Below are 72,089 nucleotides of genomic sequence, written 5' to 3' on the forward strand. Positions count from 1 at the left end.
ACACCAAAGGAGACCAAAGGAGGGCGGATTGGATAGATCGATCAGTGTTAAGGTATCCCCCATATCGACGAGAGGAACAGGTGTGGAGGAGACGGTCTTGTAAAAGAAGCCCTATAGGAGCTACAGGAAAAGGAGAGTGAAAAGCCCATGGTGAAGAGAAGTCGAGCGAGGACCCCCATGTGATCCCCCAATAGCCGCACCAGAAATACCACTTTTTTATTTATTGTGTAACATCTAGACTGAGGCAAATATTTTGAAGGGATGACTCATATTGGTTGGAAAGGTTAAGGACTAAGTTTGAAGTCACTATGGATTAGGTCCAATGACTCCAATTACTAATGGGTGTTGATTGCCTAACTATTACACGAGGAATGGAGCGCCATAAAGATAAATAGTTTCAGCTTGAGGAGGAGAGAGAGTGGGGGCGAGAATCAGATCTTCGAAAAGGGGAGGGAGAGAGAGATCGACCAGGGGAGAGGATTTGGTTACCTAGAAGCACTTCTATGTTTCATTTGCTTAAAACTAGATATGTGACACGTTTATTGGAGGACAAATCAACATTTAGAACAGGCCCGAGCCTTTCTCAACTTATATTTTGTAGAAAAAAAAAAAAAAAAATTTCTTGAACCGTATGTCTCCTACGCTTGGTAGATTTTTTCGTCACGCAAAGACAAAAGCGGTTGCTTGGAGCGTGAGGGAACGATAATCCACGAGGTGACACGTGCAACTAATCTGCAAGGCTTGCGTCGGCCTCCGTACCATGCTACCTAGGAGAAGCTTGCTAGGTTTGTCCAGTTTTTTAGGACAACCTTTGGCTCTCAAACTGCCATGTCAGCACTGACACCCTCTCAAACATAAATTTCTTCTCTTAATATTTTTACACCTATTTCAAATATTTAGCAACCACCCACGAATATTAACTTAAAAAAAATATCGTTCATTTCTCACTCTTCTTCCTTCCCCTGTTTCACTCAATCGCATGCTTATTATGGCTCAACTGCTTTCTCCTGTATGTGCAGAATCTCTGAAATTCCAAAACCCATTGTTGAATATTTGCTCATTAAGTTCATGGCGCATGTTAGAAAGGATCAGAACTCCTTGGAATGTGGTGGGTCGTGGTGCCAAGAGAAGAGGCACTGGCAGACTCAGGGTTGCAACTGACGGCTCGGCTTCCACCGGGGCCGTCGCCGATGATTATTATGCGGTTTTGGGTCTGGTAATCTTCTAATTTCTGAATTCGGTTTTGTTTGTTTGATGAAAAATGTGGGAAGGAAAAAGTAAAGCGTTTTGCTAAGTAAAATCAAAGTCGCATATTAATCTACGTATTAAGATTGATTAATTCATATTAAAGATTTAAATTGTTACTGTTTTTAATAAAATTTATTTTTTAATCAATCACGTTTGATTGATGCATATATTAGTATTCAGTTGTACTTGTAACTAGATTTTTCTAAAAGTAAATCAGTACTGATTTAAGATTTTCATCCTCGGTCAAAAAATATGCTCCAATTAAGTAACAGCATTAGAAAATCTTTTGGGTTGTTACTCTTTCAATTTTCTTTTTATTTGAAACCAAAAACAACGGCTACGTGGTGCACGCAATTTTGTTCTGTTCGGTTTCAATTTCTTGTCTTTTATCAGCAACTAAACAAAGTTTATTGTTGATACTTTGTTTTGTATTGATTGTTTTTGAGCCAAAATATGTGTAAGTTTTTTGGCAAATCAAAATGTGTCAATTACTAGGACATGGGAGTTACTAGGTGCGTATATTATGGATCCCGAACGTGTGCTTCAATCAGTATGTGTCCGTTATATGGACTTTCCGGTTGTAACAGTCGAAAAAAATGGTTAATTGCTTGTGATTGTATCATTTGAATGGATATTACTTAAGTTAGAGAGCAAGTCTTCAATTCTTGAATGTATAAAAAAGGTATAAATATATTCTTACTTGCGTTGAACAAAAATGATAATGTTTGGCTTCTTATTCTTGAAATTTCTGGAACACAGAAAACAGAAGGATACCAGTGATACCCTTATGTCCATGTTTATCTTAATGAGGTTATTTATGAGCAATATCATTTCTTGATTGACACCTAGCTAGTTTAAGGAAAATATTTTCTAAATTTTAAATATGAGTAATACTAGAATTAGTCTAGGGATGTACAAGCCCCGCATGCTCTCTTTGAAAAAAGTGGGTTTTACCATTAAAAATATATATAGTTTTTTAAATTTTGTAGTCTTAGGATGTGCAAGTCCCCGCATGTCCTTTGAAAAATGTGGGTAAATTTGGAATCCACATGAACAAATCATATTTTTAATGATAGAACCCACTTTTTTCAAAGTGAATGCACGAGACTTGCACATCCTAGGATTGTATTTAGCATTACTCTTGAGGTAAATCTCAGTTAGAGTTTAGATAAGTATCTTTGAGGGGGAAATCTGAACTTTTGAAGCATTAGGTACTTTAGACACGAAATAATATAAAAAACTCTGAAAATGATTTGGAAATTATTTATTAGGATTCTGACATATGTGGATATTTTTTGTATCACTGAACAGACATGAGGAGCAGATTATGTAAATTCAATAATAAAGCAGCAAAAAAAAAAAGGAAAAAAAATAGAAAAACAAAAAGAAAATTTTGAACTTGTTCAATCAGAGGGAAGTGATTGTGCATGGGGAATAAGTTAATGGAAATAGTTATGGTTGTGTTCTGTAAGAGTGTATGTTTATCGCAAATCAATTTGTTAATCCTAAGGTTAACTTTGCTTGTTTGTGAGTACTACTTTTTCCTGTAATAATTATATTGCAGTTCTATTCATTTCTTTCATTTGTTGTGTCTAACCGTTTGGCCTGATTTTACTAGCTTCCAGATGCCACACCTGGCCAGATCAAGAAAGCTTACTACAATTGCATGAAAGCTTGTCATCCAGACTTGAGTGGCAACGATCCAGAGACCACAAATTTCTGCATGTTCATAAACGAGGTCTATGCGGTGGGTTCTCATTTCATGTGAAATGCTTTAAGCTTGTAGGAGAATGTGAGTTAAACCAATTGTTGTGCTTCTACTATAAATGGACTATTGTAGTGCAGGTGCTTAGCGATCCTGTGCAGCGCATGGTTTATGATGAAATTCATGGTTATGCATTGACTGCAATCAACCCTTTCCTAGATGATTCCTACCCAAAGGATCATGCATTTGTTGATGAATTTAGCTGTATAGGTATGTCAAGACAATGGACTTCTAGCTGTAAAACAACAAAGTTTTTATGTTCTCTGGAACGCCCAGTTGAACTGAGATTTTATAGCCAAGTATCCCCATGTCTCCGGAGTATCCAAAATTCCCCTTCTTTGATGTCAGCATCATCTATTTGTATTCCTTTTGATATTTGAGAAGTAAAGAATTTCCATAACTCGCAAAGAATGGTTTTTGTATTGATTATAAGTGGAAAAAACTTAAGTAGGTTTTGATGCTGGCATCTGAGGGGAGTAATAGGGCTATGCTTTGTAGATATAGGGGATTCAAAGCTTCATAAATGGGAAACTTTGTAGGTTTCTACCATCCATCTTTATGGTAAGATTCCAAAATGTTATTTCTAATTGCACTGTTTAAATTCAATTGCAGCAAAATGTTATTCTGCTTTTTAGCTCTACATGGAGAAGTAACATATAATTGTAATTTCTTAGCAAAAAAACTATAAAAATGTTAGTTCTGCATTAGTACAAAGTTGTATTAGACGACCATTAATATTTAAATTTCAGTATTGCTGGAGAACTAAAAATATGAGGTGAGGATATACTGCCTTTTCCATTGTCAACGTTAAAAGTCTCCACCTCTTTTTCTCACAGGGTGCAAAAATTGTGCCAATGTGGCCCCAGATGTCTTTGCAATTGAGGAAGACTTTGGGAGAGCCAGAGCCTACAGCCAGTGCGGAAACCCTGAATTGGTTCAACAAGCCATTGATAGTTGGTAGGTCTTGTGTTTCATTGACATTTCTGTCCAAATGACTTTGATGCCCTTTTCCAGTGATCTAGTTAATGTAATCAGTGTATTGATGATTTAAACTCGATTAATTTTCTTTTTCTTCTCATCTGTTGTCTCTCTAGGTGAAACTGAAATTTATCCTTTCTATCATCAACTAGCATAACAGCCTGTGTTAAAGGCTCTAAAGTATTTTCTACTTTCTGCTGTATCCAGCTTCTCGTTACTGTTGGAAATGTGATGGGTAATTCCTTTAATTATATGCAAAGGTTGAAGCCATAAATGATGCATTTCATTGACATTTTAAATCAGTGTGATTAAAAGATTTCAGTTGCTATGATTGAAAGAAAAGAAAGTATGGAGATTCTATTAAAAGCTAGGAGAGATATAAGGGTGCTTGCGATTTTGGTGATGCTAAACCGGTGTCCTTGAAAGTTGAAACCATCTGCATAATCAATGTGTTTTGGCAATTTGCTGAAAGATACTTCAGAAATATAGGCTTACTAGAAAGTGACTAGACAATATACCACAGTTGAACCAAGCATATGAGTTAAGTTACATCAGTACTTGGAAAAATTTCCACACTAATGTTCAATTTATCACGATTGTTGATCCTGCTGCTACAAAGTTCCAATCTAACATCTTGAATTTATGAAATTAATCATGATCATGGTATTTGTTTCACGTTGGGAAATCGCTATGTTGAAAGAGTTCCAACAATTAAAAAGATCTTCTGTATTTCAGCCCAGTTGATTGCATCCATTGGACATCTGCTGCACAACTATCCTTGCTAGAAGATGAAATGCGCAGGGTAGAAAGAGTAAATGTAAGCCTGCAATAACACTGCTTTCTGTTTCATGCTTATATAACTATATCTCTATGTTATATTTTATTGTGACTGTTGAATTGATTCACTTGCTATAAGCTCTTTTACTTGTTTTAATTTAATACTAACTGATCTTTGAATTTAATAAATAGTTAATCTTTGAATTTCATGTTTTTTGATTCACTTATTTGGTGTTTCTCATGTACACATCATGTGTATTTGGACAATACTTCTTTTCCTCATTACTAGATGGGATACTCCACATGATAAGGGTAGGTGGCTATGCCTATTTCATTTGTATGAATAAAATTTACTTCTTACTTATATAAAAAAAAGGATAAGGGTAGGTGGTGTATGGGATCCCACATTGTTTGGGAAGGAGAAGTTCTCGCTCTTTATAAGGTTCCAATGGGGCTGCAATTGTATCATTGACTAGTCCTTTTAGAGTACAAGCCATGTGGTTTGAGCCTTCCATTGGAGCGTTACAAATGGTATAGCCTATCACAACCAGAAATGTGAGACTTGAATCGTGCCACATACGACCGACTGGCCCGAAGAGGACGTCAAAAATTTAAGAGGGGTAGATTGTGATACCCCACATGATAAGGATAAGGGTAGGTAGTGTATGAGATCTCATTATTACTTGGGAATGATAAGTTCTTGCTCTTTATAAGATTCCAATGGGTTTCCAATTGTATCATTGACTAGTCCTTTTGGAGTATAGGCCATGTGGTTTGGGCTTCCATTGGAGTGTTACACTAGAATTAACTTTCGTATAAAAAAATGATTTATAATGGCTAATCATTGTGAGGTACAATTACTTGATGCTTAGTTTTGCTTGAATGATTGTGTTAACCGTGATCTTGAATGTGGTCCCTTGAAATTTTTGGGCTTCTTCTATCAATAATTTAAACTTCGAAGCTGTGTGGAAGATGGTACCTATCTGCATTATGTGGTGCATTTGGCAAGAGCGAAATGAACGAACATTTGAAGATAAGGAGAGGACATCTGAGGAGCTTTGTATTTTATTTTTCAGCACTTTATTTCTGTGGTCTCTAGCTATAGACTTTAATGGCCTAAATGTACACGAGTTTCTAGTGACTACTATAGCCACCTAGATAGGTTTTACCTCTTGTATACCTTCTTGTGTACTTGGGCTATGCCTTTTTATTAATACTACCATTTACTTATAAAAAAAATAATAATTTAAACTTCGAAATATCACATTTTTCTCATTTTTTGGTTACTTTTTGGTAAATACTCAATATACCAGTTAACATTGTGTGAAGAGATCTGATTTTTGGGCATTACATGTAATCTTTCATGGCATTGAAGGTTATAGGAGTTCAGTGGAGGACCCAAGAGAGAGAATGCATGGTCTCCCTCAGTCTAGTATATAATTAAGTTAGAAATAAGTTAGAAACTAATATAATAACATGTAATTAAACACTATAGTACAAGTTGATAATAGGAATAAGTTAGACATTAGTATAAAATATTATAATGAGTTAATAATATGTAATACTACAGTATAATAATTAACATGTAATTAGACACTAGAAATAATTTATAATACTATTGCATAATAACATATAATTAGACACTACAGTATAAGTCTAGTATAAAAATAAGTTAGATATTAGTATAGAAATAAGTTTAGAATAATAAGTTAATATGTAAATTGTAATACTATAGAATAATAACATTTAATTAAATACTAGTGAATTAGTATTTATTAATAATCAATACTAACAATTAAATTTAGTGTACATTCTATGATATATAAAACAAAAAAAATTAGTGTACATTCTAGAGTAATAGGTAAGAGTTATATCATGATATTCTTATAATTATAATTAAAATATTTACAAAAAAGATTTGTTCGTAATATGCTTTCAGTGCATATGGTTATTAATTTGATAATCTAAAATTCTAATTAATTAATAATCTACGAGTATATCCTATAAATATGCTTACTAATCTTAACATATTAGCTACCGACCATACAGGTCTGTATGATGTAATTTAAATTTTGAGTTATAGCTCATGAGCATATGGCCCTAAAAGTCCATGACATGTTATATACATATTAATTATAATATACTTACAACTTATTTCATGTATTGTTTATACTTTAAACCCTTATTTAGTTTGTTTTACAAGCCCAGCCCCTATGTAGTTTATTCTATAAGCCCAGCCCTTATATTTTTATAGACTATATGGTGCCTACTTTCCTTATATATAAGGTGCCATTTTGCATCTTTGTTCTAAATAAACCCTAAAAAATCGCACTCTCACTTTCTCAATCTCAAGCTGCTGTTCCTTTCTCTTTGATCTCTTGCTGCTGCCCTGATCGCCACTCAAAGCCCCTAAAATTATCTAAAGCATTCCCTTGTCATTGTTTCCTCATTTGTTGAAGACTATAGTCTCTAGATTCCTCAAGCCCGCTGTATGTCAGTTTCTTTATGTTATTCTCTTCACTTCCTTCGGTTTTTCTTGGCGCTTCATTCTCAGATGTACCTGAAGAGCAAGGATCAATTTTGAAGGAGCTTCAAGCTCAAGTATAATGTTTAGTGTAAACATTATATCTTCTATTTTGTTGATATTGTAGATCTGTTCACTATTTGCGACGAAATTCAAGTTTTTCCCGATCTATTGCTACTTGTAATTTTTCTTAGTTTTGTTTGGATCCTGATCTCTCTCTCTCTCTCTCTCTCTCTCTCTCTCTCTCTCCATCATCAAAACTGAGTTACGATGTGTAAATCTGACTCCGCTCTGATAAATTGGAGTCAGAGTTGGATTGGAACCTATGGAAGTCGGAGTTGGAGTTCGGAGTCAAATTCTGACAAAGTCGGAGTCGGATTTAGGGGATACCAACTTCAATTCAGTCGGTGCTCACCCCTAGGAAATATTAAGTTTTTTGGCTGAAGATGGAAACTATGATCAATAATTCATGATCATGCACTACTGTAAATGTGCGCTACTTATCCACTTAGCTGATGAAATTTTGTTAAAATCATTTGTATAATGTGTTTACAATTATGATTTTTTGGTCATTATAAATAGAATGTTGTACATAAGAAAAATTCTATTTATAAGCCGGTGTGGATAACATACCTAGTAAAGTGCTTACATGGCACAATTTGATTTGGAAGAGAAATTTAAAAATTTGAATCTTACCAATTAAGTGATGTGTATCGTGTGCTTTACACACTAGCTTGAGAATAAAATTATTTTTTACATAATATATAAAAGTTTGGCACCCATTGACAATTTTGGCTTGGCCACTGGAGGAGCTTTGTGCTGACGGTTATAGTGGCAAACTGTTGGACTTCATTGTTACTAATTATAGCATATGTTGAATTCCACTTGACTAAATTTTACTTGCTAAAATGTTCTATGTACATAGTAATTCTCCAGTCACTTGGTGTGCCTACAAGAAATTCTCTTGGACTCTTCCCTTCTATGGAAACAGTCTATGTATTTAAATTTGATAGCTTCACCAGGATACTGAATCGAAGGACTTGTCAATGAAAAACTTTTGCCATTTATTTATGATGGGAATGTAATTAATGTTCTTTTTCACCAAAAATTTATTAATGCTATATCATTTTTTCTTGTCATTTGAGTAATTGAAGAATTTTGGGTTTCCTAATTGATCATCAGGTTGCATTGATGCTTTCAGGAATGGGATCAGCCTCTGCGGATGTTTTCAGAATGGTGAGAATTTTATTTTTGGGACAATGTTACTGATAAAAAAATTATCGGGACAATGTTATCAGTTTCTAGAATAAGATTTTTTTCTTATTCTTTTCTAATTTAGTTGGATTTAGGACTTAATTGAGTTGGTTGTAGTTATTTATAAGTCATTCTTGTAAAGGTTTACTACGTTCTTCTTGTTAAATTGGCATACATGTCACAAAGACTGTTGTTAACAGAAATGTGATTTATTTCATTCCTGTGGTTTGAAAACACTTGATTTAGAGTTAATTGGAAGAGGTAAAATATCTAAATCTGGAATAAGACTTGAAACGCCCAATGGTTTATGTGGTTTCACAGTTACAGCCACAGTCTATCTCCATTGGATAAGACAACACTTAAATTTTGTCCAGAGATGCAAGAAGGTACAAGAACAGCCTTTCACACTTAAAAACCTAACCCTGATTACACCCAGAACTCTGTCTTTCTTACCTTACCTTAGGGATTCTCTTACTCTATTATGGGCCGAGATGGGAGTTGAAGTGGATGTGAATGGCAGATGAGTGGGAAGCTGATATGCGAAGGAATGAAAGGGAGAAGATGGCAGTTTAGTTAGTTGGGAATTTAATGATACTTTGCCATTTTCATTAATAAAGTTTTGTCGTTCTGTGTCTTTTTGTATGTAAGTCAGAGGTAATAAGTGGAATGGTGTCATTTGACAGGAAATTAATACATAATTGTAATTAGGAAGTGACGTCGTTTTTGGTGTGATGTGTTGAATTGTTGTAATTGTATGCGGAAAGTTGTCGTTTTAACACATATAAATACACCCCGAGCTGGGAAAGAGGCCAACTCTGGAATTCATACAACTCATTTCCCTCTCTTCTCTCTCTCTCTCTCTCTCTATATCTCCCTCTCTCTAGTTCTTGCTCTTTTTGGAGGGTGACTACCTCGAAACAGTCATTAGCAAAAGGGGCCATTACAATTGGTATCAGTTGTCAAGAGCCATGGCAGAGGGTACTAGATCCTTTGCTTAAATTGTGGATTCGGTAAACCATATTCAGCAGCAGTAAGAAAGGCAATAGAAGCAGATTGAAGACACAATTGTAGTCTTGGTTAAGCAGCAGGAGGCTGCCAGGGTGGATAGAAAGAATCAAGATAAAGGATTTTTGAATTGTTTTTGTAGATTTCCAGAATTTCGTGTAATGCTTATGAGGGGAATGGGCAAACAGCAAGAAACTTTCAAGAAACTCAAACATTTGTTCTTAATGGGGATGTTAATGAAGGTGTGGGTGAAGTCCACTATCGAGACATGGGTGATAAAGGATTTCCTATGGGTATCAAGATGGATTTTCCAAGATTTGTGGGCGAGAATCCATCGGCTTAGATTTACAGGGCTAATCAGTATTTTCGTATCACCAGTGCCACATGGGCAGAGAATATTTTTTTCCTCGTTTCACATGGTTGAGGAAGCTTTGATATGGTTTCAGGATGCAAGTGAAGCTGGAGCTTTTCATTCTTGGGAAGAGTTTACTCAAGTTGTGCAAGTTAGATTTGGGTTTTCGGCATATGATGATCCAATGGAAGCTCTTACAAGACTCAAGCAGATTAGTTCTGTAACTGCTTATAAGGCTGACTTTGAACTATTGTCTAATAGAATTAAGGGCATTTCTGAGAAAAACAAACTGAGTTGTTTTTTGAGTGGCGTAAGAGATGAAGTGAGATTACTAGTGAGGATGCTGAATCTGATTTCCTTAAATGATGCTTTTGGATTTTCCAAAATTCAAGAGCAATATATTTAGAGTACAAGGAGGTCGTGGAGAAATAATTTTGCAGATTCTCATCATCAGAATTCTGAGTGGGGAATGTCTAAAAGTGTACCTACTGGATCAATTTTGGTACACCTAAAACTTTGCCTACTATGAAGTTACCTTATCAAAAGGTATCTTAGGCTCAAATGCAAGAAAGAAGGAAGAAAGGATAATGTTATTTTTGTGATGATAAGTGGCATCAAGGCCATAGATGTGTGAAACCAAAACTGTATTTGTTGGAGGGCGTGGATGTTTTTGGAAGTTGCAGTGGTGAATATGGAATAGACTAGGAACCAGTGATTGATAATGTACATGATGAAGTTGAGAAATAAGAGACATTGCCTCAATTTCCTTGCAGGCCATTGTTGGGACTCCAAACCCTAAGACAATGAGGGTACTAGGTTAGATTAATAAGATGAAAGTTGTTATTTTGATCAAAATTGGCAGTACTCACAATTTTGTGGATACTGCAGTGGTGGCTAGATGTAATTTGTCTGTTTAGGTGGACCACCCTATTCAAGTGAGGGCAAGTCGACATTAGGTGGAGTACATATGCAGGGTACTGTATTCACTGTTGATTTTTTCACACTGACTTTGGAGGGTTGTGATGCAGTTCTTGGGGTACAGTGGCTTTTGTAATTAGGGCCTCTACTTTGGAACTTTGTGGAGATAAAAAGGACTTTTCTTAGAGTGGAAAGACAGTTTGTCTCAAGGACCTTACATCTCCTACCACTGACTTGATTGATGTAAGGAGATCTCCAGTATCTCTAAAGTGGGGTATAAAGGGTTGTGGTTGCAGCTATTGTCTATTGAAAATAGTATGTCTGAGCCTAATACTTGTATTAAAGTTTCTGAGTTATTACCGAACTACAGTAAGGTTTTTGATGAACCTAGTGGCTCACCTCCCCAAAGGTCTCGAGATCATCAGATACTTCTGAAGGAGTCTCTACTAGTCAGTGTAAGGCCATATCGATATTCTTATTATCAAAAAATAGAAATTGAGAAGACTGTTAGTGAATTACTGAAATCTGATGTGATTAGACCAAGTTAGTCCCCATTTTCTTCTCCTGTTTTGTTAGTATGGAAGTCAGATTGGTCATGGAGGATGTGTATTGATTATAAAGTGTTGAATGAGGCTACCATTAAAGACAAGTACCTCATACCTGTAGTGGATCAACTGTTGGATGAGTTATTTGGCTCCACTGTTTTCTCCAAGTTGGATTTGAGGTTAGATTATAATCAAATCAGCATGAGAACTGATGAGATTCATAAAACAACCTTTATAACACAAGGGGCATTATGAGTTCCTTGTCATGCCATTTGGACTAACTAATGCTCCCTCAACATTTCAAGCCTTCATAAATGATGTGTTGAAGCCATTTGTAATATTGTTTTTTTATGATATCCTTATTTATAGCAAGGACCTGCAGTCTCATTTATTGCATCTAGCCATTGTCTTGGAAACATTGGAGAAGAATCAGTTGTTTGCAAAGAAATCAAAGTGTCATTTTGCATGTGCTGAGATCAAGTACTTGGGACACTTAATTTGTAAGGATGGGGTGAGAGCTGATCCAAAGAAATCAGACTCTATGGTAAGCTGACAGTTCCTAAAAATGTTAAGTCTTTAAGAGGCTTTTTAGGACTGACAGGTTATTATAGGAAGTTTATTAGAGGCTATGGTTAGATAGCTGCCCTTTGATAGCTTTGTTAAAAAAGGATGCATTTCAGTGGTCTCAGCAGCAGCAAATTCCTTTGAACAGCTGAAACAAGCTGTGACTAATCCTCCAGTATTGTCTTTGCCAAAATTTACAAAGAACTTTGTTATAGAATGTGATGCTTGTGGGAGTGGGAGCTGTCTTGATGCAGAGTCAGAAACCACGGGCCTTTCTCAGTCAAGCTCTTAAGGGTAAAAACTTATTGCCCTCCACTTATGAAAAAAAAATTATTAGCATTGGTTATAGGTGTTAAAAAGTGGAGACCTTACCTGCTTGGGAGTGCCTTTGTCATTAGAACTGATCATCGCGGTTTAAAGTATCTGTTGGAGCAGAAGTTGGTACAGCAGCTCAACAGAAGTGGATCTCAAAGCTTTTGGGTTATGAATTTTCTATTGAGTACAAAAAAGAAGCTAAAAACAAAGTGGCAGATGCTTTGCCACAGAGGAAGATTTCAGATGATTTTATGTTGCTTACTACTATATCATTTCCTACTCCAACCTGGTTGGAAGAGTTGAAGAAGGCTTATCTTAAAGATCAAATGGCACATCAACAGTTTAGCTTGTTGCAAAATGGCTCACCCTCTACTTCTTCCTTTACCCTTAAACATGGTCTTTTGTTTAAGAAGGGAAGAGAATCTATATTCCTTCCTGCCCTGAATTAAAAGTGAAGATTTTGCGTTTTATCCATGCTAATCCATTTGCAGGCCACTCCGGGTTTCATAAATGCTTGCAATGTGCTAGAAGTGACTTTTACTAGCCAGGGTTGAAAAGTGAAGTAAAAAATTACATTAGAAAATGTGAGGTTTGTCAAAGGAATAAAGTGGAGAACGTATATCCTGCTGACTTGTTACAACCCTTACCTGTGCCACAACAAATTTGGACAGATTTGTCTATGGGTTTTGTAGAAGGATTACCTAATTGAAAGGGCTATTCTGTTATCAAGGTGGTTGTTGATAGATTGTCTAAATACTCTCACTTTATAGCATTAAAACATCCCTTTACAGCTGCAAAGGTGAGCTCTTTATTTTTTGATAATGTGTTCAAGTTGCATGGTATGCCCCAAAACATAGTTTCTGATAAAGGTTCTACTCTTACAAGTTCATTTTGGAAAGAGCTATTCAAGTTACAAGGGGTAACTCTTTCTCACTCTTCTACTTATCACCCCCAAAGTGATGGGCGGACTGAAGCTGTTAATAAATGCCTTGAGCATTTTTTGAGAAGCTTCACAGGAGATAAGCCAAGACTCTGGTTTGAATGGTTGATGTTGCTGAGTGGTGGTATAATACCACTTTTCACACTTCTACCAAGTTAACACCCTATGAGGCAGTGTATGGCAGACCCCCTACAAGGCTACTGAATTTTATATTTGGTCTGACATCTAATTAGGCAGTGGAGGAATTATTGAAGACCAGGGATCAGATTTGGCCACCTTAAAACATTACCTGTTAGCAGCTTAGGAAAGAATGAAGTTTCAATCTGATAAGAAGAGGACTGAGGGAATTTTCAGTTGGAGATTGGGTGTATCTTAGGCTTCAGCCTTACAGACAGCTTTCATTGGTTGCTAGGCGTAATCTCAAGCTTTCTCCAAGGTTCTTTGGACCATTTCAGATCACACATAGGATTGTTCAGGTTGCTTATAGACTTGATCTTCCTCTGCATGGTTCACTTCATCCTGTATTTCATGTTCCTTGCTTAAAAAAGAAAGTGGGGCAGCATGTTTCACCTCTCTCCACACTAACACCAGTTGATCTGCAGGGTGTGTTGACACCAGAGCCTGAATGTATTTTACAGCATAGATGCAGGAAGGTGCACAATAGAGTTGGTGTGGAAATTTTAGTGCAGTGGAGTGGATGATGCCACTTGAGAATCCTACTGGCAGCTTCGTTATAAATTTCCTCACCTTGTGGGCAAGGTGCCTTGAAGGGGAGGGGTTTGTTAAGGGCTGAGATGGGAGCTGGAGTGGATGCGAATGGCAGATGAGTGGAAGCTGATATTTGAAGGAATGAAAGGGGGAAGATGGCAGTTTGGGTTGTTGGGGATTTAATGATACGTTGCCATTTTCATTAAATAGTGTTGTCATTTTGTGTTGTTTTGTAAGTAAGTCAGAGGTAATAAGTGGAAGGGTGCCGTTTGACCGGAAATAAACACAGAATTGTCACTAGGAAGTGACGTTGTTTTTGGTGTGATGTATTGGATTGTTGTAATTGTATACGGAAAGTTGTCATTTTAATGCATATAAATACACCATGAGCTGGGCAGGAGGCCAACTCTGGAATTCATACAACCCATTTCCCTCTCTTATTCTCTCTCTCTCTATATATATCTCTCTCTAGTTCTTTCTCTTTTTGTTGGGTGACTACCTCGAAACAGTCATTAGCAGAAGGGTGCATTACATACTCAAAATAACTGTAGTATTAACATAACCTGGTCAAGATGATAGAGAATGTAAACTGGATCCTAACACAGCATGGCTTGGAAAATGAAAAAAACCTGTAGTTGTTTGCAATCCACAATGGGATGATTGAGCATCAGAATTCATGAAACTAATTGATTATATAACTTGAAACAGTTTCCTTTCGTTCTTTCCCTTTGTAAGGAATTTTTATTAAATAGAAGGAAAGGGCAGACTTAGCAAATGGGGAATATAGAAGAGTTGTGCAATCGAAAGGTATCTTAATCAAGATCTGTTATTGCCAGGTCATTCTATGGTGAACTTTGAACTAGTTGTTAATTTACATTCAGTACTTTTCCCCATTAACTCTCCTTTTGGTGTTCATCTTCTTAAAAGATCTCTCAGTTGAAGTAGAATCAGCTTCCAGCCTATTTTCAGTGTATTTGTTACTGTCTTTGTGGCAGGCAAGCAGTCGGTGGGAAAAGAGGCAAGCAAAAGTTTTGGTAAATACTCTTATATTCTGATATGTTTTGTCTTTCCTTTACTCTTCTTTCTTTCTTCGAAGAAGGGGGTCTTATGTACTGTTTTAACTTCATTTTCATTCGAAGCTGAGGTTTTGTTAATTGTTCTTCTTTGTATGTGTATGTGGGGTGTTGTATATGTTAATGTTTTCTTATACAATGTATCAATCATCTATTTGCATTTTGTATTGTTGAACCACATGGGATAGATTGCCTTACACCAACTTTGGAAACGTTCTTTCTAAATGGAGACCAGCCCAGTTTGAGCGATTTGTGATTCATATGGCAGTCATGAAGCAAAGTTCAGCTAAATCATTAGAGTTTTCCTGCTAGAAGTTAAATTTAAAGTTTGGGCATCATTGCATTGTAGTTATATTTAAACTCAGCTTCCACAAGGTCTGCAAATATTGATTAGGTGATAAACTCACTCCTATTAACTTAAAACATTCAGAACAATTAGCGATTTGACATGATGTCAATCCCATGTGTTGAGTTGGATTGAGCGGAGCCCCATTCATGGAGGGAGACACTAACTCTACACATGAAGGGGATTGTTAGAATGTTTGATTGACTGATAAAATTCACTCTTCAACATATTAAGCTTTTTGTATAAGTTTTGAGTTAACCAGAAAAGCAAATATAAGGAGGAGATGATTGGTTCAAATGATTGGAATCATCCAAACAATTTCCTGTCCATTTTTTACTATATTATTGTTTTATTCTTTTTTCAGTTTTTTTCTTGCGATGTTGAGTCAGAAAACTTCCAATCAAATGTACCAAGTTTGAATCACCGAAAAAATATTTGAAGCACGTACTTTAGCAGACACGACTCCTATGGCCTTGGGAATTCTTCCATTACATTCTAGGTAAAAGAATGGAGAAGTTTAATTACACCACACCAAGTTATACCCGAAGCTCTTTCTAAATAATAAAAATGAAAAGCTTATAAATGCTTTGTTTGGAAGAGCTGTCTTTGTGGATTGCCAGCTTCTTCACTGCTCCTTTTCCTAGGAAATAGAACTTTTGAAAGCCCGGTGGTTTACACATTTAAAAGCCTACAAGCATTCTTTTTTTTTACCTTCTAAATTTTTTTTTCGGTATATAGATGTGCACATAGTTCTTTATTTGATTAATGGGTATAACAATGATAGTCCCGAATTCATTGCAGCAACAAGCTAAGTTGAGAATGATGAACCAGAAAGATTCTGGACAAAGTGAACAATTCTGGAACAATGTATGGGGCAAGCCCAGGGACTACAAAAATTCAGGTATGATGGATTCTGTGAAAGGAGATTTCTAATTTGTTGACTGACATAAAAACCATTCCGGCTAATTGTTTAATAGCAGGTCTGTTTTTATGTTCATTAGTTTATTTGTTTTTATTGCCATCTTCCTAGTAATTTCTGGGGTAAATAGGTTGCTTCTATATATAACTGATAAAATCTAACTATAGAGCACAAAATATTTCTCTTATGTTCAATGAATCCAAGTTTGATCTTTCTGAGGAAACTTATAGCTTTTTCCCCTGTTGATCAGTGAATAAATCCAGGATACATGCTATTTAAAAAATCATCATATATCTTTATATTCATTTTTAATATTTTCTTCTCCTTGTTCTTCCAACTTCTCTCCTCTTTCCTTGATCAGTAAAGGGGAGAAGTGTTTGCATTCTTTGGTGATCATTCTAGTTCCTTGATACTTACCTTGGCTTTAGAGTCGGTTTTAACTTCTTTTTTGGCACTGGGTGTCTAAGAACAAAGTCCCGACTAATCCTTGGGATGCACAGGCCCTTGGCAATGAGTTTCCTGCAAGTATATATTGGGTGATTCAAACGGAAGTTTCCCTAGTCCAATGACCCCTAGAAATTGTTTGCATCTAAAAGGATTCAAACCTTAGATCTGGAGGGAGCATACCACCAAGACAAAAGCCCTTACCTCTTTAACTGCCCCTTATTTTTTGCTGGATGCCTATTTACTTCCTGACAAGAATATTCAGAAAAAAAAACAAAATGTTGAATATGATACTTTCTAGCACAAACTGAAATTTACGTAGATTTAGAAGTTCAATTGTCCATGAGAGAAATAAGAGAGAGAAACGAACTAATTTTCTTTTCGTAACATCTCAAAGATACCCCAACCCTTCTTCAGAGCCAAAGTAGTGCCCAATCAGTCTCTGGATGTTACTAATTGGAGAGTTATGGCAGTCATGATTGAAAGGTCTGCACCGAACGATGATGCAAGGAAAAATGATCTTAAACATGATGGTCAAATAGTAGAAGTTGCCTGACATACACTACTATGACATGATCATCATAGCCATTCATCCTTTGTTAAGCTCTGAAAATTTCCACAAGATTTTATATGCGCCTTCAGGTTGCTTGATTTGCTTATAGTTTTTCTGCGCTTGTAGTTTGAAGTGCTTGAATTATGGTACCTCCAAATTTTAAATTCTACATTATGATAATTCAGTCCTGATCAGCAATGTGCAATTCATCGGAATGTGTCATAAAATTCTAAATAGAGGCTAATGAGACTTAGGGGCTAAGGTCACTGATCACAGTTGAGTCATACCAAAGTAAACTGCTTGCAACTGCTGGCATTAATATTTCATGTATATTCATGCATGCATATATGTATAACTATATCATTAGTTTTGTAAAATCTGCTAGTTAGCGTTACTCAATGCTGATGTATGGTTGTTGCAGAGGATGAAGTGAAAGAGAGAGCAAAAAGAGCCGCTGCAGCAGCTCGAAGATGGAGGGAGTACTCAAGGAGGGGTGTTGATAAACCTCCCACCTTTAAACTCCCAGAGGCAATCTCCGACGAGGAAAATTAGCCAGTGAATTCTAACCATATCACATTTATATTTACAGAATGTAATTAATTTACCAATAGCTTTCTAGTTAAGACCATGATAACTCCCATTCCTCGTGTAATCATGTAAAATAGACATTCATTTGGGGATGGTATACTAAATTGACTGTAAAGGCAAAGATAAAAATGGAAAAATAAAATAAAATTATATATGGTCGCTTATGATTTGTAATAGGGCCATATATTATTTATAGAAATTAAATGGTTTCAATTATCTAATACATATGTGAAATATTATGAATAAAGAATAATATCAGTGCTACACGAAATATCAAAATTTTAAACTATTTGACAAGATAAATGCGTTAGCTACAAAGAGATTTTACAAAAGTAAATTCACAAACTGACGTAGGTTGATGTGATTCATCATATTGTCAAGTTATTTTTATTCTAAAGTAGATCTAGCGTATCACATTAAATTATATTAGTTTGTTATTTTAGTTTTGTGATTGTTTTTTGTTCTTGTAACACTTCTCATTTTGTAGTCATATGGCCTCATTTGGATACTTGAAGTATTTTAGAATTTTGTGAATGTAACATCTCAGCTTAAGCTAGGTTCAGACTTACTTTCTGTTTTGACCTAAGTGGACTTAAGCTTAATAGATTATGAAGAGTAGAATCCTGTAAGTGAGGTGAACCTTATCTTTTGTTAGTGGGATAGTTACCCAAGCCCAAGAGAAGGCCCATTAAGGTTTTGTGTGTAAGTTCAAGGTGCCACTTGGAGCCAAGCAAGAAGAGGACCTTCGAGTTCCCAAGGCCACAATCATGAGACATCTAGGAAATGTGAGTTTTGCTTGCCAAGGGTTTGCCATTTAGCAAACATGCAATAAAGCTTCAAGATGAAGCCCCCAATGAGGAAGGGAAGAATCATATTCGGTTAGAGTGAAGTGGGTGCCACTTGGCACACATGTAGGAATTTTTTGAGTTTTCAAGAAGTTTCTAATGATGGAAGAAGAAGAGATGGAGTTCAATTTTTGCTAGGGCACACACCAATCACACTACTCGGTAGCCATGCATGTCACTTTCTATAGGTTCATTGTATCTAAATCACAAAATGGAAGAAGGAAGATTAGGGTTTCGGTCATACCACTAGGCGAGCGTGCAATAGGGTTTCTAAGAGGATCTTGTGATGATGAAACTTTAGGGTTTCGGTCTTAATGGGAGTGCCACATTTCTCTTCATGCAACAAAGTTTTTTTGAGTTTTCAAGAGAGGGAATAATGAAGAGAAAGAGAGAGGCATTCGACCATCACACTTGGAAAGCATGCATGGGGCATTCAACATTCTAGAAGATGCAATCATATGGGAGTTTTCAGACATACAAATGGCACATGCCGCAAGGCACTCATGTATGGATGTTTTTTACATTTTCAAGTAAGCAATGATGAGGGAGTAAGAGACAAGTTTCAAAAATGGTAGGGCATGGCACTTGGCATCATATCCATGTGAAACTCTTAGGTTTCCCAAAGGGATAATCATGAAGAAGGCATTAGGGGGTTTCGGTTGGTGCCACTTGGCAAGAGGATTCTTTCTAAGAACACTTTTAAATATTGGTTCCTCATACCCTAGCCTAGTGTGCTTCCCCTTTTCACCACTCTTATTGATTCTTTTTGTCTGGTTTTTATTCATTTCTAGCCAGTTAACTTTATGGGAAGAAAGCCTCATTTATTGGTTGCATTGATTGGAAATCAAACAAAGGAGATGAGGTTGTAGACACCTATGTTGAGCCATGCTAGCAATCACACTCTTGCCCATTAATTTTCTGCACATGCCACCCATGCCACCAATAAGATTATGGGCTTTTAGTCATTATAATTATTAAGATGACCACTTGTCATCAGCTCCTCAACCGCGTCTCGTTCCATGACGCTCTCAAACACCTCTCCCCTTTCTCTCTTCCAGATGAATGTTTTACTGAGTTTTCCTTCATAGGAGATACTCTCTTCCCTTCTGCACTCCCTGCTGCTCTTATTGACCGTGTTCTCGTCCCATCTGTTGCTCTCAAAAGTTGCCGTTAAAGTTGCTCTCCTCTGTTTCTAGGAACGTGAACAATGGACATCGAAGCACTCATCTCACAAACGGAAGCTCTATCGTGGCAAGACCTTCAACTTAAAACATCTCTAGAAGCAGCAAAGTCTTCATCCGAAAAGATTCTGGTTGGAAGGTTAGTTGCCGATAGACCCTTGAATAAATTTTCCATACATTCATGCATAAAAGCCTCATGGAAATTTGTTCAAAACTTTCTGATCAAAGACATGGATGTAAACAAATTTATATTCACATTTAGAACTCCCCAAGACAAGTTTAGAGTTCTAAATCAAGGCCCTTGGAACTTTAAGGGTCACCTCATAATCTTAAAACAATGGTCACTTGGGGCAACCGTAGAAGAAATAAGTTTAAACGAAGCCATCTTTAACGTTCAGTTGCACGGACTACCCCTAGACCATTTCAATCTGGAAAATACAGTAGACATTGGAAAGGTGATAGGAAATCTTATAAAGGTAGAAGTTGACCCGATATATGGCTTGGCTTTCCGCAAGTTTATCCGAATAAAAGTGGCCATTGATGTAACAAATCTTTTGAAAAAAGACTTCCCTCTCAAGCGTTTCAGAAACAAAGAAGTTTGGATTGCTTTTAAGTGTGAAAAGCTAGCTGATTTCTGTTATGCATGCAGTCGACTTGGCCATTCCCAAATTTTTTGTGGGTTTCCCACTTCAACACAACAAAGGATCAGATTCGGGCCAGCCTTAAGAGCCAAATATTACTCTCCACAAAACCTCCCCTCAATGCAAAACACCGAGGATGAAGTGGGTAATATGGAATCAGAAGAAATCTTGTCATCCCAAAACAATGTGCCAAGTGCTGAACTTGCAATCAAAATCTGGAAAAAACCGGAAGAAGTTAGCGGCAAAAGTGGGAAAGAACACGAAGGGTCTTCATCAGATTTAAACCTGCAATCATTCAGTTGTGAGGAAGAAACCATCCACCTGTCAGAGAATCACATGGAACTGTGGAATTTTTTTCCTTCATCTTCACTGCATGGGAAACCAGAAACGAGCAGAATCCTCTCATTTCCTCAACCGCCAAACACTCTGCATGCACAATCCAGCTACAGTGATTATTCTTCATTCATTACCCCACCACCCGAAGTAATACCTTTCACTGTTATCTCATCTACCCAATCTGAAATCCCATGTACTTACCGAAACATGTTAGACTTTTGGTTTTCCTAGAAAACCTTTGTCTTCCCTAAAGTGGTTCACTTCATTTAAGATGATACACTTCATCTATCAAGTATAGGTAATTGCCCTTCATAAATAAAGTGGTGACCCTTGCTATTTTGTGATGGATGAAATAATGAGGGTAGCCTAAAGGTTGTAGGAGTAATAAATGAGGGTCCCTAGTCTTGCCTATATAAAGGGGCTTGTGTTTTTCATTAGACCCACCCAAAAAGTTCTAAGGCAAAAGACTAGAAGTCCATTCCCTACAAAATCTCTAGTCTCTTTTGTAGATTTGAAGCTTTCCAGTTATCAAGCACAAATGACCGGAGGTAAAAGATCCTATAGATCCTTTTTACAGCTTGTTCTTACATTTGGTATCAGAGAGGTTGCCTTTCAGCTTTGTGTTTGAATTATTAGTATTTCTTTTGTTCATATAATGAGCTTATGAAATCTAGTTTTGTTCTTTTCATGATCAATGTTTTTTTTTTTTTTGTCATAATCTATGTCGTGAGAGAAAAGCCGGGTCATGATTTCAACCTTTTGTGGACTCTTTTTCAAGTTCAATTCATATTATTGGGCCTTTGGGCTAATTTACAGTTTTTTAAGGAGATGTCCAGTTGTATTTCTTTTAATAATGAAGGTAATGCCACAACATCCTTATTATTTAAAAGAATACATATAAAAAAAAAATGGAATCTCATTGTAATTAAATCATAGGTTTTAAGGATTTATCCCTACAGGGAAATCTTTAATTTTTGTGATTTAATTAGTATAAGAAAATGATTTTCGGTATTAACAGTTAAATTTATCTTCTACCTACAGGTGTGGATAGTTTTATTTGTTAATATTTGGAATAATTTGTCTTATAAATAAAGATGAGTAAATTTATGCTGTTATGCAACCTTTTCCCACAGGAAGGTTAAAATTTACTTGAATTTATAGCATTAAAGTTTTTCTTGGTTTTGTAGCTGTTGTACCACAATCCTTAGTTGATGGTGTTTATTTTATTTCAATGCTTGATGGCACTAATTTTTCTGACTGGAAAGATTCGGTTCAATTTACTTTGGGGTATATGGACCTTAACTATGCACTCCGTGTGGAGCAACCACCTGCTGCTACAGATACGGATGCACAAGAAGTTATTGAAAATCGCCAATGGTGGGAGTGATCTAATCGCTTAAGTCTAATGCTCATAAAGTCTCGCATGAGTAAGAGCATTAGAGGTTCTATTAGTGATTGCGCTACAATTAAGGAATTAATGCAGGTAATTGAGGAACAGTTTGTTCGCTCTGACAAGGCTTTAGCTAGCACTCTTATCAAACAATTCACTACTAAAGCCTTTGACAGTTCTAAGGGTATGCGTGCATACATTACAGAAATGAGAGACATTGTTTCTCAACTTAAGGGCTTAAAGATAGAGATATCTGAGCCATTCTTGGTCTATTTCATTCTTGACTCACTGCCATCTGAGTATGGACCTTTCAAGATCTCTTATAACACACATAAGGAAAACTGGTCAGTTACGGATCTTCTGACCATTTGTGTGCAAGAAGGAAAGGATGAAGCATGATCGACCTGAAAGTGCAAATATGGTCGTGAATGATAAAATTAAGACCGAGAAGGGCCAAAGTGGACCTCAAAAGAAAAGGAAGCATAATATGCTATCAAAATCCAATGGATCTAATGGCAAAAAGGTGACCTGCTTCTTTTGCAAGAAAGAGGGACATGTAAAGAAAAGTTGCATCAAGTATAAAGAGTGGCTTGAAAAGAAAGGTAGCTCTATATCTCTTGTGTGTCATGAATCTTTTTTCATTGATGCTCCTAAAAATTCATGGTGGATTGACTCTGGTTCTTCAATTCATATTGTGAATACATTGCAGAGTTTTCTCACCAGAAGGAAACTAACAACAAGTGAACTTTGGGTTTTCACCGGAAATAAAGGGCGTTCACAAGTTGTTGCAGTTGGAGTTTTTAGAGTGATTCTCAAATCAGGACATGTTTTGGATTTAAATAATGTTTTTTATATTCCAGAATTTTGTAGAAATTTAATTTCTGTTTCCAAACTTGTTATCAAAGGATACAGTTTCCTTTTTGAAAATGTTATGACTGTTTTTAAGAATAAAATTCCTGTTGGTTCTGGAACTTTAGTTGATAACCTTTTTAAATTAGATATTCATCCCGATTTTGAAGACAATTATCTCTCTCTGCATTCAGTTGGCATTAAGAGAAACCTTTTGAATGAAAAATCTTCTCTACTATGGCATAAGAGATTGGGACACATCTCTATAGAGAGGATGAGACGGTTAGTAAAAGAAGGGGTCCTACAGGATCTTGATTTTACTGACTTCAAGAATTGTGTGGACTGCATAAAGGGCAAGCAGACCATCAATAATTCTAAAGGTTCAAGAAGGAGCTCAAGTGTTCTTGAGATTATACACACAGATATATGTGGACCATTTTCTACCCCTTGCCTGAATGGTCAGAGATATTTTATCTCATTTATTGACGACTATTCTAGGTATATGTATCTTTATCTTCTGAATGAGAAGGCTCAAGCACTAGATGTTTTCAAAGCCTATAAAGCAGAAATAGAGAATCAAAGTGAAAAGAAAATCAAGATCGTAAGATCTGATAAAGGAGGGGAATATTATGGTAGGTACACAACACATGGACAAATTAAGGGTCCATTTGCAAATTTCCTTCAGGAAGAAGGCATTGTTGCCCAATATTCAATGCCTGGTACACCATCACAAAATGGTGTTGCAGAAAGAAGGAATCGTACGCTAATGGATATGGTAAGGAGTATGATTAGTAAATCTAATATGCAACTTTCCTTGTGGAGTGAAGCTCTTAAAACTACAGTGTATATATTGAATAGGGTTCCATCCAAATCTGTCTCTAAGACACCTTTCGAGTTGTGGAAAGGGTGGAAACCTAGTTTAAATCATATACACATATGTGGTTGTCCTGCTGAAGTTAGGATTTATAATCCTAACATAAAGAAGTTAGATCCAAGGACAACTAGCGGTTTCTTTATTGGGTATTCAAATAACTCCAAAGGATATAGATTTTATTGTCCCAATAATAGCCCTCGAATTGTTGAATATAAAAATGTAAAATTTCTTGAGGATGTTGAACTTAGTGGGAGTGTGAATCCTCAAGAGGTCACTTTTGAGGAAACACCTGAACATGCTACTTTGCCTTCTTTTGGAGAAAGAATGGTTGTCTTAAGGCAAAATAGATCACAAGATCATGTAATGACACCAATTCAAGTACAGCATGTTCCCGTAAATGAGGTTCAATCTGAAGTTATTCCACATTTATAGTCTGAGCCAATTGAGTCATCTCCAAATGATGGAGTAATGGCTCTAAGAAGATCCTCAAGAATACGTAGGCCTGCTATTCCAAATGATTACATTGTATACCTAACTGAGTCTGATTTTGACATTGGACTTCTGGAAGACCCAATTACGTTTTCACAAGCCATGAGTGGAGATAAATCTACATTTTGGTTGGATGCCATGAAAAATGAGTTAGAATCCATTTATAAGAATCGAGTCTGGGATCTCGTCGAATTACCAGAAGGGGCGGCAACAGTTGGCTGCAAATGGGTTTTTAAAACCATACGAGATTCTTCTGGTAATGTTGAACGATATAAGGCTAGACTTGTCGTTAAAGGATTCACTCAGAAAGAAGGCATTGATTCTCATGAAACCTTCTCTACGATCTCTAAGAAGGATTCGTTGAGGATAATCATGGCTTTAATAGCTCATTTTGATTTAGAGTTACATCAAATGGATGTGAAAACAGCTTTTCTTAATGGGGATCTTGATGAAGTGGTATACATGAAACAACCTGAAGGTTTCAGTAACGACAGTCAGAAAGTATATAAATTGAAGAAGTCTCTTTATGGACTAAAACAAGCTTCCCGTCAATGGTATTTAAAGTTTCACAAGATTATTATCTCATACGGTTTTATCGAGAATCTTGTTGATCAATGTATATACTTTAAAGTCAGTGGGAGCAAATACATTTTCTTAGTCCTATATGTAGACGATATTCTTCTTGCAAGCAGTGATTTGGGATTGTTACATGAGACTAAACAATTTCTCTCCCAAAACTTTGAAATGAAGGATATGGGTGAAGCCTCTTATGTCATTGGCATAGAGATTCACAGAGACAGGAAACAAAGAGTCTTAAGACTGTCTCAAAAGGCCTACATTGAAAAAGTTTTACAAAGATTCGGTATGAAAAATTGTAAAGCCTCTGTAGCTCTCATAATCAAAGGTGATAAATTTCATAAAGGACAATCACCTGAAAATGCATTGGAACAAGAGCAGATGAAAAGTGTACCTTATGCATCTGCAGTGGGTAGCTTGATGTATGCTCAAGTTTGTACCCGTCCAGACATATGTCTAGCAATTGGATTATTGGGTCGCTATCAAAGTAACCCAGGACTTCAACATTGGATAGTTGCAAAGAAGGTGATGCAGTATTTGCAAGGAACCAAGAATTACATGCTAACCTACAGGTATATAGAAAATTTACAAGTGGTTGGCTATTCAGTTTCAGATTTTGCCGGTTGTGTAGACACCAGAAGATTTTGGCGGTTGTGTAGACACCAGAAAGTCTACTTCTGGATATATCTTTCTTCTTGCTGAAGGAGCTATATCTTGGAAGAGTATGAAGCAATCTATAGTTGCTACGTCTACTATGGAGGCAGAATTTATTGCGTGCTATGAAGCAACGACACAAGCCATATGGTTGAAGAATTTTATTTCTGGTCTTAAAATTGTCGATTCCATTCAAAGACCAATAAAGATTCTTTGTGATAATACCGCTGCAGTGTTCTTCTCAAAGAACAATAAGAGCGGAAGCAGAAACAAGCATATTGACATAAAGTATTTAAGTGTGAGAGAGAGCATCAAATATAATGTGGTGTATATTGAGCATACCAGTACAGATTTGATGTTAGCTGATCCAATGACCAAAGGTTTACCGGTAAAACAGTTTCAAGGTCATGTGGATCGTATGGGCCTAACTAAAGTGTAATCTCTCATGTTACTATATAGAATAAAGTTGAATTCAGTTTTAGTTTTGCGCATAAAGTAACGAATTCGTCATATCCATTGGGTGATTAAGTTGGTCCCGAATGACTTTTAATAGTTGTTCATAAAGTATTTTTAAGGGATACTATGTATTGTGACACATGGAAGCGAAATGTTCACTATAAAGAGCAATACCACCATGGTTCGTATATAGGATACCTTAACAGAATTAAGGGCATTATTTTGGCCATTTCGGTTTTACCTATTAAGTGAACCAAGTGGGAGAATGTTAGACTTTTGGTTTTCCTAGAAAACCTTTGTCTTCCCTAAAGTGGTTCACTTCATCTAAGATGATACACTTCATCTATCAAGTATAGGTAATTGCCCTTCATAAATAAAGTGGTGACCCTTGCTATTTTGTGATGGATGGAATAATGAGGGTAGCCTAAAGGTTGTAGGAGTAATAAATGAGGGTCCCTATTCTTGCCTATATAAAGGGGCTTGTGTTTTCCATTAGACCCACCTAAAAAGTTCTAAGGCAAAAGACTAGAAGTCCCTTCCCTACAAAATCTCTAGTCTCTTTTGTAGATTTGAAACTTTCCAGTTATCAAGCACAAATGGCCGGAGGTAAAAGATCCTATAGATCCTTTTTACAGCTTTTTCTTACAAAACAATGTCCCCCTGCTGACTCAAGGAGTAATGCAGCAGCCTCTGATAGATTCACAACTACTCTACTCTGTCAAACCCCTCCCATCAGAGTCTCTATCCTCCAAAAGAAATGCCACGTGGAGAGCATAGTGGAAGAAAGTTTATTCGGCCCTGCAGGATCAGAAAGAAGGAAAAGTAAAACACTTTTATGAGTCAACGTCCAAACTGGAAGGTTTATCCCCTCAGCCTCAGACCTGTAACGTTGAAACACGTCCACTCTTCATGGACCGTCCGGAAGCAGCATCACAGAATTTTCTCTCTATAACTCCTCATTTCCTGCAACACAGCAGTTATCTCTCTCTTGAGCCACCACAGAAAAGCATGAAGATGAAATCAATATCCTTGCTTCCGAAAGAAATAGAACCGGTTACAATAGGAGAGTCTAATCAAAATGAAGAGGAAAATAATGCTCAAGAGATCATCCTAGCACTGAACGAAAACACACCAGGCCAACAACTCTCCAAGGTTAGCTCCAATGAGGTTATAATAATTGACTCAGAATCGTCCCAAACCCCCCCACCAACGGGTCTGAGCCACACCTTTCCTCTAAAGATAATGCTTTTAGCAGAGAATAAGGAGGCTCCCAAGAGAAAGTCACAACGATTGATAAAACTGGAAAAAATTGAGTAAAAAAAAAAGAAGAAGATGAATCTCAGTCAAAAACAGAGGAAGCTATCTCAGCACTTACTCTCATGGCAATGCAAAACAGTTCAGGCGGAAAGGAAAAAAAATCCAAGGGGAAAGGGAAAGTGAACCCGTACTCTAGACCAGCAATCCAGACCCAGAAAAAGTCCAAGTCAACTCTTGAGGCAAGCTCCAACATGCCTCCAAAGATTCCATGGGGACTTTAGCATGGAATTGCCGAGGGCTCGCCCGACCCAAGGCAATTAGAACCCTAAGGGCATATATTAGATCACATAACCCTGATGTCATTTTCCTATCGGAAACCTTAGTGTCGGATGACCGCACTAATTTTGTTGTAAATAGTCTTGGTTTCCATCTTTTTGTGCACTCTCCTGCTGTCTGTAAAAAAGGGGGTTTGTTGTTGCTATGGCGTCCGGGAGTTGATCTGGAACCTGTGAATATTAATGTTAATGCTATCTCTGTTCTTGTTTACTCTGATCCTTCACACCATCCTTGGTTGGTTACTTATGTATATAGGCTGGCTCATTCGAATCAAAAAGATAACTTTTGGAATCACCTTGACTCTATCTATCAAAACTATCCGGGTCCGTGGGCATCCATGGGAGACTTCAATGACTTGATAAATCAGACGGAAAAATATGGGGGCCGACCAGTTCATATCAACCAAAATAGCGGCTTAAAAACACTAATGGATCGCAATGGACTTACAGACATTGGATTCACAGGGCCAAAATTTACTTGGACAAACAACAGAAAAGGAGCTGCTCTTATTAAAGAAAGATTAGATAGAGTTATTGTCAACAAAGAATGGAGACTTCTTTTTCCTGATGCTTCTCTGCAACACCTGGCTTCCTCAGCATCTGACCACCATCCCATTCTACTCAACACTTCAGCTAACTCGAGATATGCTTTATCTTTCAAGTTTGAAGAATTCTGGACTCGGGAGTTGCTGAGCCAACTTATAATTCAAGAAGCGTGGAGTACAAATTTTCAAGGCAATCCTGCGTATATTCTATGCAAGAAAATCAGCTCAACAAAGGAAGCCTTAAAAAAATGGAACAAAACCCACTTTGGGCGCATTCAGAATAACATCCATCAGACAGAAAAAGAATTACTAGAAGTCCAAAGCAGTACGCCAACACCAAGGAATCAAGAGTTGGAGGTTGAATTGCAGAACAAAATTCACAAACTGAGAGCAAATGAGGAGATTCTATGGAAGCAAAAATCCCAAATTACTTAGCTCACTTCAACGGATCTCAACACAAAATTTTATCATCTGACAACCACGATTCGCCGAAGGAGGAATGCCATTGAATCAATCAAATTGGGGCCAGGTAATTGGTCTATGGACCCTTTAATCATTGAATCAGCTTTCATAGATTATTTTAAAACTGTATATACTTCATCAAAGCCTAAAATTCCGGAACAATTGGGTCAGTTATTTGAAAAGCAAATAACAGAAGAAGAAAACAATACGCTCAGCAAAATCCCAGACGAAGCTGAAATTTTCAGTGCTCTCAGACAAATCCCAAACAACAAAGCTCCTGGCCCTGATGGCATGACAGCTCTTTTTTTCAAGCACTACTGGGAAATCATTAAAGTGGAAGTTATTCGGGCAATCCAAAATTTCTTTCTAAGTGGAAAGCTTCTTAGGTAGATGAACCATACAAACATTGCGCTGATCCCCAAATCACCTTGTCCAAGCTCCCCAAGCCATTACCGTCCTATAAGCCTAACAAATGTCAGCTATAAGATCATAACCAAAATCATGGAAAATCGACTAAAGAAGCTACTTCCCAAAATAATATCTCCTTTACAAATAGCCTTTGTCCCAGGAAGAAATATAAAAGAAAACACAATGATTGCACATGAGTTTTTCCATCTACTGAAAAAGAAATCTGGAAAAAAAGGTTTGATGGCCATAAAACTGGACATGGAAAAGGCTTTTGATAGAGTGGAATGGAACTTCCTATTTGAAATTATGAACAGCCTAAGCTTCAGCTTAAACTAGATCAACTTGATAAATGAGTGCATATCAACGGCTACATTCTCAATGACGATCAATGGCTCACCAAGAGGTTTCTTCAAAGCAGAGAGAGACATAAGACAAGGAGATCCAATATCGCCTTTCCTTTTTATCTTAGTCACAGAAGCTTTATCTAGACTAATATTAAGAGCTGAAGCACAAAAAAAAAGATCAAAGGAATAAAATTAAGTAGGACCAGCCCGCCAGTCTCTCACTTACTTTTTGCAGATGACACAATCATTTTCGCAAAAGCTTCTGAAAATAATGCAAAAGAAATAGCAGAATGTCTAAAAAAATACCAAAGCTGGTTAGGTCAAAAAATAAACCTCTCAAAATCATCCATTTTTATCACAAGGAATGCAAGTAACCAAGACAAAATCGACATCTCAAATTGGCTTCCTTATAAAGTTTCCTTGGCAAAAATGAAGTATTTGGGCCTCCCAACTTCCTTTAATAGAAGGAAAAGAGAAAATTATCAAATCTGCTAAACAAAGTTAGATAAAAACTAGAAGGACGGAAAGCAAAACTCCTATCACAAGCAGGGCGAACAATGTTGATAAAATCAATGGCAAGCTCCATTCCCTCTTACAGCATGAATACTTTCCAAATTCCAAAATCAGTGTGCAAGACTCTAGATCAAATGCAAAAAAATTTTTGGTAGGGCTTCCCGAAAGATAAAATTCACAATCTCACCCTGAAGTCATGGAAATCTATCTGTCTACCAAAAAAAATGGGGGGACTGGGCATCAGGTCGACAGAAAACATGAACAAGGCTCTCTTAGCAAAAACAGGTTGGGAATTAAGCGGATCAAAATTTGGTATATGGCATTCTATACTATCATCCAAATATCTAAAGAACACATCATTCTAGATGGCAAACCCAAGAACTTCAGATTCTCTAATGTGGAAAGGCATTCTTAAGACAAAATATCTGCTTTCAAAAGGTAGGTGCTTCCAAATCTCAAATGGTCAATTGGTCAATATTTGGAGAGACCCGTGGATTCCTACTTTAAAAACCTTCAAGCCTACACCCATCATGGACATGGACACCATACACCCCCTTATTAAAGCCTCTGATCTCATCCAAAATAGTCTAAAATCTTGGGATATCAAGAAACTGCAAAGCCTTTTTGATCAACCCAGCATAAGGGAAATCTTGAAGATCCCACTGTCTCAAATAGCGCAAGGCGAGGATACAGAAATATGGGCACTCAATCATAGTGGGAAATTCTCAGTGAAGACAGCTTATCACGCACAAGTCGACTACCATGATTCGGTTCATCAAAATCAAAATTCTCTCTTTAAGCCTTTGTGGAGTCTAAAAATTCATGACCGTCATAAGCTCCTCTTATGGAAAATACTGTGGAATATTTTACCAACAAAGGTGACAATCAATGAAAGAATTTCTCAGCAAGTCAACATGGAATGCACCTTTTGTGATCAGGAGGAGGAAACAACACTTCATTTATTTGTCAAATGTCCTATTGCCAAAATACTTTGGCAACAAGGTAGCTGGCCTTTAAATATAGCAAGACTACCAATCCACTCCATTTCAGATTGGATAAAAATGATCATCTATCTAGGTAAACTCCTAGGCCTACAGGAGAATGAGGGCCACCATTTCCAACTATATGCAGTCGTTCTTCTAGATCTTCTGTGGAAAAGTCGAAATGAGAAAGTCCACAATTTTTCAAGTTTCTCTCTGGAAGAAATAAAGAAGCAACTAGCCACAGTTTATGAAAGCTACAAAAATGCCTGGTCCATTCACTCTCCGACCAAAACCCCAACTCTCGTTTGGAATCCTCCTCCATTTGGATCTTTTAGTATCTCCTTTGACGCAGTAGTGAGAAATGATTTTTCTGTAGCTTCAGCAATTCAGAGAAATCACTTAGGTAATATTTTGGAGATCTACACATAAAAAATTGCCTCTTCAATCCCGTTGGTAGCTGAAGCAAAAGCGGCATTACTAGCAACCGTCATGGCAAGTAGGTCTTTTCAATCCAACTCAAGCTTTATAACAATAGAAGGTGATGTTCAGTCAGTCTTCTCGGCAATTGATTATAAAGATTCTACCCTTTTTTGGTCGATCTCTCCCATTATAGAAGACATTAGATTATATGCAGAAGACCATCCATCTTAGAAATTTACCAAAATTCATTGATCTCAGAATCGATGTGCGCACTCGGTGGCGCAGTGGGCAGCTACAAACTATGTGTTTGGTAACCTACCCATTTTTTCAATTCCTCATTGCTTTTTATATCTAGACAGTGGAAAGGATCCACCCCCTCTTTTGTAACTCCCCTTTATATATATTATAAGCTTGATTAGAAAAAAAGAAAGATGAACACTTGTCCAACATGCATCAACTAAATTTCTGCTATGTGCCTCTTGTCCAACATGCAATAACCAAAATGTAAGACCATTCACTTGGCAATAATGCTGAAGCAAGGGAGAAAGAGATTTGGGGCAATTTTTAGTATAAAATCACCCCTTTATCTTTTGTTTTGAGGGGGGCACACGAAAATCACTTAGTTTCTTGCTTTTCTCTTCTTATACTCTCTAGTCATGACCATGGACACACACAAAGCTTCAACTGCGCCACATTCAAATCAAGAGTAGATCACACAAAAATGGTAAAAACCAAGAGATGTTGGTTAGAACGGTGCAAACCAAGCCTCCTCTTCAAGGTTTTCAAGATGGTGAGTAATCTTTCTCTGCTTATTTTCTTTATAGATATTAGGAGGTTGTGTCAGTGGTCTAATGGAAGCATATTTTTGAAGAAGAAAGTCGATTTGTGGTGTTTATGATGGCTCTAGGTTTCAGTTGGGAGCAATGTGTTTAGTGTTGATAGTTAACATCTAAGCTTGATAAAAATTGAATTTTTATGACTTCAATGATGTATTCAAATTTTTTATAAGCTTAGAAATGGAGTTTGTCATGTGGATGAAAGGTTCTTACATGAGATTTAAGGTATTTGGATTTATAATACCATCTAGAGTTAACACATGCCTCAATTAGTATCTTGGTGATTAAACATTATTGATTTGAGGTTGATCTCCTAGATGTTGGATTGTTATGGATGATGTATGAAGTGTAAGGACTTGGATTAGGCTTGTAAATAATTTGTTTGGTTCAGATCAATGAGGAAAGTTAGCTACTTTGATATATTCTAAGGGTCAGAAGTACATGGAAGCAAGGTAACTTAGATCAAGTCCCAATTTCGAGATTTAAGGTTCAAACATGTGTTGAATGATGATTTCTCTTAGGTTTGGCCATAAGTTGCTTGAATAAAGAGGATGAACATATTTTTGGAGTTCTATTCTAGAGTTAAATCAAGTACTTAATTTTGGATAAGGTGATTTCAAGTGTAAAATTAGGTCAATGTGTATTTAGTGAATGATTGGGATCAAAGGTTTCCGATTTAGTGCTTGCTTCAGTATAATGTATGAGAAATCACATCTTGAGGTTGGAAATGGGTCTAGCCTGGATACCACATGAAGTCTGTTGAGTTTGGAGAAATTTTGGGTCGGATGGCAATATCAAAGGTTTAGAACTTAATGTGCATTCTTCAAGAGTTAAAAGGTTAAAAGTGAAACTCTCACTAGGTTTTATAAATTTAAAGCTTTGTAATCCTTTATGTTTTAATTGAGGATCTCTCTAATGTTAGTACGCTTTTATTCAGCTCATAGAGATTATACTCTTTGTAAGCAAGGAAAAGCTTGTAAGTTAGTTTTTAGTTTACTTTTAGATAATGTACTTATGCTTACATATAAAGTCTACATTTTGGTTGCTTAAATTGGATTTTTGAATTGCTACTTATCACATTAATTTGTACCCTGTATAGTCATGTTATGTTCAAATAATACTTACTAAAATCATTGGTTCAAATGACAAGTTTGGAGTTTTGGAAAGATGGAATATTCCTTACTGAGATTTCATATGTCATTTTCATGTATAGGTATCTGAATATTCTAATTATTTCAAACTATACACGTGATGCATTCTTTATATATAGCACAAGTACATGACATTGTTATATGAAAGTTACATGGTTTCATCACAAGTCACATGTTATATATTTTCGGGTTGTGTATTAAAGAATAATGGTTTTTGTCACAACTCCAAATATTAAGATAGAGGAATATCCTAGTAGAACTCTTTTGTCCACTTAAATTGGAGTGATAATCCCTGGGTTGATACAATACAGTCAATGAACTTTGAATGAGTTCTTCTTAAAGGATTCCGGAGTGAAGTAATACCTAATGCTAGTGGGTGCAACATATTGAAAAGTATCATATTGTAAATGCGTTGAATGCGAATTGCAAGCTAGCTTCGTCATACAAACTCTGGGGTACTCACAACTGGTTAAGAGGGCTGGTAATGTGATGCGGTAACTAGCAGGAAGCCAATGATGCTTAGGGGAGTCATAAAGTATCCATCCATATTATTATATTTGGGGTTATAACGAGTCTGGTTCAATTTGGTTTTGAACATATTTTAGAACTTTACCAGTATATACCACTTATGAGATTTAAAAAATCAATACTGCAATTGTTACACCCTAAACTGGTACTTCCAGTTTTACTAGTTCCGGTCCAGTTCGTCTAGGTTTTTCAGTATCTTATATATATTGTATATATATTATAGTATATAATAATATAGTGATAATATATTATAGTACATTATAATGTATATTATAATTGTATTATAGACTATAGTAATATATTATAGTATATTATAATATATTGTGATATATTATAACTATTAATACTATAAATGATATTGATAATATATAGTTATTTATATAAGATTTTAAATTTTAATATTATATTAACTAGTAATTTATCGTATAATACAAAATTATTTTATATATAATTATATATAAGATTTATATATAATATAAAAAATCATATAAAAATATTTTATACAATATAAAAAATTAATATATATATATATATATAAATAAGTCCGGTGTTGGGCAAAGAAAAACCAAAATCAGACCGATTTCGATCGGTTTTGAGAAAAATGGAACCAATATTGGATCAGACTCGGTTCGGTTCGGTTCAGGTTTACCGGTTCACCAGTTTTTGAAAAATAAAGAATATAGATGGGACAAAAATGTGTTTTCAATCAACGTAAATATTCATGCTCATGCATTTATATTTATAGTTTACCTTATACATGCTTATGTTATTTCTATGTATGTTTTTTGTTTAATTTGCTGAGATTTCTCAAAATCTCATTGTGATAGTTTCAACTATCGTTCCCCTTGGAATGGTAGAACTTGTAGCAGGGTCAGGAGTAACTAGTCCAAATAATGATCAAGGTTGAGGATGAGCTCGATCGGGAGAAAAGAATGGATTTAGTTATGACTTACTTGGAGATAGCATAAATTAGAAAGATGTTTTAACGATTTTCTTTTAGTTAAAGGCTTTTGAAGATGACATTTGTTATTTTGAGGTGTACCAAAGAGTTTGATACTCTATTACTATGATGTACAATTTTGTATATGCCTTATTTGATAAACTTGGAACAAGTATGGTATGATTTAAAGTTATGAATAAAGTTGGGATACTAGTTTATTCTCATACAAAATTTTATGAAATGACTTATTCTGCTGCGAATACTTCATATTGCTAGAATGCATGTTAGGTTTATTGCATGTTAACCATCATGTATGGGGGTATGCAACCCAGTGTTGCATGTCTCGATAATTCAGTCACCGCCAAATCCCAAACAAGGGGGTTGGGAGCATCACAGTGAATAGTAATAAAATTGTTTGATTAAAGACATTTTATTGGATTTCAAAAAATGAGAAAAACTTAAATAAAAATATTATAAAATTAACAAATTATTTGAATAAAATTTATTAATAATTTTTTTGTTTTGAAGTTTAAAAAAATTGTATTGGTTTTTGCATTTAGATAACAATTAGGTAATGATTATATGAACAAGTTAAATATTTGAAATAGAAAAGTGTTTTGTATTTTAATGATGTTTGATAATGAAATTATGAGAAGTTTTGATAATTATGTGTCTCATCTTTGTATCCAAACTTTCCCTTAGTCAATCGGCAACTATTTAGTAGTACTATATCAAATTACGTTAGTTTGTGAGTTTATTTCTATAAAATCTTTTTATGAGTAAAATATTTTTCTTTAGTAAATTGTATTTATTTATTAGGTTCGGTTTGACCACTAAGAATTTTGAAATGAGAATTTTGAATTTTAAGATGAAAGATTAAAATATTATATTTTAATATTATTATTGTATTGAGATTTGAAAAAGTTAATTAAAATTTGAAAAAATTGAATTGTTTATTAAATTTTGTATAGGGATTTGAGAAAGTTATAATGATGAGATGAAAATTTTGAATTTAAGATGAGAATTTTGATTTGCCAAACCTAACCTAAGTTAGCAGTTAATGTACTGAGTATGCTTTCTCACCCTTATAAAAACTTCGTCCTCAGAATTTAAAATAACAAGGATAGCAAAATAGTGGTGTTGCCTAGTTGTTGACTAAGTGTTGATAATTTTTTTGTACTTCGATTTTTAAGAACTTGTTTGGAAATAGATCTCATTCCAAAATTATGATTTCATTTCATCCTGTCTTCTTTTCAAATATAATTTAAATATAAAATTTTTAAACAAATTATTATAACCTTTTCAATTTAAAAAAAAAAACTAAAAAAATAATTCAATATTTTCAAATATTCAAATAAAAATAATATTATAAAACTATATTCTAACAATATTTAATTTTATAATATTTTTTATTCAACATTTTCTCTCTCGTTTTTAAAAATTTTAAAAATACTTAACTCAAACTATTTTACTACTATTCACAAAACATCTTATTACTATTTACAAAATTTTCATATCATCTCACTTCTAGACTCTCGTTTGTTTTCGAGACTAAAAATCAAAACTTTGAAAACTTCTCAAAGTTTTCGTACTGTTAGAAGTTTTACAAAAACAAACACACATTTTAATCTACCAGTTTCATCTGAAAAGATCTCAAGTTTTTTCTCAGATTTTCATTTCAAAAAATCTCAAGTTTTCATCTAAAAAAAGTTACACAATTGGTAAAGGAAAAGTATAGTTGCAAGCATAATTGTGCACTAATTTGTGCACCAATGTGATATGATTGGTCACAAAGTAGATTTTATTGAAAACAGTGTTAATTTAAATTTTAAATATGAATAAATCAGTATTGGTACGCAGATTAGTACGCGACTGTACTTGTATGTAGCAAAACTTATTAGATATAAATAAATAAAGGAAGTGGCCAAAAAAAAAAGACAAAATGGTTAAAAAAACAGGAAGCAGAAAAAAAAATCACCATTGGTAAATAAATAAACAAAGGAAGCAGCAAAAAAAAAAAAAAAAGAAAACCAAATGGTTAAAAAAAGGAAGCAGCAAAAAAAAAAAAAAATCACCATTGATAAATAAATAAACAAAATAAGCAGAAAAAAAAAATTGACCAAATGGTTAATAAAAAAGGAAGCAGCAAAAAAAAAAACAAATGCATCATTGGTAAATAAATAAACAAATGAAGCAACTAAAAAAAAAAGACCAAATAGTTTCTCTCAGTTAAAAAAAAAGAAGGAATCAGAGGAAAAAAAATACACCATTAGTAAATAAATAAACAAAAGAAGCAGCAAAAAAAAAAAAAAAAAAAAGAAGTAGAAAAAGAAACTAATCTCATCTCATCTCTAAAAACAAACACATATTTCATCTAATCTCATTTTATCTCATCTCATCTCAACATATCTCAAAAATTTTTATCTCATCCCATCTCTAAAAATAAACACATATTTCATTTAATCTCATCTCATCTTAATATATCTCAAAAGATTTTATCTCATCTCATCTCATTTATGAAAACAAACGAGGCAAGCCCTAATTCTCAGAAAACTTTCTCAACCGTGAGATTTCTCCCTAAGATCTTGACTAACAGAATCTTTCTATTTTTCGATCGCTGCTCTTTAAAGTCTAGTATTAATCTTATTGTGGCTTTTGGCGCATTATTATTCACCTTTTTGGTTTCCTCACATTTTAACTATTGTACTTCCATTATTCTCACACACGTCCACCTCCCACTTTTATCTCATTGGGTAAAATGTGACCCCTTTTAGTATTCTTGTATCAAGTTTGTTTTTATTTTAAACTTCGAAGGTTTATGGGCAATACCACCATCCTTATAGGCAATACCACCATCCTCATAGGCGGATAAAGCTTCCCATTCTCAAACAATGCACGGATGGACGACTAATTGTATGTTGTTACTGTGCGTTTCCGGCACCAAAAGAAACCTCCCAATATAGAGTTTTCTTTTGTTAATTTAGTTTTGCTTTGGATTTATCATCACCACAATTTACACCTATTAAAGAGATGGAGTGTTAAGGAAAAGAACATTTCTATATCTTGTTCAAGAAATTGTCTTATAGTTGTTACAAGTAACCTCGCCTCATAATGCTCACTTCAGCTGTCATCTAACATGCAAATGATACAGGCAAAGAAAACAACCAAGTGGTATCAACTTCCAGCAGATAAAGATCCAGTTCATATAATATTTAGTTAACCTGTCCTTTACGGATATATAACCTTCATGCGTGAAGCCTTTAGGCAAATTTCCAAACAATTTATCAGACATACTAGCTTTTATTCTACAAGAAACTATATGTGTAATCAATTTACAAACAATTGAAAATTGCTGTAAACTGCCAGAAACCACCAACCCTAGTTTGAGCAGCACCCGATTCTTTTTAGAACTGAGTCCTCTTTGACATTTATTGTTTGTCCTATGGATGGTAGAGTGGAAGCACTTCCCTTATCACCCACCTCAATTGCCCTCCTGCTCACAATCCGGTATATCTGGGTGAGGACTTCGGTAAAAGCATTTTCCACATTGGTTGCATCCAATGCAGAAGTTTCCATAAAGTAGAGGGACTCTTTCTCTGCAAATGACTTTCCATTGTCTGTTGGAACAGCCACAAGGTGTCGAAGATCTGACTTGTTGCCAATCAGTATGACAACAAGGTTAGGGTCTGTGTGTTCCCTCAACTCCTTCAACCACCTTCCAACATTCTCAAATGTTGTATGCCTAGTGACATCGTACACTAGCAGAGCACCTACAGCTCCTCGGTAGTAAGCGCTAGTAATGGCTCGGTACCTATGAAATAGAAAGAGGGCAATCAATCAAGATGGAAAGTAAATATCAACATTCTAATAGCGTGATGATCGAAAAGAATCTATTTGTAAGCCCACTAATTGACACACACCACTGATGAAAAAGGGTAGCTAGACATCTAAATGGCTAAAGATTAAGGATATCTCATACTATTGACAAAGTTAAAAATTTAATTTGCAATTGTAGCAGCATATGTGCATATAAAGTCAACCACTGCTTACGTGAAAAGAAGAAATACCAACAAAATCATCAAGTAATTATGGTTAAATACAAATAAGCTCATCTGTGGAAGGCTTCAATTGAAAAATGTAGATAGTCATGTAACAAACTCAGCTACGTGATAATAAAGAACAATGGGCAGAAAATGCGTAGGCAAGGGGGCGGGTTGCTGCTGATGGGATGAGAAACTTGTATCATCATCTTATGCCCTCTAATTGCAATCATTTGTTAAACATAATAGTGACCATTGCACCATTACTAGCAACATTTGTGAGGATATCAAATAGCTGCAAACATTCTGTTTTTAAGGATCGTGATTCAAATCCTCTTAATTTTGTCCATTGATGCTTTCTTCCAGATCCCCATCATGGTCTCAGTAACGTATACCAAAAATACTTTTTCCCACATTGAACTTAGCATAGCACAGAATTGTTGGCTAACTCATTCGACTCCTACAAAGAATTCTATCTCGACATCAAGTTTGCACTTAAACAAACCATTTTGAATTCAAAACAAAGAACATCTGAGTGCTGAAGCATCAGAGACAGATTAGGAAACACCATTCTTCCAATAACAGATTGAGCTTGGCTTAGCCATAGCTCTTACATAGCTAAGCCGGGAAAATTTAGAAGTCTGTGTACAACCCAAGTAAGCTCCCTCTATTCCATAAAACCCTCCTAATTTAACAGAGGTAATTTTTCTGACTTGAGCAAAGCTTCTTCAAAGTATTAATTTGCCAAACCAGGGGGCTGATGACTCTTGTACTTCCTTCTCAACAACCCTAGTCATCGGGGGAGCTGCTTTAAATATAATGATGTCTTGATGATTAGGGATAGTAGTAATCAAACCTTAATCTGCAATGTTTTTCCATATCTTCTTCAAAGTAAATCCCCCAACCTCAGCCTGCTTCAAATGAGATGGAGCCGGATTCTGACCTAGTTCATCTTGAAGTGCTTTAGGGGGATGCTCAGGAGGCAACTTCGAAGCACACGTAATATTTTGTGCTTGCGGAAGATTCTCCTTTACAGTACCTGAAAGTTATGATGGGCTTTGAACTGACCTACCATGGTAATTTCGCACATTCTGATGGACAGCTTATCAAGCACCAAAAAATTCTGATGGACAGTTATTTACTAACAAAGAGGGAATATCTTGTGGCAGCATTAACGAACCCAGACTTGTAAATACAATTTCCTATCCTTAAAACTAAAAAGGAAAATATTATTAAAAGATAGGGAAGTGAAACAGGGATTTGGTCACATAAAGAGGATAGAAAGCAAGAATGCATAAATGAGTAATTGGTGATTGCTCAAATAGTGTGTTTATATATATATATATATATATATTAATATGTAATTTATATCTCTATGCTAATCAAATGAGTGTGACTAGCATGCAAACAAGTTCACAGAAACACATATTTATTAGCAGCCTTACTTTTTGATGATGTGTGACCTCAATAAGTCCCCATGGTGAATAGTCCAAATTGATTTAATAACTTGATAGGCTGAATCCATATGCTTTTTAAGATGTGTAATCTCACGAATAAACAAGTAATATACTAAGGCAGACCTCCAAATCTCAAGCTGGGCAACCATTTTGGAAATGCCAGAGAAAAGTTATAGGCCAAACAACACGCGCAGTACTTGAACCAATGAACCATTATGGAAGGGTGTTCAAGAAAGAGATAATAGTCATTTAATAATAAAACTTACCATTATACTTCTCATTTGTCATTACATTACGTAACTTATTGTTTGAAACTCTAGGAAAAGTTCCACACAAGCAGTGTAGACATAGTGCATCACTAAACTCAGTCGCTCAAACATAAGTTCCAACACGTAAATATTTAATCTTCAGATAAATTTTCTCATAAAAATATTAAACAGCTTCATTTGTATCTGATATTCCAGCCACGCATTTGCAATAGTCGTAACCATTTGATGAATAACCCTGACTAGGGTCTTTTCAGTCTCTCAGCAACTATTTATTCAGCTCATATAAGTTGCAATCAGGTTGTTTTGCCTTTCCTGATGAATTTGTGAAGCCAACAGAGAAGCAAATACACTAACCATCCATTAGAAAACCCCAACCTTCTAAGTGATCTATCTATAAGAAAAACCCTAACAAACACACACACACACACACACACACACACACATATATCTTTCTTTCTGTAAGAACCAAAAGTAAAACTTAATTTTACAATGAAATTAGAGGACAGAATGATGGGATAAAAACAATTCAGGCGCTATCCCATCTGCATAAAAATAGTTCAGAGGCCAAAAGTTCAGTCCGAAGAAGAAAAACAGTTCCCCACGACAATTCCAGAAGAAACTAATTATATCAAACGAACATAAGAACAAGCAACTCATAGTATTTTATTGATCAAGCGCATATGATTAATCAAAATATTATAATCCACTTCATATGATAATCTTATATATATATATATATATTTATTTAGTTCATGGGAAACAGAATTATGTTTCTTTACAAGCCTCCCGGATTTCATTTAAAAAATAAAACCCAAAAATAAAAACATCAAGGTAATATATATACTTTTTTTTTTTTGTTTAAGTAATATATATACTAAGAAGGAAATTTCTTGGCCTTAAACCTATTGGATTGCACATAAAAATGCAAATCTATGTTATTACAAGCAAAAACTTCTGAGAGGAAAGAATTAGAATTCTTGACCTCAAAACCAATGATTTTTCACAAGTATGTACCAGAAACTATCAAATTTCTTGCTCTCACTAATACAATAAAGTTTCACACATAGATATCAAAACCCAAGGCACAAGTATAAAATCTTCCAAGTAAGAATCATGAATCCATGAATTTCATGATAACCTATTCAAAGCCGACATGAAAAAAATCCAAGATATTGATAGGGAAAAAAAGTAACCCTCACCTTTCTTGGCCAGCAGTATCCCAAATCTGGGCCTTGATGACCTTCCCATCAATATTTAAACTCTTGGTGGCAAATTCTACTCCAATAGTAGACTTGGATTCCAGATTAAACTCGTTCCTGGTAAACCTCGAGAGCAAATTGGATTTACCCACTCCAGAATCACCAATCAAAACCAGCTTGAACAGGTAATCATAATCATCTTCAGGTTTGTATACAGCCATGTATCAGTGCTCAATTTCTTTGTTCATAGATGATGTTGTTTTTGTTAATCTGAAGTTGGAAATATTTGAAACGAGGGAAAGTAAAGCTTGGAAGGCTTTTATCATCAAACGTTCATTCGGCTTTCGGTTTGCGTAGAAGTCTAGAATATCATCAATATGGGAACTGACAAAACTCTCGCAAACAAGTAATGCTATTTACTTTTGTGAAAAAAATATAAATAAGTGTGGTGTGTGAAGTGTGAAGATGACAAATAGATTTTTCTTTTACTTTTTGATCTAATCGTCTTTTCGTGAATACAAAATATCAGCGTTAATAGTAACTATTCGTGATCCATGCTACACCTTATATTAATTTATTTATTTTATTATAAATATGTGGTATAAGAATAATAAGTAAATTAACTCAATTAATTTAATAAAAATAAAATAAAATTAAAATTAAAAATAAGAAAAAAATAATTTTAAAACATATAAAATATGTAATGTGAGATGATGAGTAGTATTTCTCATAAAAAAATAATAAAAATGTTAAAATTAATATGTTTGTATATATATTTTTTATAAAACATATTGCATTAATTAATAACTGACATTATAACTTTGACCTGAAATATATATTACAAGCTAATTATGACATTAATACCTTCCCAGTATATAATTATGATTGATTTGGTCTAGTCCAAACTGTAAATCTCTATAGACTATCATTTGAGAGACAGAATAACTCTATCCAAGACAGAGTTAACAAACCTCATTCTCTATCTAAGACAGAGTAGAGGACATACTCTTTTGGATAAAAGTCCAAGAGAATCTATTTGTATATCTAAACTTGTTTATACAGTTATGAGAAGTGTTATATTCACAAAATATTTTATAAAAATAAATCTATAAACTGCTTTAGTTTAATATTATATGTTGGATCTACTCTATAATATAAATAACTTTGTAATTTAATGTATTATATTAAAACACACAAATTTGTAAACTTTTGCCAGATCTCTATATTTAAAATATTTTTCCATCGTTATATGTGGACTATTTAGTCACTCCCGTCAATTATATTGCTCTTAATTGTAGCTGTCTACATTAACTTTAGTACTAATATTTTTACAAAAATGCTTGTTGCAAGCGCATGATGTAAACGGTGCACAATCAGCATTTAATAAAACTTTTATTTTTATTTTTATTTATGCTATTGCTCCTGATACAGTGAAAATATCTCTATATTTCACTATAATGTATCAAATCAGTCTAACTAGGATCAACAAGTACCCCAGCAAGGTCATTCGCAAGGACTTGTCCAAGAAGACGGCGAAGAAGTCATGCTTCAAGGCCTTCGTCAAGCTTGTCAACTACTAGCATCTGATGCCCAAGCGCAACACCCTCGACATGGTTCTCAAGGAGATTGTCTCCATCGAGTCCCTCCAGTTCAGGGACAAGAAGGTCACAGCTGCCAAGGAAACCAAGAAGAGGCTTGAGGAGCGCTTCAAGTTTGGGAAGAATAGGTGGTTCTTTACCAAGCTCAGGTTCTGAATTGGATCGACATCGTTTAATGTGTTTTGGGAGAGCTGGGTCTGTTTCTATTTGGTCATATTTCATGTTAGTTTGTTATCTGTTTATTAAGAAGATAGTTGTTTCATAAGATCTAAGGTTTGATGCTTAGATATGTTTTAGGACTTGAATGTTAAACATATGTGATTATTTCTTAATGATTTACTTAATAGAAATTTCAGATCTAATGAATTGATAAAAAACCAAATCATATAGCACTCGATTTTGAAGAATGGGTGCAAACCGATTATGTTGAGTATGATTTTGTTACTTTTTGTGGCTTTGGTTTAATTGTTAAAAGCATGTTAGTTCTTAGGAATGTTTTTATGAACATATTGAGTGTATGTTATTAAACTTTTGGAGTTTTTGGAATTGTTTTAAAGAGGGATAGACCATGAATATCAAGGGTTGTTCTTTGAGGTCAAAATACTTGAAGTTTTGATATGAAAGAAGTTATTATTTTTATGATGTAAGTTTTTAGGGTTTGTTCTAGCATGTTATTAAAGCATAAGTTGTGATTTTGTATGTTACATGTTTCATTTTTAGCTTGAATGATAGGGTTTGAAAAAATTGCAACAAAAATAAAGAGTTGAGTATGTTTTATGTTTTGGCCCATGCTTGGGTGCAACATCCAGAATCTAAAAGTGTGATTTTATACTATTATTATTATTATTAGATATGTTTTGAGGTGGTAATTTGTTTTGAATAGGATTTCACTACTGTTGAACCATACAACTCCTTTATTTTTCTATTTGGTTTTCATTTCCTGATTTGAAATTAACTTCCAACTCAAACACTTCAAAACCATTATCCTTTCAGTATTCGTAATCTCGTAGGATTGAGATTTTGTCACCCTTCATGTCTCAATTCTCTCAATTCTCTCAATCTAATTTTCCTTATAGTGATTCATTTAGTTTCCTAGTTGCATAGTTTTTCAATTGGAAACTAACTCCCAACCCCAAACTCTATCCAATCTTCATATGGCTCACGATACCCCTTCTCCTTGCCTATAAAACTCACGGGAAACCATGCCTCTCCTACACTTCAAACTAGAGCTACATAACAAAAGAAGGAAGAAGCCTTTCAACGCATAGAAAACCCATTGTAGCAAATCCACCACCTGAGATATTTACCCTAATGAACCAACAAATTTTTAGAGCCCATTGGTGTCACTGATCACTTTAGGCCACCCAAGAGCCGTAGTCGCCTCAGCCTCCCTCCCTCAGTCACGAGCTACAATGTAAAATTGTGGAAGCAATGCTAAGAGATAATTAGTATGACCATATAATTGTATATGTGCTGTAAATGTTCTAATGGTATATGAAAATATGATATTTGTCTACATTATGCTACGAGCTAAGTCAAGGTTAGATATCTTTTACGATCTTCAATGAATTATGATGACATATATGTAAGTAAGCTTATGTACGTTATGCTATTATTGATGGTTGATCGATGGATGATATGTTATCACATATATGCCATGGAATGTTTATGTTTAGATCATATTATGCCATGTACAAGAATATGTCATGTTATGTTATGCCATGTACAAGAATATACCATGTTATGTTATGCCATTTACAAGTATATGCCATGCTAGAAAAGCTCATGATATTTCAATAAGTTCTTACGCATTAAAAAAGATAAGATGTTTAAGGATGACATGGATCTAAGCGTATTCACCGCAAGTTATGTTAAGACAGTGCTACGGATCTAAGCGTGGATCACCATATGTTAAGAGAAACACGGACCTAAGCGCGTTTCACTCTAAGTTATGTTAAAGAGTGACACGGACTTAAGCGTGTTCATCACAAGTTATGTTAAGGGTGACATGGACCTAAGCGTGTTCATCACAAGTTATGTTAAGGGTGACACAGATCTAAGCATGTTTATCACAAGTTATGTTAAGGGTGATATGGACCTAAGCGTGCTTACCATAAGTTATGTTATGCTATGCCATAGACTCAAGTGTGGTTTACCTTATGTTAAGTGAAACACGGACTCAAATGTGTTTCACTCCATGTTATGACAAGTTATGTTGTGCGGTACCATAGATTCAAGCATGTTTCACTCTATGTTATGACAAGTTATGGGGTGCCACAGACTCAAACGCGATTCATCATATAATAAGTAAAAGACAAGATAAACAAGTAATTTATGCATTCACTTTATATGTTTTTCATGATTATATATGTTTCCGCTCATGTTGATGATGAATAGACATGCTATGAGAATTTGTGAATGATATATGTTTGATTGAAAAGTCTTTTAAAAATTAAGTCTAAGCTAAGTTATATTTTATAGTATAATGTGCTATTTATTGAGTTTTCGACTCATTTTTTTTGTTTATTTCCCAGTTTTCTCCTACGTTTTACCGTCATAGATGATGATTTTGAGGACACAGAGCTGGAAGGCCAGGAGTAAATCTAGTGCAAGGACGTAGTTTTCTTTTATGTTATTTGAATAAAAATTCACATGTAGGTTTAGTTTATGTTTTTACTTTACGTTTTTAGTTTCATGTTTTAAAAATAGTTATGTTTAGTTTAGTTATGTTTTCAATAAAAAAGGTATTTCAAAATATGAATCTCTTTACTGGACATTATGCTAGAAATGTTAGTAATATCTCTATCCTACGGGAATGGGGTGTTACATTGGTTCACATGCTTGTGTTGTGTTTTAAATTTTTCTATCTAGTTATTTAAATTTAGGACAAAATTTACATTTCTTTTGTTAAGTTTTGTAGTTTGAATGTGAAATCCTTAAGTTAAGGGTAAAATTATCATTTTCCCACAAATAAGAGGTAAAATGATAATTTTACTGTAAGTCAGTATTTTTATATTTCTAAACTTGTTAATGATGAGTTTTTAATGTTTAAAAATATCTTCTTACAATTTCTGTTAATTTGCTCATTTAATTCGTTACGCTATGCTTACTATAAGTTTGTTTCTAACTTACTGTCAGAATATTGTGTATGTGTCTTGGTAAAAGAACAACTATTCATGCTCTTAATCTCTTATGCATGTCACATTATGCTATCTCACAAAATATTTATATGTTACATATTATGTTATATCATGAAATGTTTATCTATTACAAATTATGCAATGTCATGAAATGTTTATTTGTTACATAAATCTTATCTATTACATGATATGCTATGTTACAAAATGTTTATCTATTTCATGTTTGCCATGTCATACTTCACACGTAAATGTCACGTCACATTGTTTCATGTCATCTATCATTTCGTTTCACGTCACGTCATGTCACGAGTTTGGAGTTCGTCACGAAAAATAGTATTTTCAAGTCAGTTGAATCTTTTATGTTTATCACGATCCCAAGTGTTAGAATGTTGTAATATCCTAATGGAACTCCATTGTTCATGTAGGAGTGTCTAAACTGGTGTGAAATTCTCTAGGTTGACAAAGTATCGTCAACAGGCTTCAAATGAACACTATTTCATCCAACCATTAATTTTTCTGCCAAACTAAAGAGGGTTTCAACTCCAGTGAAACCTAAAATATTTGGAATCAAATTAAAAGCCCAAATACCTTCTAAAAACTGAAACCCTATATGGTTTCCCAAACCTTAAATGAAGCCGGTTTTAGCTTAGTATTTAATTACTTGATTAAATTATTTTCACATGTTGTTAACTATTCTAATTCATGTCATTACATCCTTATTCATTCTTTTATACCATAGTATTTTCATTGGACCAAAAAAAAAACAAAAAAGGATTTGGACTTGATATAAATCGAAACCCAAAATCAAATCCTATTGAAACTCCAAATGAGGTCCAATCGGTTTAGGCCGATTAAGGCCAACTGAATTGCACCATTTATGCATGGCTTCTTGGAAAAATTTCTCTACTACCATGACTGTAATTCTACTATCATGTTAGTTCCAAATAGTGGTTGATAGGAAGGCAAAAAGTTACCTCACCACCACCCCATCACATGGCAGCGTCAAGATCACTCTCACATCCCCTCTTAACCTCTCAACCAATATGTGAGTTGTCCATGGCTTGTCCCTTAGGTTTTTTTTTTTTTTTTTTTTTTTTTTTTTTTTTTTTTCACTTTTGAAACACTTTCTTAGAGAGAACTCAAGGAAGATCTTCAGACAACTTTTTTGGCCTTTCTTGCTCGAATATTTCAAAACCTGTGTAAGTAGATTCTCACGAAACTCTTGGATTTTTTGTTGTTGTTGTTATTGTGAAAGCATGCTCCTATGCTCTTGATATTCACATATATTGTTCTTAGGACTTTGATATATGTTTTAGGAAGTTATTTTGAAGATTTATGGTTGTGATCTTGAGGGAGTGAATTTTTATGCATGTTGAGGTCCGGTTGAAATACAAACTTGAGGCTCATGAGTTGTGTTGTGTTTCTATACAATTTTTGCTATGTGATCTTGAGTTTAATGCTTATATCATTTTTAGAACTTGAATGTGAAGCATATGAAGTTGTTTATTGATGGTTTACTTTAAGGAAAATTTAGATCTAGTGGTTTAATAAAAAAGACCAAAACATGTGGTACTCGATTTTGGAGAAAATGTGCAAGCCAATTGTATTGGTTGACATTTTGAGATTTTTGTGATATTTGACTTGTTTGTTCAAGCATTCTATTTCTTAGGATTGATTGATTTATGATCATATTGAGAATATGTTTTTAGTAGGAGGATTTCACGTGTTAACTTGGGTTGAGAGATTCCCTATATTGATTGGGAGGAATGGTTCCCCGTACTCAATAGTATCTATGATGATTCATGATTACCTTATTTTGTTTGGAAGGTGATTCCTCACTATACTTATAATGTATGTGATTTGAGCCTTCATTTACATTAATCTTGTGCATTCATATTCATTTTCATTGTCTTGTATTTATAGTGTTGTCATGAGTTTATAACTAATTGATATTTCATTAAAATCTCATTGTGGTAGTCCTACTACAGTTGTCTCTCAAAATTGTAGATTTTGAAGCAAATGTTGCTATGAAGGGTTACCTCGCGAAGAAGGACTAGTGCAGCTTGGGGAATAGTATGAGTTGGGCAAATAACAAATGATCATTTGTAATTATATTTTGGATGAGATGGTAGTGACTTATGGAAATTTTTATTAATGGACAAGAAATGGACAAATTCATTGATACTATGAATATTAGTTTATGGCTAATATCTTTTACTATATTCCGTTGCGACTTTGTTACACATGTGCTTGCATATGAGCGCACAAGATTCACACAGCATAAGGGATGTAGCAATTCGGCATGCATCCTGGGCACTACGGTTCCTCGCCAAACCACAATTGGGGCCACATCTACCACATGGGTAAAACATGTTATCTGTTATGATGTTGTTCAGTGATGTTTATGCCAAAAGATTTTTGTATATCATATTTTTGTAAATAAATGTTTCTAAAATGCCGCTTTATAACTTTGATATTCTGTTTTGTTTTGTATTCTATAACTAGCCATATTTACACAATAGTATAGGTTCGTTGCTTATTAAGTTGTTGATAACTTACCCAATTATATCTATTATTTTTTAGATGATTTTGATATTTCAGTTGAGAATCAAGAATACAAAGCATGAGCGAGATTAGTTGAGAGTAGTGGAGTAAGTGGCTCAAAGGCACAAATTGATTAACAGATTGAAATAAGTGCCAAAGGGTACAAGAGACTATTAGAGGATCTTATCCAGAAATATGTTATTTTCCTTTGAACGGTATTTTGGAATAATGATACATTTACTGAGACTTTGTGGAGTTTTCTATTATATATTTTGGAGGAGTTCATTGACATCTCTGTGGAGGAAGGTATATTTTTAAATAAATGAGTTTTATATGTTATAGAGCCTTTCCATAAATAATTTGGAGTCTTTGTTTGTATTGTTGGGATTTCAATTTAAGTGGTAAGAGTTCACTCCCTACCCCTATGGATACGAGGCGAGCCATGATTAGATCCTCCAATTCCCAGCATAGATAACTTTTCTTCATTTGCAAGTAAAATGGATAGTTTCCATTTAGTACAAAACATGAGATATTTTTGGTCATTTCACTTAATAACATAATGTAAAATGACTAAAACATCCTACGATTTATACTAAATGCATTCGATTTATTAAGGAAAATACTTTAGTTACAAAGAGATTATACAAAAATAAAGCTACAATCTAATATGGCTTGACGTAATACGTTAGCTTTATTAATGGATTGGAAATTCATGTCATGGGCACTTGGGCCGACCTTCCTTAGTTTTCCAGTTGTTGTAGCATGGACATTCTTCCTTGTTCCCATATGTTCCCGAGGGAACACAAAGACATTTATGACAACATTTGTTGCAAAAGAATAGACATGGTTTCCTGTGATGTGTTTTTGAGCATCGGTAGTTGCAGGCCCTCGGACACGCTGAAAAGGAAACATAAAGAAAGCAAAAAAACCAAAATAAATTAAAAGCTTATGGGTGGAGGGTTGAAGTTTTTATCTAAACCGAATATTAAAGAAATATCAATTGAGAAATGAGGAGATTTATAAAAGAAATTAAAAGGTCGAGGAAACTTATTAATTTCTTTTTGACCTTCTTGACGAACCGATCCCTCCCCGCCAGCCTATTCATATATATATATATATAATGAGTGGGAATTTTGTGTTAAAACACTACATGATAATGGGATTATTGTGAAATATTAAACTCAAAAAGACAATGCATTCAAAATTCTGAAAGGGAGAAAATAGCATCAATCATTACCATAGCAAAAAATTACACAATGAGAATCAAACCCAACATTGTCTTTGTTTCATTCAGTGTATTAGGTATGTTAGAGAGAGAGAGAGAGAGAGAGAGAGAGAGAGAGAGAGAGAGAGAGAGAGAGAGAGAGACTCACGTCTAAAACCTCAATGGCAAAGGCGAAGGTAAGGATGAGAAAGAAAGATAGACGAAGCTGTGACAGCCTTATTACCATGCTTTCCTTAGCGAATAATTATAAGTTTTTTAGGTATGCATACACATCCTTTCTTACGTACATATATATATATATATATATATATAAACTCGGGTGCACAACATTACCCTCTCAATAAACAAATTGATGGAGATCGATTGTCAAAATCCCATTGGCACGAGCATTATGGAAGTATTTTTAAGAAAAATTCCACTTATGGAAATTGGAAATCTGACAATATAATTAGGCATTAATATTGCTTCAATCTGTTACCAAAATTGTATATATATATATATATATATATATTTTATTTCCTTAATTATTTTGTTGGTAATAACTATTTATGATAATATTAGTATACATGTTTTGAGTTCTGCTACATTCAATTACTTTTACATATTCTTTGTATACTCTATTGATGTGATTGACTAAATAAATTATTTGATATTAAAAAAAGTGACGTAACCAATTATATTAAAAGAGTACATAAAGAATTTACAAAAACAACCGCACATCAATTCTTTTTTTTTTTTTTTTTTTTTTCTGAATATAGTATAAGTTGAGAGTACTGTGCATGTATGTGAGCAGGATAAAATCCGGCCTAGCCTGAAAATCTGGATGTTCTGACAAGCATGGTCGGTTATCCATCCTTTCGGTAGGGGATAAACGGATCTAGGAGGCAATATAGCAGATACCATGTAAAATAGGAACTAAAATTCTTTAATTGAAACGATGTCGTTTCGTTGAATTACCGTATCATATTAACACATTATTCCATCCACGTATCTCCTTCCGATTCATTCTTGATTTCCTCTCTCTTCGTAACTCTCCTTATAAGTCTCAAGCTAGCATTTGCCATTATCATCTCATTCTCTCTTCTCGTTTTCACTTTGCCAGTGTATCAATTGGTCTCGACAAAACCCCAGGTCTCTCTTATTTGGATCTTGTTGAGTTTGGACCTCCCTTGGCAAAATTTATTGATCACCATGCAAAATATTTTTTTTTGTGGTATTTTTTGAAGTTCATGAATATGAGTAAAATATTTTATATATCATTTTCTGTTTGAAGGGAATGTAAATATGATCAATTATTTTTTCTTCTGGATATGATTGTGCATCATGTGGATAGATTATATTCCCCTTAAAGAATAATGTTACATACAGTCGTAGAATACGCAAGCGTCGTTCAATCGTTTTGAAAAAGAGTGATGTCCACTATTAAAAAATTTATTTCTTGTTATGTGATTATACGATGCTTGCACACTCACGACTACAATCATGATTTTTTACACATTTAACGTGACCAAGCCAAAGCTTGACTAAAAAGGGGATATACTTGTTATGAACTATTTATATAATTCAAGCTCCTTTTTATTGTAGAGATCTCTCTAGAAAAAACTACTCAATCTAATTTGCCATGGTCACATTGATAGAAGTTGGTTTTGTTAATTTAACTTCATTATTCATGTTTTTATATTTTCCTTATCTTAATTCAGGTTTCTTTATTGCAAGATATTAAATATATGATGTGCTTTTCTTATAATTTTTATTTGTGGAGGTGTCATAATTCATGGGTTTTTGTTTGGGAACTGACAATTTGGAGTTTAGGGTGCATGAATCTTGAATTTGTTTTGAAGTCTATTTGTTTAAAGTTTGGGAATTTGGAGGATTTTTATTTTGTATGTTCTTAGCTTTTGTAACTTGTTATATTATGTGGTTGTGGATGTTAAGTGTTGTAGTTTTTTTCCTTTTTGTATTTAATACTTATATTGTTTTAAATTGTACAACAAATCAAATAGAAACTTAAAAAGTTTTGTTTTAGACCTCACAAGAGCTAAAAGCCCAGTTGGTCAGAGCCTCATATGGTCGGCTGGGCTGCTCAATCACCCCTTCAACGGGAGATAAAGAAGTTAAGAGTAAATAGGCACGTGAGTGTAAGACTTTTCATTCGACTTCTAGTCAGGGTATCTAGCTATACCCAGTCTAGAACCCGAATTTTAAACCCGGGACAAAGCTTGGAGGAATCCAAATTTTTACTACCTAAAACTCTGGTTCTAGGCTGTACTTGGATTTTTTCCCTCTCTCTCTCTCTCTCATCTAAAATCCTATATTCTATTATAATTTTTTCTTGAAACAATTTTGAAAAACATATTTTTTATATAAAACAACTAATTATCTTTTTAAACTAAATGCATATAAAAAGATAAATTCAATATTTATCATGTAAAATACATGCAACACATAATACAACTCACTACATATTACATTATTTGGTATTTATACTTTACGTTACAAAATACAAAATTACAAGCCATTGTCATGATTGATCATCACCAGTTTAATTAGGAAGAGCTTCTAAAATACTTGGTGCTAGATCTTCATCATTGCTCCATTTGGATCTTTATAGTCAAAGTATCGCTTCACCTGATGAACATCACATGAAACTAAATTTAAGATTTCTCAACTTAACAAGAACTGTTTTTGCTAATAACTGAGCAAGTCATGACAACACATGGTATAAACAACAAAAATTAGAACATAAACAATGGTTGGGCGCCCTAGTGATATTTTGACTCAACATGATATTTAAATATTTAGGGCAAAAGAATTATTTTCCCTAGTGAAAACCGAGTCCTCCAAAACGCATCGAGCTACTAGAAACCAGAGGCATGCCACGACATCCCATTGCACATTAGTATCTATCAAGAAAAATATATGGAAATCAGTTAAATGAATGTTTGATGGCTCCGTGCCTTGGCATCTTCTCAAGTAGGTTGTTGCCGAGGAATCTTGCCTATCATTATCACATGGACATTGTGGCGAGCATGTTGTGATGCTAGAATGGAAGGACAAACGGTTGATTGGAAAGCTATGGTGCGGTGGATTAAACTGACTTTAGTTGATATTTTTTCTCCACATCGTAAATTTGATAGGTTGCAGTGGCAAGATCTTACTCTCCTACAGGATTTAAACTGTCTAATTGCTCCAGTTGCTACTAAAAATATGAAAGCCATGGCTTGGATTAAGCCTCCTAGAGGTCGCTATAAACTTAATGTCGATGGTAGCTCGCTTGGAAATCTTGGCTTTGTGGGTGGAGAAAGGGTTATTAGAGATCATTGTGGTCGAGTGATTACTAGATTTTCAACTCATTATGGGCAGGTTTCCAACAATGTGGCTGAAGGCAGAGCTTTACTCGATGATCTAAAATTAGCACAACAATTGGGTATTAGAGACATAATGGTGGAGTCAAACTCTGAAGTTATTGTGCGATGGATTGAGGTCAGTTAATGCAATTTATGGTATCTGTGGGATTATTGAGATAATATTAAAAGTCTATTTTCTGAATTAAATCACTCCATTCATCATACTTTTAGAGAAGTCAATATGGTTGCGGATTATCTTGCTAAAGAAGGCGCTTATAATCGGGGTAAGTATTTTACAGGTGCTGGCCTTGGTTGGGATTTTCTTCGAGGTTTAGTATGTACAACTTTTTGGGGTCTTCCTTATTTAAGTTTGTAATTTTTAGTTCGTAGGGTTTTTTGATCACCTAGGTTTTGGTACTTGTTCTTGATCTTTTGTAAACCCTCAGGTGAAAGTCTTGTAACCACGGTTTTCCTCCACCATACGTGAGGGTTCATTAATAAACTTGGGACGGGGCTGCTATGAGGGTGGCTACCGGCTCTTCTTTTAAAAAACAAAAAAATACTACAACATCCCACAATCTCTATCCCAATCCACTCTAAAAAAACTCCCAAAGAGAAGAAAAAAGCAAAAGGCATAAGGAATATGAAATCTTCTTACCTCCAACTAAAGAACACTTAAAATTTTGACTCTTAATGGGTAGAGATAACATACAAACTACAAACTCTAGAGCACCCAACAGGATTGCTATGCTCTCTTTCACATTTTCTCCCACTGCAACATACAATGTATTTTCCATCTCTACGATCCATAGCTATAGAATGAACAATGATAGTCTCTACAACTCTCTTAAAGTTTTTTGCTTAGAAGAACTTGAGGTGACAGTCTTTGAGAAGATAATAGGAAACGATAATAGGAAACAAATTCCCAAAGGAAATGATAGATTTGAAAGCCTGAATTGAGGCAACTTTAGCTAAGAGATTTCTTTATAATATATATATATATATATAAATACACATATCTATAAGAGTCTTTATTTCTTATATATATAATATATATAGATATATATTTATATATATTTGAATCGTATGAGTATTTTCTACCATCTCTGTTCTATTCTTATTTACATTGAGTAATATAGCAGAGTTTTTCTCAATTACATTTCTACAAACACCTTTCATTCACTATCTTATTTATGCTTCCATGAAGCTAAATTTGATTACAACCATTTCCTCAGTACACAAATTCCTATAGAAAAATTTCAAGAACCATAACAATCTGACACTTTTATAATTTATAATTTAAAAGGATTACTTCCTATAAAAATAGACTTCATATTGTTAGCGAGGTGCAGATAAATTTGACAAAGCAAGAAAAACTCATTTGACAAGTTCCAAGCACAAAAAAGAGACCTAGTTCAGCAAATCTACAAATTTTCATTTGAAAGAATTTGATGGGCACAAAAAAACTAGCACATGATGAAGTTGAAGGTTATGTTACATAGCAATCCAAATAAACTAGCAAGAAAACCAAATGTCCTACAAGTTCAATGCAAGAAAAATTCCATTCAACAGGTTACAAGCACAAAGAAGACCCAGTTCACCAGATCTACACAAAACAATATATATATATTTATAGAAGTGAAGAATTCAAGCCATAAAAGCTAGATATGTTGTAATCATATGTCGGTAAACTACACTCGTGTGTTGTAGAAAAGTGAAGGTGAAGATGGGTTGGCAACAAAAGGGTTCTCACTGAGACTTAGTTCACGAGGACCACAACCATGAGGAACAAAGCTTCGATCGGCAGATGAAGAGTGACGTTGTAACATTCTTGATGATCAAGAACCCCCAAGAACCTTGCAGATTCTTCGAACTTGTTATCAACAACTCAAAACACCAAGAACAAGAATGACACCAAGAGGATTACACAACTCACAAATTGATTAAACTCGAGATTCCATGGTGAATCTGAATTGGGAATTTTCGAGGAATTTCCCAACCTCCAAGACTTAAGATTCTTATTCATCAAAAAGTGCCTACATGCATGAACTTTGCCGCTCTTATACACGTAGAGTGAATACAATGAATCAAAACACAACTAATACAACACAAAACATACTCTACTTCTAATTATCAAAACTCACTGTTTCACTAAACCAAAACTCACTGTTTAACTAATCAAAAACAGATCCCATCTAATACAAAAACGTCCCTTATCTTTTACTTCACATATCCTACCGTTAATGTCGTTACTCCCCTTCTAGCCTTCACACTTCTTTGTTTGCACTCAGCAACTCTCTTCAAGACCATTGCCCCCAGTACACCAGTGACAATTCCCACCTCTTCAAGGCCTTGCCCCAAAAGCACACCCGTGACAATCACAAAATAGTCCCCACTAAGTGAGGGTATGAATTCTTGAGATCCTAAAGTAACTCCCAAGAATTCTCCTCCACAGCAGTTCCCACCCATTTAACTAAGACATCAATATAAGCACGATTCCCTACCTTCTTCATTATCCTCTCAAGGATTATCTCAGACTCTGGCTTAACCACCCCTTCACAATCAACAGGTGGTAAAGTGGAGAAATCTGGTCTCCTAATTTTTCCTTAAGGTAGGAAACATGGAATACATGATGTATTTTTTATGAGGAAGACCAAATTAAGCTTATAAGCCACAAAACCAATCCTTTTAATCACCTGGAAAGGTCCAAAGTATCTAGTAGATAACTTCAGGTTATGTCTCACAACCACAGTTTTCTGCCTGTAAGGCTGCAGTTGAAGAAAAACCCAACTTCCAACTTCAAAACTTCTTTCAGTCCTCTTCTTATCTGCTTGCATCTTCATTCTATTTTGGGCTTTCTTCAAATTTTCCTTCAAGAGACTTAAGACTTCTTCTCGAGTTTTCAAATGCTGGTCCACTATTGCATTGACAGTAGTGCCTCGCACATAAAGTAAGCAACTTTGGAGGTAGAATACCATACAAAGCTTGGAAAGGTGAAAATCCAGTGGAAGAATGGATAGTGGTATTGTAACACCACTCTGCCATGGATAACCAGTTGCACCAATCTTTTGGTTTCGAGCTAACACATGCCCTTAAATAGGCCTCTACACATTTATTTGAGACTTCAGCTTGACCATCAGATTAAGGATAGTAAACTGAACTAAAGGCTAGTGCAATTCCTTGCATTTTAAACAATCCTGTCTAAAATTTACTCGTGGATATCATGTCTTTGTCAGACACTATGGTCTTGGGTAAGCCATGAAGCTTAAACACCCTAGAGAAAAATACTTTAGCTACCCTGTTAGCTATGTAAGGATGTGTTAAAGGAAAGAAATGACCATACTTGGTCAACTTGTCCACTACAGTTAGAATAACTGTCATGCCTTTTGAACTTGGAAGTCCCTCAATGAAATCCATGGCAATATCAAACCAAGGATTCTAAGGAATAGGTAGAGGTTGCAATAGCCTAGCTGGACAAACATTTTCATTTTTATTGACTTGGCAGGTTTGACATTCTTTCACCATTTTCCTGATATCCTTCCTCATAATTGGCCAATAAAAACCCAACTTTACTTTTTGAAGGGTCTTATGCTACCCAACGTGACCTACCTCTTGGCTGAATTGAATGTGTTCCAAAATCCTTTGCTGAAATGGAGATCCAGGCATAATCACCAATTTACCCTTTCTGAGTAGAAGTCCTTGTTGCAGAGAAAAATCTTTTGAAACTTATTGACCTTACTGCAAAACATTAATCACTTTAGTAATCTCAGTAGAAAGGGAATAAATTTGTTTCAAATCATCTAACCACAGAGGTGTAGGAAAGGAAATTAAAGCCAGTGTAGCTGATTCTTCCTCCATTTTCTTGAAAGGGCATCAACCACTTTGTTATCTCTGCCCCTCTCGAAAGTCATAACCCATAAGCTTTGAAATCAACTTTTGCTAAGCCTTAGTAGCTACTTTCTGTTCTAATACAAATTTCAAGACTTGTTGATCTGTCTTGATCTTAAAAGACTGGCCAAGTAAGTAAGGTGTCCACTTGCTAACTGCACTCACCAAAGCTAGAAATTCTTTTTCATACATGGATAGAAGTAGTGCTTTACCCTTCAAAGCCTTGCTAAAGAAGGCTATTGGATGTCCTTCTTGCATCAAGGTAGCGCCTAACCCAACTCCTGAAGCATCACACTCAATATTTTATTAAAATTTGGTAGCTTCAAAACTGGAGGCTTAGCTTCTGCATTCTTCAAACTGTGAAAGGTCTCCTTAGCTTCCTTAGTCCACACAAATGAGTTATTTTTCAACAAAAGGGTTAAAGGAGCAACTATAGATCCATAGCCTTTTATGAACTTCCTATAATATCCAGTTAAACCCAAAAAACTTCTCAATGCCTTCACATTTTTAGGAGTTGGCCACTCAATCATTAGCTATTTTTGTAGGATCAGCTTTAACCCCTTCCACAGAGATAATATGACCAAGATAATCCACCTCAGTGACCCCAAAATGACACTTTGACATCTTAGCAAAGAGAGTATGCTGCTCTAAAATAGATAAAACTGTTTTCAAGTGTGCAAGGTGCTCATTCAAGTTTCTATTATAAACCAGAATATCATCAAAGAAAACTAAAACAAATTTTCTAAGAAATGGCTTAAAACCATGGTTCATCAAACATTGAAAGGTGGCAGAGGCATTGGTAAGCCCAAATGGCATTACCAAGAACTCGTAATGGCCTTCATGAGTTATAAATGTTGTTTTCGGGATGTCATCTTCTTTCATCCTAATTTGATGATAGCCTGAACTTAAATCAAGCTTAGAAAAATATTGTGCTCCATACAATTCATCAAGACGTTCATCAATAACAAGAATTGGGAATTTGTTCTTGATGGTTTCTTGATTAAGAGCTTTATAATCCATACACATTCTCCATGAACCATCAGCTTTCTTAATAAGGAGAACATGTGAGGAAAATGGACTTTGGCTCGGTCTAATCACTCCATTCTTCAGTAGGTTTTGCACAATCTTTTCAATCTATGATTTATGATAATGAGGGTATCTATAAAGCCTCACAAAAAATGGTGTAGAACCATTCTTCAAAACAATCTGATGGTCAAACATTCGAGGTGGAGGTAAGCCAACTGGTTCTTCAAAAATAGATTTAAATTGTTACAAAATCTTCTATACTTCTGGTTGTATCTTTTTTTTTTTTTCTTTTTCTCCTCCTTGGGCTGCCACTAACTTCAAAAACCATGTTTCATCACAAAAGAGTACTTCAACAGATTCCCTCCACTAACCCCTTTAACATTGCCAGAAACAAGGCCTTGTAATATCAACTTTTTTCCACCTACCATAAACTCCATAGACATGGTGGTAAAATCCCATTGAATGGACCCTAATGTCTTAAGCCACTGGACTCCAAGATCAATGTCACATCCCCCCAATGTTAAAACATGAAATGGAATTAGGAACTTGGAACCTTGAATGTTAACAGCTTCTAAACACCTTCCTTGGCTCACTATCTTTGCTTCATTAGCAACCCTGACCTGCAACCCTACATCCTTCTCTACCTTCAAATTAGTTGCCTCAACTACCAATGGATCCAGGAAGTTATGAGTGCTTCCTAAATCCACTAAAATTTCCATATCAAAAGAGCCAAATTTACCCAAAAACTTCATTGCATTGCTATCAATACCACCCGTAATGGCATGTATGGATACTTCAAGAACTCCAGAGCTCTACCCCACCACTACTTTAGAATATGACGTAGCTTGTGTTTCACCTTCTTCCAAACTGTTAACTTCTTCCTCATCATTTTCCCCATGCAAAAAATACACATGAAGATTCTTGTAGACACGAGATGGGTTCCACTTTTCCTCATAGTGGAAAAATAATCATTTTTTCCTCTTTTCTTCCATTTGAGAAGAATTAACCCTCTTCAAAGGAAACATACTTCTTAGCCCCTTATCAACTGAATCAATAAGCCCCTCAACGTAGGCTTTATCAGTATTCTGAACATTTTGCCTCCAAAATATTCTAGAAGACAAACCATATTCTACTTGCAACTTGGCTAAACCAAAGGTAGCACCAAGGTTCAGTGGGTTAAACATCTTCACAGGTATTCTAACCTCATCTTTTAATCTACTAACATAACAATTAAGCTTATGCCTTTCAGACAACCCTTTTAGTCTATTTGCCAAAGCCTTAAACTATGATGTACATAGATTAATTGAACTAGTTTGTTTTAATCTGGTCAAAGCTTTCATTAGGTTGTTAAATGTTGATGGCCCAAACCTCACTTGTATTGCAACCGCTAAAGATTCCCAAGAATTGAACTATCCCAAGTCCAAAGTATTTTGGTACCACACCAATGCCTCTCCTTCTATATGGTGAGAAGCCATCATCAACTTCTAATGGAAAGGTACTTGGAAACAATCAAAATACTAATTGGCTTTAAAACTTCAACCAGAAGGGTCATTGCCACTAAAATGTGGAAAATCTAGTCGAAAACTTCTTTGAAAAATAGATCTCTCCTCCTTAATTCTTGGTTAATTAGAGACCTCTCTATCTCTACCTCTATCTCTATCTTTATGACATATTACATTTATAGTTTCAACTAAATCACATAACAAGTCAGAGACTTGATCTAACCTCTCATTCACGCCATTAATAGCTTGCTAATGATGGTCCAATTGCTTCTGAACCACATCTTGCTGATTCTTGCTGATTACAATTACTTCTTGCTGATTCTTTAATGCTACATGAGTACCTTCTGTCATCCCAATCTCCAGAATCGACTTCACTGATACCACTTGTAACGTTCTTGCTGATCAAGAACCACCCAGAACCTTGCGGATTCTTGAAGCTTGTTATCAAAGACTCAAAACACCAAGAACAATAATGACACTAAGAGAATTACATAACTCACAGATTGATTAAACTCCAGATTCCATGGTGAATCGGAATTGGGGATTTTTGAGGAATTCCCCAACCTTAAAGACTTAAGATTTTTATTCATCAAAAAGTGCCTACATGCATGAACTCTGCTACTCTTATACTCGCAGAGTGAATACAGTGAATCAAAATGTAACTAATACAACACAAAATGCACTCTACTTCTAACTATCAAAACTCATTGTTTCACTAAACCAAAACGCACCATTTAACTAATCAACAATAGATCCCATCTAATACAAAAACACCCCATATCTTTTACTTCACATATCCTACCGTTAATGTCATTACTCCCCTTGCAGCCTTCACAGTTCTTCTTTTGCACTCAGAGACCCTCTTCAAGACCATTGCCCCCAGCACACTAGTGATAGAGGCTAGGGTTTCAGCAAGAGAGAGAAAGAGAGGAGGAGATGACGACAACAGATGGAGAAGACGAAGATGATCAGGTGAGAAGACGAAGATCAGAGAGAGAGAGAGAGAGAGAGAGAGAGGGTTTCTAAATCTGGTTTCAAGAGGAAGGTAGCAATCGACACTAGAGAGAAAGAAGAGAAACTGGAAAGAGAAGAGAGAGAGAGAGAGTTGAAACGAAGGGGGGCAGAAGATTTTAGTAGTCTAACCCTAAAAAGTACATTGAAAGTTTTAAATAAACCTGGGTACAGGGTTTTATTATTACTTTTCACTTTTTTTTACTACTATTAGTTACTTTTTACTAATATTCAATATTCTATTATTACTTTTCACATACTTTTTTTCTACTATTCACAACACTTCTTACCATCTAAACCCAATCTTAAACCTGATACTCGGGTTAGATAACCCCTACCCGGACTGGACAAGTTTGGTTTTGTAACACGGGTTTTGACCTGGGTTGGATTTGGGCCGGAAGCCGAAACTGGAACTCAGAACTAGAACCCAGTTATCTGAGTTCCGAACCAGGCCCCAAAAAAACCCAACTTGAATAAACAATCTTATGTGTGTGTGAAATTTAATATAAAAATCTATTTTTCATATAAAAAATGGCATGGCTTTTTTGAAATACCCTCGCTTTTTGAGTCACAAGCACGACCTATTAAGATTATATTTGAAATACAAAGTATGTTCTTGAGTTAAAAAAATAGCAAAAAAAAAGTTTGCAATTATTAAAATAACCTTTTTTTAAGAGCCGAAAGTCACATGTCCAATAGTGACCTCGTCCATATTTTATTAATAACCCTCACTTATGACAGATGAATACCATGGTAACAAGATAGACACTTGGGATTTATAGATAAGACAAAAAAAAAAAACCATCCCATGCATCATACCAAAATATAACAGCCAAACCAAATCAATAAAAGAATCTAAACAGTCCTACAAGGAAAACACAAGAGAATTCTAAACAAGCCTATATGGAAAGCTCAAAGAAATCTACACAAGCCAATGAAAAAAAAAAAAAAAACTAAACCCGAAGCACACAACCAACTAAGTTCTAATGGCCGGAAGACCCACTTTTTCAATCAGAACAATGCCCTTTAACATCCTCGGTAAATGGTCATAGTTATCATAAATAAAATTAGAGCCCAACCCACCTTGTTTAGCTAGAAAATCTACAGCTTGATTTGCTTCATGGTATCGATGGAGCATTATGAAAGAAACCCCTTGAAGTTCGGACGTTAGCACTTTCCAATACTCCCATAAATACCACAAAGTACATTTCCTTCCTTGAATCCAGTCCACAATAATTTTTGAGTACTTTCGATAATCACTCTAAAGCATGAAAATCTTTTGCATAAACAGACCCTCTCTATAATAGCCTTTAACTCAATCCCATTATTAGTACCAATGCCAAAATGATTTGAGAAAGCTCCCTTCATGTTACTCTCCACATCTCTAAGAATGCCCACTCCACCAGAACTACCTGGGTTGCATGGCAGCTACCGTCACAATTCAACTTCATCGACCCCATTGGAGGATTTGACCAAGCCACTATCTTATGATCTCTCGTGCCAACAACTGGAACCTGCAATTGAAATTCTTCTAAGAGATATAAGTCATGCACAAATAATGGACGAGGATTGGTGATTTTACCCACAAGAATCCTTAGCCACACCCTTCCCGACTTCCAAACTTGATCAATGCTCTCATTCACACCCTCCATACGTGCTTTACATCTTTTTTTTCCCAAGTTCCAAGTAATTGTGCGTGGCATGATACCTATTAGAACACTATTGATTGATGCTTTTCTTGTACAAGTGAACCAAGCAATTATTCTTGCCTTCCAAGACCTTTGTCGCATGCAAGGTACAGTCTACTAGCATGATCCCAAACCTCTTTTGCAATTTGGCCCATGGCTAACACATGATCAATGGTTTCCAAAGCTCTTATATTGCAACAATAACATGTAGAAGCTAGTAAAACACCCTTATTCTACACCCTCTCATCCACAGGTAGCCCATTGAACCATTCCTTCCAAATGCACATAGATATCCTATTAGATAATATGCGATTCCAAAACCAATCATGCCAAGGCAACACCTCTCCTTTTATCCAAGTCACCTCCCATGTAGGCAGGAGAAAAATTTCCATCTAAAGATGGCTTCCATACACACATATTTGGTCATGAGGCCTCCATGACCAATAAACCTAGTCTGAATAATTTCATCAGTAGTAGTATTGCCTATTAGCTCATTCAACAGTTCTACATACCATGTTTGATCAACCTAACAGTCTTGAATATGAAGTTTTTTATTCTAAACATACGTCACTCCCACAGAGGGAGGACTCGAAGCCAACCATTGGTCATACCAAAAGGAGGAATTGCCACCCCTCATTAGAACTTGGACATTGTCCATCACCTCCAGCACAGTAGACAAAATAGACCTCCAAAATCGTGAATCACAATGTTGTTGAATATATTGCATAATGTGACCATCTTTTAAATATTTAGCTTTGAAAAAGTCAGCCCATAAATACTTTGACTTCAAAAGATGGAACACATATTTCATGTGAAGATAGCGTTGAAGTTCCTTAAAATCTATCACTCCCAAACCCCCTTTCTGTGTTGGTTTACAAACTTTCAACTAGCCGCGCCAATGCACTTTATTTTTACCGTCCACATCCCCCCATAAAAAAATTAGTCAAAATAGAGTTAACACATGAGATAATAGCCACCGGAATATTAATCATCGAAATAAGATGAATAGGCATACTGGACAATACATGCTGTAATAAAATCAAATGACCTCATTGAGATAATAATTTCAATTTCCACCCACCCACTTTATTTCTAATTTTATCAACTAAGGGCTCAATTATTTGAGAAGTCAATCTTCTGATACCAAAGGAGTACCAAAATAAGTCATTGGAAATTTTCTTTCCTTAAAATCCGTAAGCCACAACAAACCACACTTTCGAGTTTGAGTGATAAGTTTAGAAGGAAATAATGCCGAATTTTCTTTGTTGATTCTCTGATCAGACCATTTTTCATAGGTAGCAAGAGTATCAACAAGGCTTTTAATAGATTTCTCCCACTGTTGGCGAAAGTTAGGATATCATCTGCATACAACAAATGCAAGATCATGGGAGCCCTAATGGGGTGATGAAATTTTCCAATCTGTCCATCCTAAAAATATTTCTTAAATAATCTTGTCAAAACTTCCTCCATTATAATAAACAAATAGGGCGATAATGGATTCCCTTGCTGTAGACCCCGAGAGGACTAAAAAGATATATTAAAAGTCCCATTCATCATCACAAAAAACCATGGTGATTTCACACATTCTCTAATTAAATTGCAAAATTTATTCGAGAATCCAAAGGCAAGAAGCACATTCAATAGAAAGCCCCAATCAACTTTGTCATACGCATTGGACATATCAATCTTTATCATCACATTGCCACCCAAGATTTTTTGTACAAAGAGTGTACCATTTCCTAAGCGAGAGTTATATTTTAAAAAAATGCTCATCCCTGGTACAAAAGTGCCTTATTCATGAGAGACCAACTTATGAATAACCCTTATCAACCGAGTAGCAATAGTTTTGGAAAAAGCCTTAAATGTACGTTTGATCTCAAATAATCTCAAATAAGCTAAAAAGTACGTTTGAGGAAAAGCATCATTTTAATGCTTTTTCTCAAATGTGCTTTTTTGGATAATATGGAACGTAATTCGAATTGACTGTCAATGGACGAAAATATCCATACAATTTTAAAATAATTATAACTTTTAAAATTTTAAGGATATGATTATAATTTTTAAAAATTCAAATAATCGTCATTTCTACCTTAAAAGTATTTTTTTAATTTGTTTCCAAACAAACGTAACATATTTGAAAGTGTTTTAAACATGTAGTTACTAAACAGTAAATAACTTTTTAATAGTAAAAATTAAGTATTAAGTTTTAAGTTATTACTTGATATCCCACAGGTTTGGTGCCAACGCCGTATGCCACGGCTGGTTGTGTGGCAAAAGTCATCTAATGGTGTTATGAAGTTGAACGTGGATGAGAGTTGTAGGGGAAATTCGGGATCTTGTGGGGGAGAAGGTGTAATCAGGGATGCTACAGGTACTGTTAAAGGGGCTTTTTCATTTTTTTTTGGGCAAGGGACAAATAATGAGGCCGAATTTAAGGCTTTTCATGCGGGAGTAGTTTTATGTAAAGAGTTGGGTTATTTTAATTTGGAAATCGAGTGTGATTCAAAAAAATAGTTGACTGGATTCTTTTAAACAATTGTACAGTTTGGTATCTTTGAAATTTTTGGGAGGAGACAATTAAAGAGCTTTAGGGGGTTCAATTCATTCTTCGAAGTCAATATCGGGAAGCGAATCAGGTTGCGGATTTTTTGGCACGGCAAGGTTAAGTCTTGTAGATATGAGGAGGGGGGGTTTCTCTCCCGCCATGCAGGGGTATGATTCGGATTGATAAAATTGGCCTCCCCAGCATTAGAGTTTAAGTCTCTTTGGTCTCTTGTTTTGGTCTTGTTTTGTTTGTTGCTTTGGATTTAGGTGGGATTCACTAGTTTGTAACTATGGTTTTCCTCCACCATAAGTGAGAGTTTATGAATAAAAGTGGGAAAGGGCCGCTCGTGGACAGGTGGCTCCAACTCTTCTAAAAAAAAAGTCCTAAAATTATAAATTATATTTTCCACCGCAATCCCAAACATGCACTTAGCTTAGATATAGATATGGTTTTATCTAATTTGATCTAATCTTATTATTATAATTTTTTAAAATTATCACATAAAATATAATAAATAATTTAATTTTTTAAAATATCAAAATAATAATAATATTAAAAAAATATTTTATTAACTTTCAATTTTTACCTAAAACTATATCTACCTCATCTCAAACTATACCTTACTCGGTGGGTGGAGAAGTACTCTAAAAAAGATACAAGGAAATTCGGTGCTATATGTATGAAATCTTTATCGTCTTGGAATGAGCGTAGGAATCTAAAGAAACATGCCGATAGTGGGAGGTGGAGTAGCGGCTTCTTCCCATAAATTCCACTCAATTGGGCTAGAGCGTTTTCAGTTTCCATATAGACCACATGAAACGAGAGGTTTGAGAAAGCTCTTCCATTGTGATAGGTATCCTCCTCCTCAATATCCTCGTGCTGATATTTCCTGCAAAAATATTAGCAGCAGCATCACCAACTGCGCTAGCAGTGCTACACCCATCACAGCAATTTCCACCGCTGCTGAAGGTGGGAGCAATCTGTTGGAGTTGGCAGAGATAAAGGAGAGATACCGTAAGTGGCAATGGAAGGGCCAATATTCCATCAATTACTTTGTTTCTCATTCTTTATCCTCTTCTTCTTCGAATTCCAACCCTCCTCTTCTTCTTGTTCATGGTTTTGGAGCCTCGATTCCCCACTGGCGCAGGTTAGTTACTATGTTGTTATTTTGTAACATATTTGTTTCTAGTTTCTGTTCAATATAAATTGTTATTTACTATTCGACCACTTATCCACATCCCTATCTTTATCATTTTCCTGCAATTCATTTGAGCCCCACAAATTGCACAATTAACGGCGTACACTTCTCAAAAACAGTATCGACCCAATTAGAAATAAATGCTTCTCAAAAACCTCACAAACACGTAGTGTCTTGTTTCTTTGTTCCTGTTACCAGAAGAATTGTGTGAACGTGAAGCTCAGCAGTTACTTGGAATCCGAATTTCAGAGGAATATTACTTGAATAAAGAGTCTGTGGAAGTTTGGAACGCTGGAGATTTGCAATTAATATAAAAGTAGCTGTTCTAATTTTCCTTTTTTTTTTTCCTAGAGTACATCACGTTCCCAAGCACCATGTAACTTTGAGATGATTAGGGCATCCAACGGGGAAGAGGGCGTTATCTTTTTTGTTAAAAAGATAAAAGAATAAAAATGAATTAGGTGCTAGTAAGAGAAGAAATGAAATTATCTTTTTGCTTTTTAAAGTGCAGAATATTGTCTTTTGCATTTACATTAGTGTATATAAAAGTTCTATAATATAAAATATCTGAAGTAGTACCGGATCTCATATTTTTAACTAACCTGTGGTTCCTCCAGAAATATTGGGACGTTGGCTCAGAATTCCACTGTATATGCCATTGACCTTCTTGGCGTTGGTGCTTCTGATAAACCAGCAGGCTTTAACTATACTATGGAAACATGGGCTCAGGTCTACTTATCTTGAAGCTTAAACTTGAATTTTATGGGCCTATATGTATGTATGTGTGTATCTCAACCCTTGAGCATTGCGAGTTTAGCCTCTAAAACTTTAACTAACTTTAAACAGTTGATATTGGACTTCCTGAAAGAAATTGTTCAAAAGCCAACTGTACTGGTTGGCAACTCTGTTGGAAGTCTTGCTTGCGTAATTGCTGCCTCAGGTAAGCTACCCTTTGGGGGTAAAGAAAGAATCCTTGTCAATTCTGCAATGATAATCATTAAACCTGGTTGGCTCTTAGATATGATATGTGGTTTGTCTCATTGTGTTTTATCTTCTCTGATTAGAATCTAGCAGAAGCCTAGTTCAAGGGCTTGTACTGCTAAATTGTGCTGGTGGCATGAACAATAAGGCAATTGTGGATGATTGGAGAATCAAGCTACTATTACCTTTGCTTTGGCTGTTTGATTTTCTTCTGAGGCAACGGGGAATTGCTTCAACAATCTTCGAGAATGCTAGAAAGAGGTATCATATTTGGTCCCAGATGCATAACAATGGAAATATAAGAGGAATGAATCTAAAAAAATGCTATGTCCCTGATGTAGAGAAAACCTGAAGAACATTTTATTGTCTGTTTATGCAAATAAGGAATCTGTGGATGAAGAACTAGTAGAGGTAATTCTATCATCTCCTTGGTGCATCCACATTTTCTTAGAAGATATCTATGCTAAGTATACATGTTCTGACCCAAAAAAATGCAGATCATTAGGGAACCAACTGAGGATGCTGGTGCACTAGATGCTTTTGTTTCAATTGTAACAGGGCCACCTGGGCCAAGCCCTATACAGTTGATGCCTAGAATCTCCCTACCTGTGCTAATATTATGGGGGAATGAAGATCCTTTTACTCCTCTTGACGGACCTGTTGGTAAATACTTCTCTTCGCTACCTTCTCAACTTCCAAATGTAAGTCTCTTTGTATTGGAAGGGGTAGGGCATTGTCCCCACGATGACAGGCCTGCCTTAGTCCATGAAAATCTTCTTCCCTGGTTGGCTCATCTTCCTGCTTCATGAGTGGATTGTGGATTGTTAACCATCTACTACTTTCCCTTTGTCTTATTTGTAATACTTTTATATTGGAGTTTCAAACTAGAAAGTCATTACCGTTTTCAATTGATTGATTTTGATATATCATAATGTACATGTCATGCTACGTAGTAACCAAATTTTTTCATATGTTTTGTTCTGATAAGTTATTTGAGCCTTTCTACCTTTCTGGAATGTGGAGAAGAAAAAAAACAAAAAAAAAACAAAAAACAAAAGAATATGATACTCAGCTCGAAGGTTTTTATCCAAAGTCATTTTGCATCTCTAAAGTATTATACATGTTTTAAACCATACCCAAAATTACCACAATAAAAAAACTTGGTCGTCCTATGAAGTTTTCTTCAGCATGCAAATCCTAAAATATGAATTGACCCTAAAATCATGTGTGAATTGTCTAAAATGCACTATTTATAATTGTTGATGCATTTTTCAGTCATGGTTGAAAGCCACAATATGGTCGAATAACCCTCTCCTCTCACGCGATGTTTCACGGTGGTGATGTGCTCAGAACTCTCATTCATAGCTTCTTTAATCATAAATAACTCAAAATAAAGGAGGTCGGTACGTACGTGGTTAGGCACTCAGGCCTAGGTCAATGGGTCTAGAGTGTAAATTTACTATAAGCTGAGTTTTATACAAGCTTCCATCCTCAAAAAGCTCTTTACAAGTGATCTCATGGAGTTCTTTCTACTTTTCAAGTTCTCCCTCCAGCTCTTTGATTTTCATTCTCTCTTCAAGGAAGCCAAAACTAGAGCCACCCCTCTTTTTGCCTTCTCCTCCCTCTTTTATGGTCTATCTCCTTGCTTTATGTCTCCTCTCCCTTACTTTATGTATTCTCTTTCAGTTTTACATCTCATCATTGTTGTACGTCCGATCATGTCTTTGTTGGTCCCTTCCTATCTCTCATCTATACCTTTGCATACTGCACCTTCAATCTCCATAGGCTCTTTGGTGTGCTTAACTCTTGCATTCATTTTATCCTTAATAGTACCCCTGATTCTCAGGATTGACCTGTCTTCCTAGGAGGTCGTCAATAATCCAAAACTTGCTCTCACTTGTCGTCTCACATTTCTTTCTTTCTCCTTTTTATTTTTTTGCTATTTGCTCTTTCATGGTGCCAATGGCCTCATCGCATTCCTAGTGGTAGTCATATACACTAGGACAATCTTGCAACTCCCAAGTGAGCGGTAATCTTGGAGCTCCTGAGATCACGACTGGAAGAGGTGGGCCTTTCGCGGTGCTAAACGTTTGAGGCATCTTCGAGGGTGAGGCTTGGAGAAGACTCGCCCATGATGATGCCAAATATCATGTGCAGATTGCCTAGACTTGATGATCTCGCTCTGTCATCTGATCATGAAAGTTATATCTCAGGAGTGAGTGCCATAGTCGAATAATTACCTTCATCCCAAACAAAAGTCTTTCAATTATGAAACTCGAAAAACACGTGCCAGTTCACAACAAATAGATCAAACACCAACCCCTGGCCCCTTTACAAAAAACACATCAACAATAACAGGGGTTACATCATTAAGTTATGGTTTCACTCTTGAGATTGCAGCTATAATCTGTACAGATGGAAAACATATTTATCTGCATTGTTAAAGAATAACAAACCTAATCTGGGGATGTGACACTTGCCAGGATCATTAAACTCCGCCACAAGTTCATCTCCCAATTGGATATTACTTTAAACTCTACAAAAGATTAGCAATTACTACATGGTTAAAAGAAATGACAGCCATTGCAAAGATGTGATGGTAATTAAGAGAATCTTGCAAATGTGGACTTGTGGATTGGCTTTCTAGATGCAAATTTTTGAAACAGAAAAAGAAAAATAATAATTATACCTAGCTTAGAATCGTGCATGTAATGTATGTTATTGCTTTTCCATGAAGGTGAAGTACTGGTCACCCAGATGAGCACTGTAAGGGATAAAGTGCTCATACCTCAGGCGAGCACCTAGAGGGAGTAAAATGCTCGGAACCTCAACGAGCAATGGGGATACTGTCAAGGCCCCGAGCAAGGTTGACCACGGCTAAGCTACCCATGTGTTGGCCATGGTGCCCAAGCACCTTGCAACCAGCCCCAAGCAAGCCAAGGCCATGCCATGGCTCAGACAGCAAGCCCAACCACAAGCCAGGACATGCGCACGGCCAGTGGCCAGCACCTGTGCATGCCCAGCCATGGGAGCCATGCAAGCCATGTAGCACGTAGCCTTGCCATAGGCCACAAGCCATGCGGACCAGGCAAGCATGCGCAGGCCCATGCGCATGCCTAGCGAGGTTAGTGGACCTGCACGACCAGCATGCATGCCCAGACAAAGCCAGGCAGCTGCACGGCCAACCACTGCCCAGACCAAGCCTTGTGCATGCCCACATACAAGCACTAGTCAGCACCCAGGCCCACGCCTGGCCATGCCATGCAGTAGCAAACCTTGTCCACGGCACCACTCCAGCCATGACCATGCCGTGCAACACCAACGCCAAACTAGCTCAGGCCACACGGACCCAACCATGCCAAGGGCTACGTGGAGCTCATCCAAGCCATTGAATGCCACCTAGGGTTTTACTATATAAGCAACATTTAAACTTTGTAAAGGGACTTTTGCCATTTTTATCATGGAACTCTTGTGTGTTCTTGAGGACTATCGATGCCAAGCACTTGGGCTCTAAAGGTGCAATACGTGAATCCCATAGAGAGAAGCTCTTCTTGCAATCTGTGAATAGAAGAGGTTCATTTATCCAATCCGTGTGTTATTTCCTTTCATTGCATTGCTTTCCATTTTCATTTTGTTTGAATATTTTCGATTATCATTTCCGTGGCATTGCATTGTTCTTCATCTTATTGCTTTATCCATCGTGTTGTTGCATTTCTCCAAGCTTTTCTTGAACTTTCCCACTTCCCACAAACTCCCAAATAAACCCTAAACCATACACGGCTAGCCTAAACTTTCCTCAACTCCATTCCATTTTTAAGCTTGTCCACCCTCACAAACCCTAGCCGCGCATTCCCTTTACCATTTCCTAAGCCTAAACATTCCCTCTTCCTAAGGCCAAGTTTCCCCATCTAAATCGAGCAACCCTAGGTCACCAACCTTAGCCGCCACCCCAAAAGGCAACTAGACAGCTTGCCTCTCCAAAAGCCAAGTTGTCCCCTACCACTTTGGGAAACCCTAGCCACACACTCAAACCTCACTTCTGTCCACCTCCTTAGTCCCATGTCTTCGGCACCACCTCCAAGAACAAGCACAAGCCATGCCTTGAGTTCCTTCCTATTGCATTCATTAAACACTTAGACACCCATCATCATCCGCATATTCACTTCTCCCTCCCAAATACCTTCTTAACCCTAGGTGCCCTCCATTACCGTCCAAGAGCAAGGCCAAGCAAGTGAGTTAGGCATATTTGGTCATAACCTCTCCAAGGCAAGCTTGAGGACCATAATGTTTAAGGATTAGACTGAGATCCTTAATAGATATCCCAATGAGCAAGCTATGACACCCCTTTTTATGTGTATTTTCACTGAAGGAATATTTTAATTTAATTAATATAATAAATCTTTTATTTTAAATTATCGGATTTTAATTGGATTTTAATTGCTGTTGAATTTAAATTGCTGTTTAATTTATTTTAGCTTGTCTTTGGATTTAAAATTAAATAGTTTGTTTTTACTAGTTAATTATTATATTTTAGCTTTACGTTGTGTTTAAAATATTTTCTTAGTTTTATTGCTTTTAAACTTATTTTTGTTGGATCAGTTG

The 72,089-nt window shown here is 35.5% G+C and overlaps 4 protein-coding genes and 1 long non-coding RNA gene across 5 annotated transcripts; 3 read left to right on the top strand and 2 right to left on the bottom strand.

Moving 5' to 3' along the window:
- Positions 1-890: 890 nt before the first annotated feature.
- LOC122304155 (chaperone protein dnaJ C76, chloroplastic) lies at positions 891-17,980 on the top strand. Its single transcript, XM_043116245.1, has 9 exons — positions 891-1,216; positions 2,867-2,995; positions 3,094-3,223; positions 3,850-3,970; positions 4,727-4,808; positions 8,475-8,528; positions 14,889-14,927; positions 16,114-16,213; positions 17,650-17,980. Exons 1-9 carry the CDS (start codon positions 980-982, stop codon positions 17,778-17,780), a joined length of 1,023 nt encoding a protein of 340 aa, XP_042972179.1. The 5' UTR covers positions 891-979; the 3' UTR covers positions 17,781-17,980.
- A 20,018-nt stretch (positions 17,981-37,998) lies between these two features.
- Positions 37,999-42,209, bottom strand: LOC122304157 (ras-related protein Rab11D). The gene is made up of 2 exons (XM_043116246.1): positions 41,795-42,209; positions 37,999-38,640 (listed from the first exon to the last, which is right to left on the bottom strand). The coding sequence occupies exons 1-2, from the start codon at positions 42,013-42,015 to the stop codon at positions 38,208-38,210; spliced, it is 654 nt and encodes a 217-aa protein (XP_042972180.1). The 5' UTR covers positions 42,016-42,209; the 3' UTR covers positions 37,999-38,207.
- Positions 42,210-43,186: 977 nt separating this feature from the next.
- LOC122304158 lies at positions 43,187-49,006 on the top strand. Its single transcript, XR_006240933.1, has 2 exons — positions 43,187-43,587; positions 45,927-49,006. It is a non-coding gene; the product is annotated as an uncharacterized LOC122304158 (long non-coding RNA).
- A 734-nt stretch (positions 49,007-49,740) lies between these two features.
- Positions 49,741-50,527, bottom strand: LOC122304755 (gibberellin-regulated protein 12-like). Its single transcript, XM_043117018.1, has 3 exons — positions 50,450-50,527; positions 50,143-50,173; positions 49,741-49,973 (listed from the first exon to the last, which is right to left on the bottom strand). The coding sequence occupies exons 1-3, from the start codon at positions 50,525-50,527 to the stop codon at positions 49,792-49,794; spliced, it is 291 nt and encodes a 96-aa protein (XP_042972952.1). The 3' UTR covers positions 49,741-49,791.
- Positions 50,528-65,931: 15,404 nt separating this feature from the next.
- On the top strand, positions 65,932-68,456 carry LOC122304159 (pheophytinase, chloroplastic). Its single transcript, XM_043116247.1, has 6 exons — positions 65,932-66,455; positions 67,124-67,235; positions 67,353-67,446; positions 67,571-67,748; positions 67,829-67,898; positions 67,985-68,456. Exons 1-6 carry the CDS (start codon positions 66,034-66,036, stop codon positions 68,294-68,296), a joined length of 1,188 nt encoding a protein of 395 aa, XP_042972181.1. The 5' UTR covers positions 65,932-66,033; the 3' UTR covers positions 68,297-68,456.
- Positions 68,457-72,089: the final 3,633 nt, after the last annotated feature.

The sequence above is a fragment of the Carya illinoinensis genome, chromosome 3 (genome assembly GCF_018687715.1).
Source record: "Carya illinoinensis cultivar Pawnee chromosome 3, C.illinoinensisPawnee_v1, whole genome shotgun sequence".
NCBI lineage: Eukaryota > Viridiplantae > Streptophyta > Magnoliopsida > Fagales > Juglandaceae > Carya > Carya illinoinensis.

Excerpts from the sequence above, each read along its gene's own strand:
- LOC122304159 (XM_043116247.1), top strand. The coding sequence starts at position 66,034 with ATGCCGATAGTGGGAGGTGGAGTAGCGGCTTCTTCCCATAAATTCCAC. Across the intron at positions 66,456-67,123 it reads TCGATTCCCCACTGGCGCAG|AAATATTGGGACGTTGGCTC; the intron begins GTTAGTTACTAT and ends TGGTTCCTCCAG. Across the intron at positions 67,899-67,984 it reads TGGATGAAGAACTAGTAGAG|ATCATTAGGGAACCAACTGA; the intron begins GTAATTCTATCA and ends AAAAAAATGCAG.
- LOC122304155 (XM_043116245.1), top strand. The coding sequence starts at position 980 with ATGCTTATTATGGCTCAACTGCTTTCTCCTGTATGTGCAGAATCTCTG. Across the intron at positions 2,996-3,093 it reads TCATAAACGAGGTCTATGCG|GTGCTTAGCGATCCTGTGCA; the intron begins GTGGGTTCTCAT and ends ATTGTAGTGCAG. Across the intron at positions 4,809-8,474 it reads GCAGGGTAGAAAGAGTAAAT|GTTGCATTGATGCTTTCAGG; the intron begins GTAAGCCTGCAA and ends ATTGATCATCAG.
- LOC122304755 (XM_043117018.1), bottom strand. The coding sequence starts at position 50,527 with ATGGTAATAAGGCTGTCACAGCTTCGTCTATCTTTCTTTCTCATCCTT. Across the intron at positions 50,174-50,449 it reads TTGCCATTGAGGTTTTAGAC|GCTGGCGGGGAGGGATCGGT; the intron begins GTGAGTCTCTCT and ends ATATATGAATAG. Across the intron at positions 49,974-50,142 it reads GGGATCGGTTCGTCAAGAAG|CGTGTCCGAGGGCCTGCAAC; the intron begins GTCAAAAAGAAA and ends TTTCCTTTTCAG.
- LOC122304157 (XM_043116246.1), bottom strand. The coding sequence starts at position 42,015 with ATGGCTGTATACAAACCTGAAGATGATTATGATTACCTGTTCAAGCTG. Across the intron at positions 38,641-41,794 it reads GATACTGCTGGCCAAGAAAG|GTACCGAGCCATTACTAGCG; the intron begins GTGAGGGTTACT and ends TCTATTTCATAG.